This window comes from Carex rostrata, chromosome 4 (genome assembly GCF_964058835.1).
Source record: "Carex rostrata chromosome 4, lpCarRost1.2, whole genome shotgun sequence".
NCBI classification, from domain to species: Eukaryota; Viridiplantae; Streptophyta; class Magnoliopsida; order Poales; family Cyperaceae; genus Carex; species Carex rostrata.
Window position 1 is genome coordinate 10,647,473 of NC_135921.1, and position 63,464 is coordinate 10,710,936.

The window sequence follows — 63,464 nt, forward strand, 5'->3', positions numbered from 1 at the left end:
CCACGATCCTCAGAAGATGCAAACTTGTAGAAAACCAAGAAATTTGCTGAGCCGAATACGAGCCAGTCAATTTCAGATGAGTTTGTTTTTGTATTGTTGTGCATAATTTAGACGAGGAAGGTTCAAATGTCTTCATTTCTTGTGCCTCCATCATACCTTGACTTTTAATTTTTTTAATAACAAATATTTTAGAACTTATATGTCAAAATAAAACCGATATATGTGATCTATATTATTTTCTTTACATGCACATAAAAAAATTATCACTTTTTGATTTTGTTCTCATATGAATCAACAAGTTGAATAATCAAATTTATCCATATTAATGTATTTTTGCAAGCTCTTGATACCGATCAAAACAAAGTCAAAATGTCTTAATATTTTATATGTGCATAGAGAAAATGATATATCAAATCTAACAGTTTTATTTTGATATTTGAGTTTTAAATTTAAATTTATTAACATTTAAAAAGTGAAGGTACATGGGTGCACAAAAAGTGGAGGCATTTGAACCCTTCTATTTAGATAGGTTAAAAATTGTTGTATTGGATTTTCTGTTGAGAAATGTTATAGAAATTTGCTTTACTTGATTGGCTAAAGATAATATTAGGTGTTTCCTGTTTACAAAAGCTCGATGCTGTTTTATTAGTACATATCATTAGTATCCAATCTACCATATTATTGCAAATCCTTGGCAAACTAATGGATTATGATACTAGATGTTGATTCTAAATAAGGGGACCTGCAAATCAAGAGAAAATTTTCACCATCAAATTATGGTTTGGACCCGTATTTTTAGGTATCCATGTGGTCTATTGTTAGGTACAATAGACCTTTTTTAGAGTAAATTTAATTATTCAATTAGATTTTTTATTTTTTTTATAACACGGGAACGCTACTGTGAGTCTGTAAGGCTACATTGGTAAAGAACTTCAGAAATTTATAGAAATCCACCGGTACAGAAATGTCTAAAAAGTACGAAACCCAAATGTGAGTCCTTTATGAACATTAATTTAGTTTAGTGGTAAAAACAATCTCTCATTTGGAAGTTACGGGTTCGAAACTGAATGAGAATTCTTTATGAACATTAATGAAAGTTGATAGGCTAGATTTTTATCTTTTTTTTTTTATTGAGAAACAATATAATTTGCTAAAATCATATCTAGCACAAGTGATTAAGACGTTGCTTTCCATGTGAACCATACATATTCCAAACACCACCAGCAAGGATTTATAAAAGAGGATCTTAAGCCCTTCTTTTACTCAATAGAAAAAATATATATATATATATATATATAGAGAGAGAGATAGGCTAATGTGCTTCCATAAGCACTTGGCCCGAAGTGCTGTCACCCTATTTTCGATTTTTCAAAATCCAAACAGTCGATCTGAACCGTTCATCTTGTTCTCCATATTAATATCTGCTTGGAGACCAAATTTTACATTTTTTGGAATTTTTTTGCTATTTATTAAGCCACTTTGAAAATCGCTGATCCAACGGTGGTTTGCCAAACAGTAAAATCAGGGGTTCACCGTTGGATCAGCGATTTTCAAAGTGGCTTAATAAATAGCAAAAAAATTCCAAAAAATGTAAAATTTGGTCTCCAAGCAGATATTAATATGGAGAACAAGATGAACGGTTCGGATCGACTATTTGGATTTTGAAAAATCAAAAATGGAGTGGCAGCACTTCGGGCCAAGTGCTTATGGAAGCATATTAGCCTATCTCTCTCTCTCTCTCTCTCTCTCTCTCTCTCTATATATATATATAATTTTCACCAAACTCAATATAATTAGCACTTTATTACAAGTTCAGATATTGACCAAATAGTAAATCATATTTCAAACATAAAAAAAATAGTTTTTCAGTGTATAGATGTATTGTGCGGCAAAGTGATTGATTAAAACTCCAACTAGATTGCGTAATGTGATGTAAATGCAGTTCAACAATTTGAGATTGTTAGACATGTATAGTGAGCCACGAACTAAATAGAAACTTCAATTAAAATTTGAATCAAGATGAAAACATTTGTAGTTCAGCAACTCCAAATCAAATTTACCTCATTTGTATGTGTTAGCACGGATAATATTTTTTTTTACACATACCTAAAATATTTCGTGAATTGACGTTTTAATCTATAAATAATTAATAATCCAGTTAGAAACTTAGAATGCATAAGATACTGAAGAAAATACAGCTCAACTTGTTCACATCAATTGTATATGATATATTTGAATTAAAGAAATCAGATTTGTGCAAGTTATCTCCAGAAAATACATGTAAATTATGTAATTGTGAGACGTCTATATATTCGGCCAGAATGGGTCAAAAATATAATGTCTATTGTGTGCATAGTCATATTGTGTGCATAGTTAACATATTTCAAGCATCTCTGCAAATTTTTGTTGTAGTTAGAAATGTATAGAGACATGAACTGGTTAAAAAGCGAAATATAATAATAATAATAATAAAAATATATGTTGATGATATATACTTCAATAATTTGTTTGCAACAGATTTGATCCAATCTATATCAATTAGACTTTCATGGATTTATGAGTTGTTCCATCTTTAGAGTACCATATACTTAAATCTTGAGATGTGAGGCATTGTGTGTATTTGGAGAACAATGTTGATATCATGCTACCAGTGCCTTCAAAAGTTTGGTGTCGCTCTTCGAATAATATTGAATGAGTGAGTCTATGGTACTATGCATATCACGGGTTGTTATCGTGCTACGGCTCTATATTTGAGTTTTCAAATCCTAACGGTCGATCTGAACCGTTCATCTTGTTCTCAATATTAATATGTGTTTGGAGACCAAATTTTACATTTTTTGAAAATTTTTTACTATTTTTTTAGATATTTAGAAAATCACTTGATCTGAAAATTCTGGACCATCCAAAAACAGTGATTTTCAATAAATCTAAAAAAATAGTAAAAAAATTTCAAAAAATGTAAAATTTGGTCTCCAAACACATATTAATATGGAGAACAAGATGAACGGTTCGGATCGACCGTTAGGATTTGAAAACTCGAATATAGAGCTGTAGCACAGTAACAAATCGTAATATGCATAGTACCATAGACTCACTCATATTGAATTTTATAATACTCTGTCATCGAATATAGACACGTAGAAAGAAAATTAATGGAACCCAAGGCTTTTACCAAGTGGGCTAGGTTCACTTTTTTTGTCTGTATTGAACAAGAGATAATATATAAAACAGTTCTCTTTTCGAGTGAATTATTATGATTTGATCATTACTTGCCATGTTCATACTGTGTCATGTCTATAAATTTTGATAAAATTCCGTGTTGTACAATATCAGGTCATAATACACTCGTGTCCGAGACATCAAATTTTGAGATTTTTAATTCTTAAACACGAAAGAAATGCAGTAAATTAGCCACAAAGATCAGAAAAAAAAAAAAAAGAAGCTTAAGGTGTAATCAGTTCTTATGCCAAATCCTGAAGGGCATGTTCGGCAAAATACTGAAATATATGTAAAGAGAAGAAAATTAGAATCTGAAACAGATTCGTAGTCAGAATTTTTATTAGAGGTAGACAAACAATTTTACTGTATGACTGACAGGTTATGAATCATCATGAATTTAAAAACTTAGATGTGTGCTATTCAAGGGTAGACAACATCTTCTTTTAAAAGTAGGCAATAGGAGAAAGGGGAGGTAGCACAATTGGCTAGGAAAATGTCCTAGAGTTGTTATACTCAAAGGTCGAGAGTTCGATTTCTCCTCACGAACTTTGGTAGCTACTACCAAGTTTTAAAAAAAAAGTAGGCAATAGTCCGATTAGACATAGACCTATATCTAATTTTCAAAATTCATAAGCAAGCAGTTGTCTACCCCTAATTCAATGTAGCTCCACCACTTAATAGACTTCAATTCCTCACTATTCGAGTTATATTCGGTTGAAGATGAAATAATGAAATAATTCGGTAAACAAGTCAATTTCTTCTCTTGAAAAATATCAATTCCTTCTATCTCAAAAAAAAAAAAAAATATCATTTCCTCTACTACATCTCTATGAAATATATAATTGGCTAATAAGAGAAATAAAATACAAAAATTTAACTGCAAAAGTTCAAATCCAATTCCAATCAATTATTTTCATATTTGACTGGATTAGAACCTCTATTTCAATATATATTATCCTATTCCTCTCCAACCGAATTGGCCCAAAAGGAATATCACTATCGACTCGAGGCAATCAAAGGAACATTTTCATGGCTCTGTTATGGAGGCCTGGAGGGTAGAACTCGTTCAAACACATTCTATGCCCACTACCCTCCCTCCAACATAGAACCAAGTAGGAAGAAGATTAAACTAAAATTGTTATTTTAAAACACACGGGTGCTGTAGGCTCTTGTTTTGACATGTAGAACTGATAAAAGACCTGTTTCTTATCCATTAAACAATCAGGAATAAAGTAAAAAACAATGGCCTATGAAGAAGAACAAGTAATACTGTTAGACCTTTTCAAAACTACTCCATTTCATCTGCAGCAATAGAAACGCAAGCAAGCAAATTTCAACAACCTATATCCCTACTTTATTCCATTTTCACATTTCTTTTAGCATCCAGAATCCAGTAAAGAAAAACAACCGCAGACCTCTCAACTTGCTTAACAAGGATACCTGGAACAACTTATCCATTTTTTGTATACTCAGTAAAAAAAAACAAAATAAACACTACTTGCTAGGTTAACGCTAAACAAGTCTCTCTCTGAACCGCTTCGAAAGCATAGGAAAATCCACAAAATTCATGCCTTCACTCTAGATCATCGACAAAAAAGTTTTGCTGTGATGCCGTGGAGAACTTCTTCCTCTCCTTGTACTGCATAAAAAATATGATATCAAACAAAAGAAGCTTAATTCAACATTATATCATCAATCCACAAGAGAATCATAGGTAGCAATACCCAACCCCGCCATAAAAATTATGAAATGATGTGACAGTCTCATGTTTGCCAAATATGACAAATATCACCTTCTCTTGCAAGTTGCAAGACAAGAAATTAAAATATGCAAAATTATAGGTGATGTTGTCCAGGAAATTAAAATGCAAAATTAAAAATATACCTTTATGTTAAAATCATCAATCTCCTCTTTAGTGAGAGCATGCACCTCAGCATTGGCATCCCAGCCAAGGGACCGCAGAAAAGCCTCTTCCTCAGGATCCAGCTCCTGGCTCGAAACATCCTCCTCGTCAGCTGGCGGGTCCCACTTTGAATCCTCACAATTATCCTTGTTACCACCGCACACCCAATTCTCTGATTTCACTTTGTCAGAGGTATTATCAACAGCAGTAGGCGAGCTGTCAGATCCCATCTCAGCAAGAGACTCTGTACCGTTAGACGATGCCTTGGTACGCAAGAAATTGAAGAAATCGAGCTTAGCCTTGGCTTGTTTAGAAATAGTGCACTTCCTTTTAGACACAGTTGTTGATACTTTAGGGGCAGTGTTGATTGGGTTTATGAGAGGAACAGGAGCAGAGTTGACGGTACCATTTTTATCACGGTTCAATATTTGAAAAGTACCAAATTGAGACATTGGCTTGGTGACGGTCTCGGGCTTGAGAGAAGCACGAGGCGAAGAATTAAGCGGATGTGTACTGGCCTTTGAGACTGTATGGGGGGCAGTGCCTTTGATTTTTGACCTTTCAGATGACCGTGCAACCTGACAAGTGATATAAATCGACATTAAATTTAGCGACACTCATCATATGTCGATATAGTTTTTGCAAAATCAAATCTCGGTATCCTGAACGGAAACAGTCAACTTCCAAAAGCGACGATAAAAACAAAGCTAATAATGTACAATAATAACTACATAAGTGGAAGCTGAGGTGCTAAAATTATGGGAAATAAAAAATTGGGTAAATAAATGGACATTACTAATTTTTAATAATTACTTTCAAAAGCCACAGTCAAAACAGAGAAAATAATGGACTCATAACAAACTTGGAGGCTGAATTGTTAGTGTTTTCACAAATAAAAGTTTCATTACATGAATGGAAATTATTAACTTTATGAGTATGTTTCGTAATTTATCCATTTGCACTGGACATGCATAAAATTTACTCAGAGGCCAAGTCACTCCTAGGAAAATATATTGCTTCCAAATGCACCCATCTCAGAACTTTACACTTCTTCTATATTAATAGTGGTAAAGTTTTATTATGTGCAGATACTATTATGAAAGTTTTCTGCGGTGAATAGGTATAGATATTATAGAACTCAATCCTGATAATTTGCACTAAATATTACAGACAATCTATTTCTTGATACATCATTAGCAACAACAGGAAACTTGACATTAATTAACTTAATTTTGAGTTAAGAAGAGTACTTAAGAAATCATACATGTCACAAATTATTAATTTTAACAGCCAATGAGTAACCATAAGATAAGAAAAAAAAAACCAGGTATTTTCAAAGATTGCAGGAAACATCAATTCAAAACCAGTGCAGTGAACATACTGAAATTTTGTTGGCCGAAGGTGTCAACGGTATCAGTTGCTTGCATTGCCTAATTGTAAGCTCGTCTACCTTTTGTGGATCGCCTGTCGACTACAGATACACCAAATAGAAAGTAATACAAGTTACCATCATATAAATAATGACATGACAAGATCCATATTAAATTCACGAAACAACAATAACCTGAACTGTGGTACGGTCATGGGCAGGTGCCTGCGCCACAGCTGGCGCCATGTTTAACCCATTCACAGTTTCTTTGCCTGCTCCATTTGCACTAGACCTATTAACCCCAGACCCGATTGTACCAGTAGTTAAAGGTACCTCTACCAGCACTGAATAACATCCCTCTCCTCCACTTTTCGCCACAGACTCCAAAGAGATTCTCTCTATCGGGGATGAAACCCGCCGACCCGTTTCTAAATGCCCGTTGGTTTTAAGAGGAGGGAACTCTTTATTGGAAAGAAAACCATTTGTCGAACTAATTCCATCTACTGTCAAACTTTTTCCACTGTTCTTGTCAATTGCCTTTTTCTCAGGCCAGATCTCAGTTACGGGAGCTGAGATCAGAGAACGAGACCGCCTCAATTTGTCCTTGTCAGACCTAATCTCTAGTAATGAATCGAAACGGTCAAAAACCAAGCTACTGTCTCTATCAAAGTAATCACTTTCCTTTTCTTGCTTTCTATTGCGGTTACGGTTACGGTTACTCCTAGTACCAAAACTACTATAAGCCTTTGATTTACCAAGTCTATCCTTATCACGAGTTCTCGACTCGTCACAAGGGAGTGATGTCAGCCTGTTCGGATTAGAAATCCCATCTGGAGAAAAACCATACATAACAAAATGATCAATTGCTGATAATATACGAGTAAAAGATTAGTACAATTAACCAGGGTTGATGATAACATACTGCGATTAGGGTTAGAAGTTGCATTGCCATTTGCACCTCCGTTTTGCGATTTCAGCCACTGGGGTTTCAAAGCGGGTTCACTTGGATCCATGTCGGGCAAAGACCGTCATCTAATTTCTATTTACAAAATTGAGCTATTAAGGCTAATGCCCTTTGTTGAACTACTCTACCTTTATCTCATGCCAAATTAAACCAGTTAAACCCTAATTGATGTAAAATGTGAAAGGAACAACAAACAAAAGAAGAAGAGATGCTATCATCAGGGAAAAAAATTCCAGGCAAATTGACAGGGACCAAGCAGTCCCTATTGCCTTGAAATTGACAAAATTTGCCACAGAATTTCTTCTTCGATTAAAAAAGAGAGCGAAATTATTTCAAGATAGAGGAGCAAAGAGATGAAAAACGGGAATTCCCCTTGCTGAAATTTCCAGGCCTATGAAACAAATGGAGAGGCTTATCTAGGAAGCCAAACATAAAAGCTTAAACGGAGACGAAGAAAAGCCCGAAAACGATGTACCTTTCTCACCTTAACCGAAACAAACTATAATTCAACCAAGAAAAGGAACACAAACCCTAGTAAAGAAATTTGGGACAGGATTGCGAGAAAATTAGCCAAATTCCCCAATCTGATCCGAAAAGAAATCAGAGAACAGAGGCGATTATCTGTACGGAAGCGCCGTGTGGCGGGAATTAAAAGAAGGATAATTGCGGTGCCTTCTCTCTCTTCTCTCTCTCTCTCTCCGCTATTTTTCTTCTTCTATTTTTCTCAATTTTAGAGGCACAGCAATTTGGAATTTTTAGAGCAAATTCGGAAAGAACAAAAGTTCGCTCAGAAGGAAATAAATTTCTCTCTCTCTACAAAGAAGATTTTGTGTGTATCAGTTTCTTTTAATTCTGAACAAAAATAAAACCCTTATATCCGAGATTTGAACAATGGAGAATAACAAAGGACTCCAAGCTCTAATTCTGTACCTCTCCAGTTTTAGTTAACTGTATTTATCCATTACTCCTAATTATGTCTTAATTGCAACTTATTAGGTTTACTAATTTGGATTGTGTTGTTCTGAAAAATAGTATCTGGATACATTTATTGAGTTGTCATGATTCTGGACCAAAAATAATATTATTTATAGGAGAGAAAAGTAAGAACATGGATATATATAACTCTTTTGTTAATAATGTATTGATAATATTATCAACTGTTTTGTTAAGAATATGCAGATGATATTTTTAACACTTTTATTTATAATACATGTCTTTTATATGCACACATCTATTATGAAAATGAATAAAATAAATGGTTTAAATTGGACATTTTATGGCAAAAATATATTGTGGCATTAAAACCTCAATAATAATTTCATAAATAATTTCTTTTGAATTATTAAATGTAATAATCTTAATTTTGAGAAATTCGTTGGTTGTTGCTTTTTAAAAAAAAAAATCTAAATTATGAGTTGCTACATGAATTTTCTAAAAATAAATATGGATAATTTTAGACAACTCTGCTTTACTATCAACTTGTCATTGATAATTTTTAGTGTATCTCTTGGCAGTCTACAAGGACTGGAGATGGCACTGGAGACGATAGGAAACAAGTTTTTTGTAGACGAACAAGACTGCAACTCTTCCAATAGGAAATTGGAAAAGACACACGTATCGGAGGGACCAATCTCATCCGTTGAATGCGGGGCTGTAGGGATTACTCTGGCAAACGGACGGTTGGATTAATGTGGGAGGTTTACCAAAAATATCAAGGCCTAACTATGACTTTGGAGGCGGGACCACCTGTACAGATAGGAAAAAGATACTAACAGATTTATTTTAGCTTCATACAATCTTACCACAATTAGAGATAAAATGAAAAAGGACGGGATTAGTACACTGCGTAAAATAAAAATAGTTCTGTTAATATCTTCACTCATGCAGATATATTATTTTATTGCAAACTTTTTTCTTTTAGCAAATAATTTGTTTTGGTACATCTATTTTCGAATTTCATGTGACTTTGTTGTTGTAAAAAAATAGCAGGTACCGAAAATTATATTTTCGGTTCTTACTATTATTGTGAGAAAAAAAAAATAAAACAATCAACCTCTTTTATTAAAATATAATTTTTATTTGCTAAAAAAATCATTTTATAAAAGCGCTACCCAAAATATACAAAGATGGGCTCTTAGTTCTGGGCCTAATTTGGGCTTATGCTTCCCTTTGAATTCTGTATTATGGTGCTTCTACAAAGAGATTAAGACTTTCTAATTGAACTCTAATTTTGATTTAATATAATAGTAATGGTCTTATAATTGGGCTCTAATTTTGGGCCGGGATTGCTGCTTATAGGCGCTAAATTATCTTAAAAAGAATTAAACTAAACTCACCAAGTTCTTGAATAAGGTGGTACCTTCTAATAGTTAAGCAAATATATGTTTATTTTAGGCCTCCAAAATTTTAACAAAATATTTATTTAAGTCCAAGAACATATTTGTTGAGACTCAAATTTCTATATTTAGCGGGTTTTTTTTTTAACAAAATATGAAATGACATAAATTTAATACACAACTAATATACAAGATTAATAACATATCAAAAAAACCTTTTTATTTTAAATTGTGACTTAATATAATAAATATTGTGAAAATTGTCATGAACCCTAAAAAATGGGAAAAGAAAAAACAGAAAAGCATTTTACTGGTATATATAGGCAGTTGAATTTTATTAAATTAAGAATGATGTACTGTCATCTCACATAACTACAGCAGTAACGCATGAGAAAATAAATATAATAAAAACCAATCTCACTTAATTAACTATGCTTAGAGATCAAAGCCAAATAAATTAAAAAAAAATCACAACAGCTTTGATTAAAGAGGTCCAGTTTGGGCTGATCCGATTGATCAGTTGGCTAACAAGAGTCAAACACTGAAACCAATTTAAATACAATTTTCTTGGCAAAGCTTAATCGATGCACTATTCACATCCTGTATTAATTTAATACAAGCTCGTTTTCCTAACACTAGTTCATTCACTGTTTGGTGGATTAGATTCAATCTCGCACTTTTATCCATGAATTACCAGCATCTCAATTCTTGAACTGACCAATCAGAAGTCAGAACACGACCAGCTTCTATCCCATGTACTTCGTGAAATGTTCTTCTGTAGTTTTTCCTGTGTAGCTTTTTGGGAGGCAGATATAAGATTGCAGCAGTTGTTAATTGTTATGATAATATGAGAAATGCATATTAATTAATTAAATTTAACCAAGTGTCTCTCTCATAAAATAAACTAAAGATTTTTACTAAGAAAATATATTTCGTGATTGAGTTGCGTCCAGTTTAGCAAAAAATATAAAAAAAATTGCTACATACCACAATTTCATGTAAATATATTGACGGAATTATTTTGACTTTACACAGCGTATCCATTATATACTTATTTCATTGTTTCTATTGATCATGCTCTGTGTGAAGCTAAAATAGCTCAGTCAATATGTTGACCCCTAGATTTCTCACCTTACTCTTTGCATAAATCTTTCTACTTTCTATGAAAGAAAGTTTATTAATATGTTAAACCTAAGTGCATCGATCTCTAATACATACCAAATTATTATTGTAACACCGTGAACTTTTAAAATTCAGATTTAATTAAAATAATAAGTGGTTAAATCGAATTATATATATATACGTATATACGAAATTAGTGACGTGGATGGTGAACAATAATTATACGATTAATTGTGTTAAGAAAGAGGAACAATAGGTGTTATATAAATCATTTAAACAATATCGAACAAGTGGAGGGTTTATTTTGCAAAAAGACCACTTACAAGTGGGGGCCCCTTGTCATTCCCTCCTCTTCCCCTTCTTCCTTTCCTTTCCTGCGCCCCCACCCTTTCCTTTTCTTCTTCTTTTCCTTCGTTTCCGCCAAGAGAGAAAGAACGAGAGAGAGAGAAAGTGAGAGAGAGACACCCCGGTGACCGTTTTGCCCGAAAACCGAGATTTAAGAAGAGGAGCTCAAATCTCGCACATCCATCCGTTCCATTGGTAATTCCCGTTTCTATTTCTCTCTCATTTCTCAATTCCTTGTTTTTAGGGTTTCGGTGAAAACCCGTAGAATCGTACCAAATTGATTATTCCGTGCCTTTGTTGTTTCTAAAGTGTAAATTGATTGATTTCGTGTTCCAAAGTGCAACCAAATTCCAATTTACGGATTTTTCCCAAAAAAAAATTGATTTGAGGGTTTAAATTGTGAAAATGCCAGAATTTAATAAATTGACGTATGTATAGATCCTAACGAGCACGGCTAGCGGGATTGACGAGCTTACCGAGTCGCGAGATCGCGGACCCTCTGCGTGCCCTACGTAACCAGGTGCGGGGGTTCACGGGATCTGTTTTGGGGTTTATTCATAGAACTAAATAACGGTGCATATTATTATATTTATGTTGATTGCTTGATTTAAATAAACTGTGCATAGCATGTTGAATCTCTGATTGAAAGCATTTGTTGCCGCATTGCATTAATTGTGATATTAGTGAAATTGAATTGTATAACTGTTATGATTCTCATGTTGGTACGGTTTATCGATTGTTGATCTATCGTTTTGAATAAGTGAGTGGAACCACAGTATGACTTGGATTGATTGTGTGAAGTGAACAGTGTATCATAGTGGAAAGTCTAGCTAGCTACTAGACTTTCATCCAGGACCCTTATGCGCATCTGGAGAATGGCCCTAGTGAACCCAGTACCGGTTGGGTAAGGGAAGTGCAGTGTAATTTTAGGTAGAACTGTGGTTCAGTGATTCAGTGATTCAGTGATAGTGTCAGTGATTTCTTTTTGAGAAAAGTGGTATTCTGTTGCATATTCGCGGAATATGCCCGTGTTTATTTTAAGTGATGAATTGATGAGATTGTATGACTTGAAACCAGGAAATAGAACTGTTAAGCCGGAGGCGATAGATAGTTGATATCTGTACCTCATAACCAGACTTATATATATTATATCTGTGAAACCAAATCTTTCTGGAAATTCGTTGATTGATGTTGATGAAATGTGAATTGAAATCCGTTTGAATCTATTCCTGGTACATGTGCATTTATTGTTATTGGTAAATAAATAACTCGATACCCTATTGCTAGTGTATTTAGTTCTGGTGATGGATTTCGCACAAATCCAGTAGCCCTTTAAATTCCGCACTGAGAAAACGGATGACAGGTTTTCTCACCCCCTCCCCTCGGGGAATTTTTCCCTTTGAACTGATATGTGCAGGTAAACGCGAGTGAAGTGGGACTCGGGCTCGACTCGTGAGTATAGGCCGAGCTAATAGGTTATGCCAAACCTTTTTGTACCCATTTTGAATGTGTAGTTGAACCCGTAGTCGGTTATTTTGATGTATAGGTTGTTATCGAACCGTATTATGTTATAAAACCCTAACGGTATGTTTTAAATAGTTGTTATGATTTAAATGTTGAAATTGCATTTTTAATGTCATTAAAAGGTCCAGTGAATGGGGAGTAATTGTTTAAGTATACGGGGATTTGATCGGGTTTGAAAACGGGGTGAAATTCCACGAAAATGGGCAAAGGAATGAAAAACAGTACTCTTATTGCGGGCCGCAATAACCTTATTGCGGGCCGCAATGAGAGCAGACAGAGGGAAGTTCGCAGGCTGACTTCCAACCAGGTCATTGCGGGCCGCAATGAATGGAGGCAGAGGCTCCCTTCAGAGGTTGGGAAATTTGGAAATTGTTGCGGGCCGCAATAAATTCATTGCGGGCCGCAATGAATGGAGTCAGAGGCAGTTTGCAGAGGCTGGAAATTTTGGGAAGGGTTGCGGGCCGCAACAGCCCTATTGCGGGCCGCAACGGGTTCCCAAAAATACTGTTTTGGGTATAACTTAGCCAAATTAAATCGGTTTTGAACCAAACTTGTTTTAAATCAAATCATATGATAATTTGACTAATCTGGGCCGTCGGTTAAAGGATTTTTATGCCATTTGACTTCCTTGAAATCAAATTCTCCGGGCTCTATTGAGCGGTGCTTCGTAACCTCAGACAACGCTCGCAGGGGGCTGCCGCCCCCCTGCCACCCCCCGCATACTAATAGAATCGGGTCCACACACATAAACATAACGTTTTATATATATATATATAGATCTGCATGAACAAAACCGCATTTTAAAACAAAACTGCGCGACCCCCTGTTCCGGGGTGTGACAATTATATAACCAAGTCTGGTGTTGATTAATATATGACAATATAAAACCTTCAAATTTATTAAATAGACTGCATCAAATTTTTGTATGGTTGGATCACTGCCATGTATATTATTAATTACGATAAACAATTCCCTAATACTTTAATTGCCACATGGAGGGTTTAAAGCAAGTTCCCATCCTCTCCATTGCAAACAAGACAAGAGAGGTCTACTCTTCTAATTAGAGCTTTAAAAGGATAATCCTTCAGCCGATTTTTTTTATATATATCCAAAAATTAAATCAAATTACAAAAAATAACCAAAGCACCGCTGAATTTCGATTATTACCCAATCCGGTTATCCAATAACCGGATTTGATAGAAATGTTCGGTTATCCACTCCCCGGACTCAAAATGCACAAATCCGGTTAATGGTTAACCGGATTTGTGCATTTTGCCTTTTTTTTTTTTTTTTTTTTGAAAACATAAATCTTTTATTTTTTTTATTTTTTGTATTAAAATATTAGAAATATTGAATATATTTCTTTGAAAATAGATAGAATACAATATAATTTGATTTATTAGAAAGACTGCAACAAATAACCCGGATCAATATTTTTCAGATCGGATTTTTCGCGGCTGTAAGAAAAATTAATATATTTCTTTATGTGTTATTGGAAAAAAAATAAAAATAATTAGATTCTGAGTTATTGATCCCGGTTCAAAAGTCACTTCTAGGTAATTCAGAAAATATTGTGATCCTTCTAGTACATTTAATTTATAAAAAGTTGTATCTATTTTTGAAAAAAATAAAAAACTTGAATTTATTTAATTATTATTTTTCAAAAAGAATTCTCAAAATAGATACAACTTTTTATAAATTAAATGTACTAGAAAGGTCACAATATTTTCTGGATTACCTAGAAGTGACTTTTGAACCGGGATCAATAACTCAGAATCTAATTATTTTTATTTTTTTCCAATAACACATAAAGAAATATATTAATTTTTCTTACAGCCGCGAAAAATCCGATCTGAAAAATATTGATCTGGGTTATTTGTTGCAATCTTTCTAATAAATCAAATTATATTGTATTCTATCTATTTTCAAAAAAAAATATTCAATATTTCTAATATTTTAATACAAAAAATTAAAAAATTTCTGTTTTAAAAAAAAAAAAAAGGCAAAATGCAAAAATCCGGTTAACCATTAACCGGATTTGTGCATTTTGAGTCCGGGGAGTGGATAACCGAACATTTCTATCAAATCCGGTTATTGGATAACCAGATTGGGTAATAATCGAAATTCGGCGGTGCTTCGGTTATTTTTTGTAATTTGATTTAATTTTTGGATATATATAAAAAAATCGGATCCTTCAGTCGCCTTTTTAAAAATAAAAGGAGAGAACATGAGAGAGCTTTCTGGATCACAGAAATCAAGGATACAGTTTACACACTCTCAAGTTGAACTTTGTTTTTCACATTGATACTAGAGCTGGTCAAAATCTATTGTACATCTCAAAGAATCCCTATCTGCTGCCATTCACATCTCACACATTAAGGTCTTAACATTTTGGACCGTCTGATGTAAAAGAAACGGCTCAGATCATATGCTAAACTTCTACTCCACAAGGACATTTAAACCGACAGTATAAGTGATAATTGGCATCGTTTAAGAAGCTAAACAAGTTTTTATTTAAAAAACCACAAATTTAATCTATATTTTAACTGGCACACATAATTCTCTCTCTCTCTCTTTTTTTATTGATAAATCTGTAGCAGATTAAAACGGACGACTCAGATCTCATTCTACACGGCCATGTATTGCACTTGATCTGAATTCCACATACACTCGCCATTGGATCCGTATCCTCCCAGGTACCTGACTCAACACAATTGGAACGGATGGCTCAGATTTACTCTCAGCCGGTCGGGATTCGGGATGACAGAGGGGTAGGATTATTTGTGCTTTGAGATGCTTGCCAATATATTTTCGGATCGTCCGATTCAATTCTACTCAGTCAGGTAACATGTTGGGATATGAATTCCTAGTCATTAGGGGTGCACAAAAGATTTGTAACTCGTGATTCGATTGAGTTCGATTTGAAAAAAAGTATCGGTTTGAAATGAATCAAACTAGCTCAGTTATGGAACAAATCAAATCCAGTTCGGTTCGAAATTAGTTTGAATCGAGTTCAAACTAAGTCTGACTCAGTTCGAAACTCTACTTTTTAGTTCTAAATTCTGCTTTAATTTCGAACCAATTCAGTTCGAAACTGGTTTGAATCACACCGAATCAAACTCAAACTATTTTTTTCAGTTCGAAACTCTGCTTCAATTTTGAACTAATTTGGTTCGAAATTGATTCGAACTCAAACTCGAACTGGATTAAGTTTGATTTGTTTGCAGCCCTGCTCGCCATCACCAAAGAAATCTTTTTCTTCTTCTTTTGTTAGATACTCTGTTTATGTTTTGATTGCAAGAATCTCAATGGATCCTTGATTAACGGGAGGAGGCAACATTGTGTTGACGCTCATTAGTTTACATTTCTATTAATAGTAAATGTTTTCTTCAATATAATTTTGAAAGGTAGTTGATTCCTTTTGTTGTTAGAATAATACCATGTGCATCATAAGATAATAATGCAATATCCAGATGTCAGTTTGGATCGGATTTTTTTGATATGTATTGAACAAATTAAATCAATTGAGTTTGACTTAAAAAATTGCATTTTTAAACTAAAGTTTTAATTAAATAACACGTTTAAATACTTTTTTTTTTCTCTTGGAAACATATTAAGCAACCTCTTACATTTTATTATTTCACAATAAAGAACATTGACTAATTTTGTTTTCTTTTTTATTTTGTATATTATAAACATAATTTAAAGAGTCATCAAATGATACTATTCGGAATAGTTTTTTTTTTTTTTTTAATATCTGACAACAAAATAGAATAACAGCATGAAGAGTATTTTTCTCTTTTGTATTATTCAAACCATTTTTTTTTTTTGGAAGCGGAAGAATGCTCTATTGCTCTTGCAACATTTAATTTAAAATAACAGTTTTGTATTTAAATGCATTGATATTTTTAGGGAGCAAAGTCGGAATTTTGATAGTTTAAAGACGAAAACGGTAAAACAATTATATTTTAACGGCCATTCATGTAATTTACTCATAAAGTTACGTTGATAAATAAATTTTGAAAAAATAATTATGACAACCGATTAAAAGATTGTCAAAATAAAAAATTAAATTTTCTATTATTCAAATATGTTGTATATATATTTTGATTTAACTTGAAAAAAAAAAACATTGATTATCTATCAAGTGCTAAATAAAAGTAATGGATAAACAACTACCAAATTACACCAAAACTAATATATATGTGATTGCTTAAATTATAAACAGCACATAATTTATGCTTTTTATATTGTGAATAATTAAGCAAATTATAAACGTTATTTAAAACTTTTAATTTCAAATGCACATTAAAACATACGTTAGTCTCCTGTTTTAATCCAGCACGAATTTTAAAATGGATCGAACCTTCTTATATTCTAAACATGAACCGAATTAATTTTGACTCGACTAGAATTATTCTATCTCTTGCAGTATCTCAGAGATATTCACTCAAGAAAAACACATGTTTCTATTTATTCTTTTGTTTTTATTTTCCAAAAAATTTAGAAACATACCTTGCTGATACCGGTGTAACCAGATTCTGTTTCAGTCGGTTCTGGCACAACCAAAAATTTGTTGGTTTAGTGTAAATTATTAGTTCTTGATCCATAGATGAAGTCCTTGTTACTATAATAATAATAATAATAATAATAATAATAATAATAATAATAATAATAATAATAATAATAATAATAATAATAATAATAATAATAATAATAATAATAATAATAATAATAATAATAATAATAATAATAATAATAATAATAATAATAATAATAATAATAATAATAATAATAATAATAATAATAATAATAATAATAATAATAATAATAATAATAATAATAATAATAATAATAATAATAATAATAATAATAATAATAATAATAATAATAATAATAATAATAATAATAATAATAATAATAATAATAATAATAATAATGAGTTAGTATAAATATGAATTAAGGCAAGTGGACAAACAGTTGATTAAGCCATTGTTTTTATATAAGAAGTTACTGATTTAAAATCAAACAGAAGGCCATTTTGGTTGATTTGATATATAATGTTCTTATGAAAAATAAAAACTAAAACAAAATAAACAATAAACAAAAATGAAGTATACTACTATGTATATATACTTGCATAGCAATAATTAACATGTAATGCGACTTCAAATTTTTTTAATTAGAGATTCAAAAAATCAATTAGAGTTACTCAATTCAATCTAGGAATCAAAATTTTATAGGAAAGTAAAATTACACTTTTGATGATATTTTAGTATACATTTGCGGTTGGAAGAAAAATTATTGATTTTAAGAGAAATTTTTTTTCTTCCAATCTATAAAAAGTAAAACAGTCTAAAAAAAACGTTAAATTTATTTTCTTGTAAAAATTCGATATATAAATCAATCGTTTAAATCTCAAAATTCGAATTTTTAAAGTCATAATACCGATCCATCATTACCCCCACAATATATATCAAGCACTGTACGTGAAATCAGGTCTCATACCAAAAAAAGAAAGAATTTTTGGTCGTTTTATGCATACTTGGCTAGGGGTGTTCAAACGGTCGGTTCGGTTTAAACCGAACTTAAATAACCAAACCGAACTTAAAACCGAAGTTTGAAAATCCAACCGAACCGACCGAACTAAAATAACAAACCGAATTAAAACCGAACCATTTAAACCGATTTAAACTTCGGTTTGTTCGGTTGAACCGAGTTTTCTCAAAAATCAAAACCCAATACACCTATACATTCATAATTTCACAAATATAAAAAAAAAAATATCATTACACATGTCAAATTTCATACAAATACCATTACACAGGTTTAATTTCACACAAAAATACGTAGATGTTCAAATATATCCGAAGTTCTAAACCAAAATTTTGTTCTTCATTTTAAGTCCAAAAAAAATGAGAACATCTAACATTCAAAATTAGCATAAATGGTACAAAAATAATTCTATGAGAGGGTTGTATCAGCGGTGTCAAAGCTCCCTTAAACAAACTACATCCATCTAAGCTACCTGCATTAAACAATAAAAGTTTACAATTAGTTGTATCAAGATTCTAGCTGTTGGGAGGTCTTAAGCTAGACTGGTACCAGTGGTACTGTACCATTATTTCTAGCTAATTAAAGCAACTGATGATGGAATTGTTTGAACAACTAATGATACCACTGAATAACTGATGATGAAGCTTTAGATTCACAAACAAAAAAGGCACAATTTGATATTCAGATATACAACAAGACTGGAATTAGCACAAGGATTCTAACAAACACAAAAGTCAGAATACTATAAATCTGAGGTACTTTTGCCTTACCCGGAAGTTAGACTCTGATAGCTATATCTCACAAATCCACCTTTGCTAAGTATTAGATGGAGCTGCACATGCACTCTCCAATCCTACTTTTGAAAATTCTGCAATATCATAGAATGAGATATAATTCAGATATACAACATACTGTAGTGATTCTGAAAAAAATAATCAATTTGAAAAGCACTGGCAAAAAATGTACAAAAAATGCCTGATAAAATGTATGGAGCTATTATGAATAGATATCTAAACAATTTTTGTAAAAAAAATATGCATTCATCTAATTTGAATACAAATAAATAAAAATGAATGTCTAATTTACCTGATATCTGCTCCAAATAAAGTCGTATTTGAGATTTGAGAGTTTAGGTTTTGTCCAATTTGAGAAAAGAGAGAAGTGTAGGTTAAATTGGGAATCAGGGTTCGAAGGATTAATTGAGGAAAAGAGTGAAACAGGGTTTGAGAAAGAGAGAGAGAGAGAGTTACGGAAAGATGGCCCTTGTGTTTTGTTAAGAGCAACGGCAACATCGTGCAGAGGCCAGAGAGGTGGTTCGGCGATTTGACGGGAGTAGTTCGGCGATTAGACATCAGATTCAGAGGGTGCGTATAGCGTACTGGAGTGGAGTGGATAGTCTAGGTTTAGGCGTGCCGTGCCGCGCCGCGTGCGTACTAAGCAGGCGTGAAGGAAGGAAAGTGAAGACACCGATCAAATTAGTCAGTATTTGATAACGATTAATGAACCAAAATAACACTTGAGTCTCGATCTATCAATAAAATCGGTCGGTTCGGTTTAATCGGTTTTGAGAAATCAAAACCGAACCGAACCATTTAAACCGAACTAAGTCACAAAATCAACCGAACCGAACCAATTTAACCGAACAACCGAACCATTTAAACCGAATCTTTCCGGTTCGGTTCAAAACCAAATAAACCGAACCGTTTGAACACCCCTATACTTGGCCATGCAACTCGTTACATTACTACGCATTCTGTTGATGCCACAGAATATCCAGGATCTGAAGAAGATAGAGAGTCAAATCTCTTCGTTGACTAATAAAAATCCCAATAAGAAGTTAGAGGTGGAGAGATCCTGATCAGTGAATGCTTCTAATTCTTCTCTCCCAAATGTATATTTTTTCTAAATTTCTATATTCAATTCTCTCTCTCTCTCTCTCTGAGAGAAGGGGCATGGGACAGCTGAGCATCCTCACAGAACCAATAACAGATCAGTTGACCTCAATCATTACTGCCTATTTAAACTATTTAACTGTAATTCTCTCATTGCCTAGTTGACTCTTCATCTTTTTTATCTCTTATTGATATGGTCTGTTTAATTTGTTTTCTTCTTCAATACAGTTTGTTTAAATTACATATATATATATATATATATGAGGAGGGTTCCAATGCCTCATTTTTTCATATCTCATATTTTATATTTTCGTTTTCAAAGCCCAAATTGTCGATCTGAACCGTTCAACAAAATATTTATACTAAAATATGCATGAAGATGAAATTTTATATTTTTTGGAATTTTTTTGCTATTTTTTAAGATAGATACAAAATCACTGTTTTTGAACCGTTCAAAAAACAGTGATTTTCTACCAATCTTAAAAAATAGCAACAAAATTCCAAAAAATATAAAATTTCATCCCTAACCATATTTTTAGTATGGATATCATGTTGAACGGTTCGGATCGACAATTTGAACTTTGAATATGAAGAAAATGAAGATATAAAATATGAGGTATTGGAACCCTCCTCTATCTCCATTCTATTATTAAGCACGTTGGGTGTCCAATCCCCCAACGGCTACGATTGAAAGTTGAAATTTCAGATTTAATCTCAGCCATTCAATTACATAATCTGTCTTTTTTGATTAAATGCATCTGAATAATGTGTAAAAGTCTAAATTTAACTAAAAATATACTCACCACACGTACCGCCACATGATGCATTACAATTAAAATTAAATAAACTCTGAAATTTAGCAATATAATATATTTCCTTATTTCTTCCTCTCCAATTTAGCGATATAATTATGTTTCCTTATTTCTTTCATTCCTTATTTCTGTTCTATGTTTCTATAGCTATTGCCGTGAAAAATCTATAAATATTATCAATTTTGTTTTTATACATATTAGAATATTTGATAACAAGTTATCTGGCTTTTAACGATTTTTTTCTTTGTTTACTTGTTTTTCCTCTTCAGATATCTACATGCATCTCTTGCATCTTTTATTTGTATGAGAATACGTTATCATAATATTTTATTGTTAAATAATTATTTTTTATTAGTCTATTTTTCATGAAAATATGTTATTTTGTATAAATTTTTTTTCTCTTATAATATATTCCGTTGCAACGTACGGGAATGATACTAGTATATATATATTTTCATTTCAATGTAAATTTTGAACAATATGAATGTCCTATATGATTTGCTAAGAAAAAATTAAATGTAAAAGAAGTTTGACTGGATAGCCAGTACGATAATTAGTTGTTGCAAACTGGCTAGATTATATATATATACACACACACATTGATATATAACTGTTTTTATAAAGGCAACGCGTTACCCATATAGGTATAGATAGAACAATAAAGAAAGGAAATCGTCAGAAATAATTATATTATATCTAGTCAAATACATGCAGTGGTCCATCAGATCTTAATTAATTAGCCAATTTTTATTTACATATATAATATCAAATTATACTTGAAGATTGTAATTTCTAGAAGATGAATTTTGATTGGGCTAAAATTAAGGATTAGTCTTACTATCTTATCCATGTCTTTCAATTTAGCAAATTAAAATTGGTTGTGCTGATCAACTATTGGATCTATAGATACATAACATAAATCTAGCTAGCTGTCGAATTCAAGATTTTGATAAATTTCCAATAAAAATAACAGCCAAATAACTTCATTATTTTGTGTGAAAAAAAGTGAGAAAGCCTAAACTTTCATTGTATATATAGGAAGCATAATATCAGAACATCCTGAATAGTATTGCAATTTTAGGGCTCAGGAATTAAAGCATAGTAAACAAAATTAAAAAATAAAATAAAACAACTACTTGAAGTTACATATGTCTGTCCCAATTAACAAAAAGTAAAATAATAATAATAATAATAATAATAATAATAATAATAATAAATAAATAAATAAATAAATAAATAAAACTGTTAATGCTGGTATCAGATTTTAACCATAACGACTTGGCCCCATGTAATCAGATACTAAGCCTCTAGGACCGATTTTTTTATTTATATCCAAAAAATAAATTAAATTTAAAAAACTAACCGAACCGGTCATCAATTTTGAAAACTATCCAAACCGGTTAACGGTTAACCGGACCAAATTTCCGGTTAACGGTTAACCGGACCCTTTGAAATAGTCTGGTTAACTATTAACCGGAAATTTGATTTGAGTCCGGTTAATGGTTAACCGGATTTGTGCATTTTCCTTTTCTTTTTTTTTTAAACAGAAATTTTTTTTTTTTTTTGTATTAAAATATTAGAAATGTTGAATATTTTTTTTTTAAAATAGATGGAATACAATATAATTTATTTTATTAGAAAGACTGCAACAAATAACATGGATCAATATTTTTCAGATCGGATTTTTCGCGGCTGTAAGAAAAATTAATATATTTATTTATGTGTTATTGGAAAAAAATAAAAATGCTTAGATTCCGAGTTATTGATCCCGGTTCAAAAGTCACTTCTAGGCAATCTAGAAAATATTATGATCTTTCTAGTACATTTAATTTATTAAAAGTTGTATCTATTTTGAGAATTATTTTTGAATAACAATAATTAAATAAATTAAAGTTTTTATTTTTTTTTCAAAATAGATACAACTTTTAATAAATTAAATCTATTAGAAAGATCATAATATTTTCTAGATTACTTAGAAGTGACTTTTGAACCGGGATCAATAACTCGGAATCTAAACATTTTTATTTTTTTTCAATAATACATAAATAAATATATTAATTTTTCTTACAGCCGCGAAAAATCCGATCTGAAAAATATTGATCCGGGTTATTTGTTGCAGTCTTTCTAATAAATCAAATTATATTGTATTTCATCTATTTTCAAAGAAATATATTCAACATTTCTAATATTTTAATACAAAAAATAACAAAATAAAAAAAATTCTGTTTAAAAAAAAAAAAACAAAACCGGTGCACCGTTAACATATACATATCAAATATTTTTTCTTTGGGCCGAATTGAAAACTCGGCACAACGCTTTTTTTTCTTTTTTTTTGAAAACTGAAATTTTTTATTTTTTTTATTTTTTGTATTAAAATATTAGAAATGTTGAATATATTTCTTTGAAAATAGATGAAATACAATATAATTTGATTTATTAGAAAGACTGCAACAAATAACCCGGATCAATATTTTTCAGATCGGATTTTTCGCGTCTGTAAGAAAAATTAATATATTTATATATGTATTATTGAAAAAAAATAAAAATGCTTAGATTCCGAGTTATTGATCCCGGTTCAAAAGTTACTTCTAAGTAATCTAGAAAATATTATGATCTTTCTAATAGATTTAATTTATTAAAAGTTGTATCTATTTTGAAAAAAAAATAAAAACTTTAATTTATTTAATGATTGTTATTCAAAAATAATTCTCAAAATAGACACAACTTTTAATAAATTAAATGTATTAGAAAGATCATAATATTTTCTAGATTACTTAGAACTGACTTTTGAACCGGGATCAATAACTCGGAATTTAAGCATTTTTATTTTTTTCCAATAACACATAAATAAATATATTAATTTTTCTTACAGCCGCGAAAAATTTGATCTGAAAAATATTGATCCCGATTATTTGTTGCAGTCTTTCTAATAAAACAAATTATATTGTATTCCATCTATTTTCAAAGAAATATATTCAACATTTCTAATATTTTAATACAAAAAATAAAAAACTTCTGTGTTCAAAAAAAAAAGAAAAAAAAAGAAAGGAAAATGCACAAATCCGGTTAACCATTAACCGGACTCAAATCAAATTTCCGGTTAATGGTTAACCGGACTATTAAATTTGGTCCGGTTAACCGTTAACCGGTTTGGGTAGTTTTCAAAATTGATGACCGGTTCGGTTAGTTTTTTAAATTTAATTTATTTTTTGGATATAAATAAAAAAATCGGCCTCTAGGAAGTCTGGAATTAATGGTACCGGTGCCTCGCCATGTCTAGTAGAGGTTCCTTAGATTAAACCTTCCATATTCTGTATCACATCTAAAAGTACATACTTGTTTTTTTTTTTTTGATGAAAAGCCCTTGGGCGTAGTACATACTTGTTAAGAATCATATGTAATATATAATTTTTTTTTTTTAGTAAAGGTTGGAGGTCAAGCTACCCTAATTCGTATCCTCTGCATTAACTCAAAAAGAAATCTTTTGAGTTAATGTATCTGGACCGTTTGATAAGCTTTAAAATTCATGCGGATTAGATCCGTACTAATATTAAAGACCCCCATAAGTTATAGGCGAGGACTGGATGAGCTCCGTTTACAATTAGACGGTCGAGATGTATTAACTCAAAAGATTCTTTTTTGAGTTAATACAGATGATGCGAACTCAAGCTACTCAACTATATAATATCCACAAAGGATTTTTTTTTTTTTTAATTTCAAACCTACGACCTTCCACACAAAGAGTATTGCGTTTGTCACTAGACCAACGATTGATTCTCAAAAGTTAATGCATTGTGCTAGTTTTGAATTAAAAGTTGTGGGTTCAAAATTTCCGTGTCTGAAAAAAAATACTTAAATTTCTTAGTTCTCCATTTTAAATTAGGAAAATTATTGTCATGTCCATAAAAAACTACTCAATATCCAATCTTCCCATCAAAACTTCAAAATTGCTTATTTCCCCACTAAACAATATAACCTTAATTTCTCATTTTCTTTTTCTATAAGCTAATTTTGAATTTTTATTTCATTTTATTATTAGTATTTCATTTTAAGATGAAAGGACTAATTTGTCCTACTATTAAAATGAGCACGTTCTGATTGTTCAACTACAATTAATATTTTTTGCATTATAATCAATCAAATGTTGGATGCTAATGTACAAGTTTAGCAATATATTTGAATTTGTATTATTAAAAAAAAAGTAATTTAAAAGTTTAAATTAAATTAAAATTTTAAAACTGGGTCATTCTAATTAATCAAATAAAAGTTATTGGATGAAAGAAAGGCAAAATAAGAAACAATATTTTTTTTATATTTAATTATTGGAGAAATAAACTTTTTTTTTTGCCTTGATAAAAAAAAATATATTTAGAAGTTTTTCATGAACATGACAATTATAGTTATCCTAAAAATTAGACATGGCGAGGAAACCAGTATACCATGCCAGACTTCCTGTAAACTCCTGTAATACGAACTGCACGCTAGAATTCTGAAATGCTCGTACCGGTCCAGCTACCTGTAATTAATCTTGAGAGTTGATACAGCAGTTGACGAATATAATTGGTACTGATATTCTCATATTAATTGGAAATAAACCATACACCAAATTAACTAGACCCCTCCAACACTTCCTGAATCCGTCAGACTAATCCGGTCTCCGATGGATTTAAATCAGACGGTCCAGATCTAACTCAAAATTTAAGTTAATGCAGAGGATACGAATTCGCACTTCCTAAGGTCAACTTCAAAATTTAAGTTAATGAATCGCTAGGACAAAATTGGTTAGCATATTTGGTAAATATCATCTACTCCTTGTATATATCTTGACAATGGCATTACATGACATCCTAAATAAAATGAAATTACCAAACATCAATAGTAACTAGCTAGTACGTACGTACATAATATATAAAATAAGACATTATTATTAGGGGATAACACAACTTAGAGGGTGATCAACAAAACATATTTTTATGATTGTTTTGAAAAATTCTGAAAAAAATAGTAAAAAAAAAAATCAAAAAATTGTAAAATTTAGTCTCCAAGCACATTCTAGCTAGTATGGAGAACATATTGAGTGCTTCAGATCGACCATTTTGATATTAAAAACACAAAAATGACTTATAAGTATATGTCCTCATATGTTTGTGGAAGCATTCTCTCTCTCTATATATATATAGAGAGAGAGGGAGGGGGTTGGCTACTCTACTTCCATAAGTATATGTAGAGTGGGAAAAATGGCACGGCGGAGCCAGCTCCGTCATGTTATGGCACGGTTACGGCATGACACGTGTGACTGTTCCGTATCGTGACTTGCGTGCCGCATGCCGTGACCATTCGTGTGCCGTGATCAGCTTTTGAAAATTTGGCACAACACGTCACGCGAAAGATTTGATCACAATACGGCACGTAATCACGTGAGTCACGTGTAATTACGACCGTTAGGTCTTAATCAAATAGTGCGGCACGGTTACGGCATAGAACGGTCTTAATCTGAATGGTACATAATTTTCAGATCAAATGATTTTTGACCTATCTAAAAAATAGTAATTTTTTTTTTAAAATGTAAAATTTGGTTTGCAAGTACATATTCAAATGGAGATCATGTTGAACAATTCAGATCGATTGTTATAATTTAAAAAACTCAAATATTGAGCCGTTGCACAGATGCCCTCCATGCTACGCGTAGCATATTAGCATTTTCATATATATATATATATATATAGAGGTTGGCTAAGATCAAAGTGGTAGTTCCTGAGCTTTGATGCTACCAATTTGTTTTTCAATTTTCAAAGTTCAAAATGTCGATCCGAACCGTTCAAGTTGATCTCTATATTAAAATATGCTTGGAGACCAAATTTGATATTTTTCTGAATTCTTTTTACTATTTATTAAGCCACTTTGAAAATCGCTGATCCAACGGTGGCTTCTGATTTTACTGTTTTGTTAAGCTACCATTGGATTAGTGATTTTCAAAGTGGCTTAATAAATAGTAAAAAAATTCGGAAAAATATCAAATTTGGTCTCCAAGCATATTTTAATATAGAGATTGACTTGAACGGTTCGGATCGATGTTTTGAACTTTGAAAATTGAAAAACAAATTGGTAGTACCAAAGCTCAGGAACTACCACTTTGATATTAGCCAATATCTCTCTCTCTCTATATATATATATATATAAAGAGAGAGAGAGAGAGAGAGAGATGGGCTAAAATGAGCCATGGAGTAAAACAAGTTTTTACTCCATGACACTATATTTCTATTTTAAAAATCCAAACAACCGATCCGAACCGTTCAACACAATCTCCATATTGAAATGTACTTGGAGACCAAATTTTATATTTTTTGAATTTTTTTTACTATTTAATTATTTATTAAGCCACTTTGAAAATTACTGATCCGGCGGTCCATAAATTTTTACTGTTTCTTACTGTTCAACCTCTCTCTCTCTCTATATATATATATATAGAGATAGGCTAATGTGCTTCCATAAGCACTTGGCCCGAAGTGCTGCCACCTCATTTTCGATTTTTTAAAATCCAAACAGTCGATCCGAACCGTTCATCTTGTTCTCCATATTAATATCTGCTTGGAGACCAAATTTTACATTTTTTGGAATTTTTTTGCTATTTATTAAGCCACTTTGAAAATCGCTGATCCAACGGTGGCTTTCCAAACAGTAAAATCAGGGGTTCACAGTTTCGGAATCGGATACGGATACAGATAATTATCCGGATCCGGATATTTTAATTTTTCGGATATCCGGATAGGAATATGCTAGCATGATATTTATAGCATAGAACCCCTCCATGCAACAGCTTGGATTTCGAGTTTTCAAAATCCTAATTGTCGATCCGAACCGTTCATCTTGTTCTCCATATTAATATGTGTTTGAAGACCAAATTTTACATTTTTTGGAATTTTTTTACTATTTCTTTAGATTTATTGAAAATTGCTGTTTTCAGCAAATCTGGACCATAAAAAAACAGCAATTTTCAATAAATCTAAAGAAATAGTAAAAAATTTCCAAAAAATGTAAAATTTGGTCTCCAAACACATATTAATATGGAGAACAAGATGAACGGTTCGGATCAACCATTAGGATTTTGAAAACTCGAAATCCGAGCCGTTGCATGGAGGGGTTCTATGCTATGCATAGCATGCTAGCATATTCCATCCGGATATGTTAAGATTTGAGAAAAAAAATTTGTGTCTATTTATCTTTTGTATTGTATAGTTATGTTGGTGAATTTTAGTTAATAAGATATATATTTTGTAATGGTGTAACAAGTTAATTAGATATATATTTTGAATTAGAAATCCGAATTATATCCGTATCTGTATTCGTATCCGAAAATATCCTATCCGTATATGTATCCGTTTAATATCCGATCCGTATCCGGTTACTATCCGATCCGTATCCGTATCCGGTTACTATCCGATCCGTATCCGTATCCGAAAAAAAAATATGGATACGGATATGGGTTGAGCACTATCCGATCCGTATCCGATCCGTTTGCACCCCTATATGTACCACTTGATTTCATACAAAATAAATTTGAAAATTTATAAATTTTGCATTAAATGTATCACTTATAAGATATATCAGTTTGAAAAGTTTGAATTTGTTGATTGAAGAATGTTTGATGAATTTTAAAATCAATATCACTACGGCTGAAATAACATCGATATCATAGTAGTCAAACTCCGATAAAAGAAGAAAGTGAATAATTATATAAGAAATTTGTTCCTTAAACTTAATTATCACGAGTGATAAAACAAAATTAATTCCTCGAGTTAAAATATTTATAAAATCTAGAACTATTTGTTCCTGTTTCACTATGAGTTACTTGATACAAATTGTATATGATATTTTTTAATTATTTATTTCATTGGGTAATATTTTAAATTAGGAGTATATTGTTTTATGCAGCATCTTAAATAATTTTGTTTAATTAGTAGCTTGTATTTTTTTTTCAACGAGAATAAGAATGATTATATTGTAATTACCATATACAATGAAGTTATGTACAGATTGTTTTTAAAATGGTATGTATTCATGCGCTTCCTATTTATTTGAAATATTATTATATAATTTAATTTTTTTTATGGATATAACAAATTACGTATAAGCTATGATAAAAACCTTAATTATTTGTACTAATAGAAAAAAAAAAACTAAAATTTCATACATATATGCGTATCGTACCGTGACACACATCAACAATGTAAGATTTTTTTTTTTTTTTTTGAAGTAACAAATTAATTTCTTGAAAAGAAAAATAAATTTGCCAATACTCCTTATCAAAAGAGGTTTATGGTTTAATTAGGCCGGTTATCAGAACCATGGATTCAGCTGGTAAATAACCCATTTTAAATTCACCTACCTTGTAACTTGTAACTTGTAAGTAGCCACCTCAGATAAAATTAAGTTGCATGAAATTCAACTTTAAAACGTGCATCAGGAATTCTGTAGTACTTGTTCACTTATGACGGAAGTCAAAAGGTGAAAGCATTTTACTAGGACTAATTTCTTCTAAAACAATCTAGAACTATATTCTTTCAAGAATAAATTAATAAAGTACCTTTGATAAGCCTTATATATAAGTAAAAGTATTTGTGTTTTTTTTAATTTTATTTTAAGAACTAAATATAAGTTCACATATAAGTAATTGAGGACATTAATTATGCTGTTACCTCTTCCCAAAAAAAAAAAAAAAAAAAAATGTAATAGGACAAAACAATTGGAAAAAATTTCTTACCAACCATGCCCTCTTTTTCTTTGCTACCCTTTGTATACTGTTTTTGTTTCTGTTAAACCTGATTAATTGAATGGTATTTGGTGGGACCCAGATGAATTGTAGGTGTACATGTTCCGTGTTGTTTTTAATTTTACTGTTCGATGGAGGATAGAACGTCAGCTCTAAAATTCCAACGGGTTGACCCTTTGCATCTCCCACCAACGACCCCTCAAAAAAATTCCTTATTTAATTGTACCTATCATAAAAGAATAATTAATAGTAATATATAGTAATACCCACAGCGATGGAAGCGCTCTCTTATCACATGACCTCTTCCCCACTTGACTTCGGTATCCCTGTCAGATCCGTGCTTCTCTTTTCTTTATATCCACTCTCCATTTTAAATTTTCTCCTCTCCAGTAGAAAAATATTATGACTTATGAGAACCTGTTATTACTTATCAGAGTAAGAGTAATGGATATGTCCATTAGTTAAGAATTGGAGATGAGGTGAACTCTATCTAAACCTTGCTAATCTTCCATCAAAGTTCAAACTAATATTTTATGATGAGTTTAAGATAGAGAGAAGAGAGAGCAGAGTCTTCTCTTCTTATTACCCCTGTAATACGTCTTTAGACGCCAGGACATTGACTTAGCTGCCTTGGGAGCTGCATTAACACCCAAAAGGGTTGAGAGAGAGAGAAAAATAGAAAGAGAAAGAGAAAGAGAGAGAAAAGGATGTCATTGAAGAAGAACAAGGGTGAGGGTTCAATGCAAATAGATCTTTCTATGAACATAGAGGGGGAGAAGGATACCGATAATGACAGTGAGGAGACTGAGGAAGCACTTGAGCAGAAAGCGGTTGAACCGGAATCCGGGAAAGAAACGCCGGCCAAGGTAGCTGAAACATGTGAAAATCAACAATCAGCTAATGGACTTGATAAAGATGTCGTGAAAGAAGTCGAACAAGAGCGTCGAGAGACTAAATCGCATCCACCTGACAGTATAGTCTCCCATGAGGTAATCTATTTTTCGAGGCCGAAAACTATATATTCTATGATTTTGTTATTTTCTTCCTCGTATTTCTTTCTTTGTGGTGCCAGTATATGTTCAGTAATTAGAAGTTGAACAATATGTTTTTTTCTAAATTTGGGAATTGAAGGTCTTAATTTTGACGTGTTATTGTGTTGTTCTTATTTATCTAACTTTGATTCTAATTATATAAAGTTTAATTTATTACATGATTTTTTTTTCCTTTTACCTTGATTCAAATTAAAAATATTAGCCATGTTTTATTACGTCTAGCTGAGTATGGTGCATGCGGAGATGGATCGGTTGAAGGAAGAAAACAAGAAACTAAAGGAGGTCATCGATCAAACACTAAAAGATTACCATGAACTACATAAGAAGCTAGCTGAAATAAAACACCAAGACGAGCAACCGAAGGTTTCTCTCTCTAGCTTTCTCTAATCTCAAGCTGGTATATTTCTCTTATAACTACTAAAACCGCGAACATGAATACTTAAATTTGATTTTTCAGGAGCCACAATTATTCCTAACTCTTGGCGGGGACGGACACCGGGAAGCAAAACGAGCTCGAGAGAACAGTGACAAAGAGCTTACTAAGCAATCGTCTTCATCGATGATAATTGACTCAGATGATGAAAACAAGGAATTGGGGTTGTCCTTGAGCTTGCAATCATATGCAGACACACCCGATAGAGATCAAGAATCGGGCGATCGGGATAACATCGCAGGACCCGGAGGAGGGTATTCTCTACTGGAGAGCAGCAAAATCCACACAAACGAGTTGGCCGGCATAACGAGCCAAAGCATAAATCCTGCAAACCGGAAAACTAGGGTTTCGGTTCGAGTTCGGTGCCAAGGCCCAACTGTAAGTTCCATATATGTTTAAGATAAAAGCATATGCAAGATCTTGTTAGTTTAGTGAATTAAAATTTTAATTCTGTGAATGCTGCATGGTTCTTAGATGAATGATGGTTGTCAATGGAGAAAGTATGGACAGAAGGTTGCAAAAGGAAATCCATGCCCACGAGCATATTATCGGTGTACAGTTGCACCAGGTTGTCCTGTGAGGAAACAGGTATTGAGCTCTTGATTGAACTTGCTAATAGTTAGTTTAATGTTCACAATATACACTGCAAATTCCCATTTAATGTACTGTAGTTTTAGCTCTTCCTTGGACGACTGATAAGTTATATATACATACTGTTTTATGACCTCGATCTGTTGATTTTCTCAAAAAACCATACTGTTTTATTATTATTACAATTTGCAATTCATTTGATCCTTAGATTAAGAATTAAAAGGCTATGCAACATATTCCCCCTGTCAACCTGGGTATCTTGAAAGATTTGATTTTACTGATAAGAACTTATATTCTTTTCCGAATATTGCATTGGCGCTAGTCACAAATTATATATGCTAGGAAAGATTAATTCTTGCACCTGATCAGTCTGTTGGCAATAATTGCTATATAGTACTGCTTTCATTAGATAAATCAAATGTGTGTCCAGTAAATTAACTGTTTCTGTTTTGTTCGCTAAACCCAATTCGTTAACAACGCAGAGGCCTGTGATCGGTTGTATATATAAATTTTAGGAAACCAGTAAACCACAGTTGACTTGATGAAAATTGTATAAACTAGATCAGTAATTACATCTTGATCGTATTTCATATCCTTCTTCATACATTAATAGGTCCAGAGATGTCTTGAGGACATGTCCATCCTTGTAACAACATATGAAGGCACACACAACCACCCATTGCCGGTCGGTGCGACAGCAATGGCTTCTACCACCTCAGCTGCAGCAACCTTCATGCTTCTCTCCAGTACAACTTCCTCCTCCATTTCTGACAACAACCTCTCTAACATGTCTTACCTAAGCCCTTATATGATGAGCCATGCATCTCAAAACCCCCTTGCTTCAACTAATATCTCCACCTTAGCTAGTTCCTCTACCTCTACTAGCATGTTCGACATAGGCGGCAACCCTAACCAAGCATTGCATGCGTTGCACCATCAACCATTCAACATGCTAGGTTCAAATGTAAAGTATCCTTGGGGAGCATGTAATCCGTTTATGAACCATACTAACTCAAGTAATGGATTATGGCGTAATGACGATGATAAGATGGCTGGTGAGTGTAGTCTTGGAGCAACCCCAGTTGCACCGGATCCGAAACTGACAGTGGCAGTGGCTGCAGCATTAAGCTCATACATGAATAACAAGAATAATGAGCAAGGAAATGGAGCAAAGGAGAATGGAGAGAGTAGTAGCAAAGTTAGTAACAGCAAATGGGGAATTGACTCATGATAAATTTAAAAAAATCAGTTAGTGATCATGTGTATTAATTAAAGGATCGAGTGAGATTTTTTAATTATTTCATTTTATTTCTGGCCTTATCTGCTGCCATTCAAAAGTTTAATTAATTGCTCTAATTTGGATGTACTTCTGATAGTTCCGTATAGTCCTTGTTAGATGTTCATTAAATATTATTATGTATTAATTAATTACTGCAAATATTGTTTGGACTTCATCTAATGGTGAAGAATCCATGGCAATTACTGCTCCTTATCTACTTCATTTCAAGTACATTTTGGCTTGGTATTTGATGAATAACAAATTACAAGAAGGCTTTGCAGTGTCATCACAATCTGTAATTCATGTTATTCTCAAATGATATGCTAAAATGACAACTAAATAAGTAAGCGAAAATGGCCACAGTTTGGTATTATTTTCATTTTTTATGGCTTATTACCGAAAATTTATATCAATTAACATGGTCATCCTCTTCTTCAACGAATAAATATGAAAAAAACTATATATATCAACATATTTGCCAAAACTTTAGGAGATTTTGGCAGTCATCTGTGTGTAAAGAGTGTGTGATAGCTTCATGCACAAAGTACTTCAGATTTCTCCAGTAATTTCTGACATTTAATGTGTGTATATCATAAGGAGTGGAGGGCACGGTCTGATGGATGTCGAGTCGGAGGCGTCTGATCCATATTAAGATTTGTGTGCTCTCTTGAAATGTGAAAAATTTGAAGTTTTCCATATAAATCTTGATGCAGATAGAACAACTTAATCTGCATTAAGATTTGTGCCTCTATCGTACCTCTATTTTTAAAAACTTTAATAACTCAAAATTTAAAACTTAAAAGTTAAAATAAAATCGTTGAATATGATCTACATTATTTTATTTATGCATGTTTAAAAAATTATTACATATCAACTTTAATTATTTTAGTTATCATCAAGAGCTTTTAATTATTACATATCAACTTTAATTATTTTAGTTATCATCAAGAGCTTTTAAGAATGCATTAATGTGGATAATTTCGAGATGTTGATTTTTCAACTTATTAATTCACATAAAAATAAATCAAAATGTGATAATTTTTTCTGAGCACATAGACAAAATAATATAGATCACATTTAACAGTTTTATTTTGACGTTTATAATTTAAATTTTGAGCTATTAACTTTGTAAAAATGAAGACATGGTGGAAGCACATAAAATGAAGACATTTGAACCCTCCTCAAAATCACTTATATTGGAAGCGTGTGTTTTTTTAGGAATCAAATCAGAAACTCATCCATTAGCAATAACAGCTATATTTTTGGCCCCTTATCAGCCTTACATTGGGAATATTTAGGTATATATTGAGCGCTGGATTTTCCAAGAAAAAGGAGCAAAGGAAAGTCAGACCCCTGTTAATTAATTTTCATATGAAATTTAAAAAAATTGAAACCTCTGTTGATCTTCTAATTAATTTAATTTGTTCAACCACGAACCACATGCACAAGGTTTGACCTTATGACTGAATATATATATCCTCTGTTCTGTTATGTGGCAACTAGCTAGAGCCTACAGAGATACTTTTAATACATAGCTTTTGTTGGAATAAAACACGAATCTCAACGTCTTCATAGCTGTACAATTGCTGCTGTTTAAATGAGAGAGGATTCCATTCCCTAACCTACAGCCTACACATGAGTAATTTTGGTAGAGTGTAGGTCTGTAGGACCTTTTCTACTGTGTAGGTATATACTGCATGTCTACATCGCAGGATTGATAACCCATAAAAAAATGTCATATAGAAGGAAAGCCTACACCTAAAAAAAAATGACATATAGACTTATGACTTGTCATGTTATATAATTAAGTTGAAGAAGATGAAAGTTCATAATACATAATATAATTAAATTTTGTATTGAAAAATTGTGGCCGACTGAAGTGTGTGTATTAGTCAACCAATTGTTACTGGCTAAGAGCTGTACAGAAAAGAAAAATTGTAATGCAAATTGTCGCTGTTTAATACACAGTGCCAATTCTGTCCTCAACAGGAAACAATAGACCACCTTTTTTTGACATGTAGCCTAGCACAACAGGTTTGGTTCTGGTTAGGTAAAAGTCAGGATGTAATGCATCAATGGCTCACTTGGGAAGATTTGATCAATTTTGCATGTTTGCTTGATTCATCTGATAAAATTGGGTTCTTAATTGTATTAAGTGCTGTTACATGGACCATTTGGAAACATAGAAATGATTTGTGTTTTAATAACTCTCACAAAAAAACTACTAGAAATCTGATTATGCTAATTAAATCTCTTTGCTTATATTGGACAGGTAGATTGAAGAAGAAACTCAAGGATGCTGTGGGTAACTGGCTTCCTATCATAGAGGATGCCATTCCCATCAGTCAGTTTATGCCCATGCCACTGGTGGTGTATGAGCCTCCAGCAGCAGATATGGATCTGGAGTCGCCTTGAGGATTCTGATGACAGATGCCATTTTTTGCTTTTATCATATAGTTAGCCTTAGCCCCATGTTGAGTGGCTTAGTACTCTCTAACCTGTTATATTTTTGGTCCTTAGCCTTAGTTATGATGTGGCTATTGTATGAACTATTTTTTGGTTTTTGTGCCTTAAGTACTTATGATCCTTTCGTCGATATGATTTCCATGTTGGAAAATCATACAAAAATCGACAAATTTTGTAATTAAAAACCAATTTCAGTCAAATGAAATGGGCTTATGCCTCTTTTAAAAAAAATTGTCGCTGTTTAATTATCTACTTAATTGATTAGGTTTTGTTGAAATCTGAATCTTAAACCAAAAGTTATTATTGACAGAAATATGTGTTATTCCTTACACACATACAGTAGCTACAAGTGTCACTACAAATGCAAAATAAATAAATAAACAAATAAATATATGAGTAGAACTAGGGTGTTCTTAAGTTCACCAAGTTTCTTTGTGAAGAATTCAGATCACTCCAGGTACCTGACTCAAGCAAATTACAAACGGACGGTTCATATTAGTTCCTTTAACTTGGCACAAATCTCAAATAGATCCCCTACAGTTTCTATAGGCACCGGATTGTCTTTGGCCTGGATGGGATTAATCTGGCCAGGTCGTCGATCCGTTTGTAATTTGCACTACTACAGAATAAGTGATTATACACGGACATAAACAAGCGAGCTACACGGATTTCCCGCCGCGTAGGCTGTCACGGTTTAGAAATCCTTGTATATATACACACGGATATTTACCGCGTACAATTACCGAATAGCTACACGGATTATTACATACACAGCCGTTTACAAATACTTGACACTGGCGCTCTCCATAACCGAGCTTCACGGATTATTACATAAAAAACCGTGTACAATTAGATTTCTACACGGTTATTTATCTAAATATCCGTGTAGCTCTCTTATTTTTTAATTTTGTTTAATATTGAAATATCTTTCTACACGGATGTATAAATAAATATCCGTGTAGCTCTCTTATTTTTTAATATTTTTTTAATATATAATTTTATGTATTAATTTTCTTCTTTATTTTTTTAATGTGGAAACACCTTTCTACACGGATGTATAATTAAATATCCGTGTACCTCTCTTATTTTTTAATATTTTTTAATATTGAATGACCTTTCTACACGGATGTATAATTAAATATCCGTGTAGCTCTCTTATTTTTTAATATTTTTTTAATATATAATTTTATGTATTAATTTTCTTCTTTATTTTTTTAATGTGGAAACACCTTTCTACACGGATGTATAATTAAATATCCGTGTACCTCTCTTATTTTTTAATATTTTTTAATATTGAATGACCTTTCTACGCGGATGTATAATTAAATATCCGTGTAGCTCTCTTATTTTTTAATATTTTTTTAATATATAATTTTATGTATTAATTTTCTTATTTATTTTTTTAATGTGGAAACACCTTTCTACACGGATGTATAATTAAATATCAGTGTACCTCTCTTATTTTTTAATATTTTTTAATATTGAATGACCTTTCTACACGGATGTATAATTAAATATCAGTGTACCTCTCTTATTTTTTAATATTTTTTAATATTGAATGACCTTTCTACACGGATGTATAATTAAATATCCGTGTAGCTCTCTTATTTTTTAATATTTTTTAAATATATTATTTTATGTATTAATTTTCTTCTTTTTTTTTAATGTGGAAACACCTTTCTACACGGATGTATAATTAAATATCCGTGTAGCTCTCTTATTTTTTAATATTTTTTAAATATATTATTTTATGTATTAATTTTCTTCTTTATTTTTTTAATGTGGAAACACCTTTCTACACGGATGTATAATTAAAATCCGTGTACCCCTCTTATTTTTTAATATTTTTTTTATATTGAATGATCTTTGTACACGGATGTATAATTAAATATCCGTGTAGCTCTCTTATTTTTTAATATTTTTTTAATATATAATTTTATGTATTAATTTTCTTCTTTATTTTTTTAATTTGGAAAAACCTTTGTACACGGATAAATTTTAAAATGTCCGTGTATAATTGAACTACTTTTTTTTAAAATTTTTTTGCTTTTTTTTGGCTAGCCTCCAGTTTTGCCAGCCATTTAAAATCAGATCAATTCCAGAACAGAGAATTTCCAAAATAAGAATACCAAAACCGGTAAATTTTCGAAATTTCCAAATTATATAAAAAATTAATACAAAATTCATGTACACTGAATTATACAAAGATCATACAAATCCATATTCTGGTTTACAAAATTCTTTTATAAAAAAATCTGCCCACATACATCTAAAGTGATCTAACTGCTCCTTGGAGTAACTCTTTGAATCTGGTGAATACTACAAAAAATTCAAAACATGCAAGTTACAAAAATACGGCAACTACATCTCTGTTTTGCTTTATAGAAATAAATTATTGCAATTATAACAATGCAACTAATAAAACAAGTTTAGAGGAAATCAATATTAATTGTATGGACAAGTCAAGGCAAAACATATGAATTACATACCGGATATGCTGGCCATTTGAATTGTATGCTCTCAACAAAGTGAAACATAAAAATCATCGTGTAATAACCGCACTCCCAACCGCCAATCTGTTGCGGGCACTGATATTTACATTCAGCAGCCTATGTCAGAATGACAATAAATTTTTGAACCCAAAAATATGAAATTATAAAATTATAGTGTGCTCACCTCCTTCCAGAGCCCATTCATTTTATTTCTGCTCTTACCCGTGCTCTGCACTCCACCCTCTTTAAGATATTGCCGAAAAGCCCTTACAAAATTGAGTGACTGTAATTAGCAATTCCACAATTATAAAAAAAAAAATCAAACCAAGTGATATTTAGATAACTTGCTTAATTATAACAGTCATGACTCTTTTAGACTGCTGAGTGGTGATGGATTTGTCGGGCCGCCTTGAATCCATGACATAAATCGTATTTTCAAGTGGCACAATCACCAACAAACACCAGTGGGAGCTGTGGGGGGAGAAGAATTGTAGTACTTTAGCATAAAATTAGTGACATATATATTTCAGCATGTAATGGTGACACAACTGTTTGCTATGGTTCATTGTGTAATTGTTTAACTGAAAATATAAACAATTAAGGGTTACAAGTAACCTACTTTTGGTGGTATGGCAGGAGAAGAAATTTCTTTTGATCCCCACGAGCATGATGCATCGCTTTACGCAAGTAGTCGACACAATCATCCTCATACCATTCCAACATGTTTCCATTAATTCTGCCGGGGTCCAAAAGTGCACACAAGTTCACCTTACCTTTCGATGCGGTCTCACGGCATTTCTGGACTAGGAACCTGAAAAATCATCATTTTACATTAGAGTATATATATTTGAGTGCTATACACATGATATAAATAATTGATTGGTCACTAACATGAGGAAAACGGTGATGACTCCCACATCGAGCCATTTATCGCTTGACGAGGCGCCCTGTAGAAAGTCGTTGAATTCTGTGAAAGGCAGCACGACCTCCCTGCCATCGTGTAGAAACATACCGGGGGGGACACTGAAGGTAACAGCCGTCATGTCCTTGGGTGCCTTGATCAAGTGGGCGTGGAGAGTCTGCAACTGACCAGGCAAACGGCTAACCTCTTCTGCTGTGAGCCCCGTACGGTCTAGTGGCGCATCCACTGGCGCATCCACTGGCGCATCAGGCACTTCTGGCGCAACAGACACCAAGTATAATTCCATGTCCCGTACCGGTGACAACGCTTCATCCTCATTGATTGTCTCACCTCTTCGTATCTGTATCAAATTTTGTATATGTCTTTTTCAAGTATTTGAAAAGAATGATTTGAATAAGATATCCCATTAATTTGGAGTTTACGTACATTGTCCAAAATAATTTGATTTTTCGGCCATTGGACTATCGAATAGCGGGCATCATCAAGCACCACCATTTCATCGACAGGGACAGGAAGAGGTATTCTCACAGCCCAATCCTGCGTGATCTTCTCAATCGCTACGCGGAGATAGTTGGGCCTCAACTGATCACCGGATGCAGGAGGATATACAGTGCCCTTAGCAATGGTCAGAGGAGTAGTACCGAAATACATGACGAGGTCGCATGCTGTGGCCTCCTGCAATAATTATCAGCAATTAGTTGTCTTTAGAATGAAATAATATTGTCTAGCGAATTAACCGCGAGAATCAACAATACCTTTCGATTATGAACAAGTAGTGGTTACCTTTAGATTGTCCAAGCCGCCTATCACTTCGGTCCCGGATGCCTGACTGCTTCGCCGAATTCCCGGAGAAACGGGAGGTCGGTCCTCGGATGGCTGCCTAATTTGGTGCATTTGGTTCACCATCCTTGATTCCAGCTCAGCCAGCTTCTGGTTGTACTCCATTGAAAGCTCCTCGCGTACCTCCTGGCGCACCTGCGCCAACCTTGATTCCATCTCGTCTTTGTTGACCTTGGCACGAGGTCTTCTCCGGGGTTTTGCTCCATTGAATTCCTCCTTCCAGCCCGTGTAGACCCCTCTGCCCCTAACTCGACCGGTGTGTTCTGGATTCGGGAGCGCCAAGGACAAGGAATCTTCTTGACTTGCGACAGTCCGGGCACCAGAATTGACCTCCTCCACCTCCAACTGTTAATTAAAAAATTGGTTATAACAAAACACTAAGTAATGTACACAGAGTTATGATTTTGTTTGAATGACACAGTTATAACAAAAGGCTCTTACCATTTTATGAGCAACGGGCTCCACGTCTTTTGGGAGTACTATCCGCCCCTCAAGGGTTACCTCAGATCTTCCCATGAGCCAATCTTGGCCCCTAGGATTTTTTATCTTAACCACGGGTGAGTCAGACTGTTGGTTTTTCAAAATAACTTTTGCCCATTCTTTCGACTTACCCTCGTAACCACCTGACCCTAATTTGTGCGGGTACTTGTTCATTTTGGCGATCTTCCTGCCCTTCTCACTTTTTTTCTTCGAACATCAAAGTAAATCCATTACTTAAGGAAGATGGGTACAGATTGAGAAAGAACAAAAACTAAGAGCATCTCCAATCCAGCAATTGAAATTAATTGCTAATTTGTGCGGTTATGAAATTAATTCCAACAATTGCTAAATAAGCAATAGCCGTACAACCCAGCAATTACAGAAACAATTGACGCATCAGCATAAGCAATCCATAAGCAATCACTGTTGGAGATGCTCTAATGAGTTACCTAAATTTACATACCTTGAATTCTTCTGTTTTCTTCAAAACTTGGAACTCCTCCCACACCTCTTGTGTCAGCCAAGGATACACTGGCAACGGATCTTTCCCTTGATCCATGTAAAGTGTTTTCAACCTGCTCTTGAATTGCTTCCAAGCTTCATTCATTATCTTCAAAGACACTCCCTTTATCTTGTCTTTTGGGTCGTCCACGATGTTCCACTGGTCCTGATTGACAACGAAACTACTGCATGTAAGTTCATCTACTCCAAAAAAAAAAAATAGAATTGTTAGGTACTTTACCTTCACAATGTTCCACCATTGGTCCTTGTCCTTCTTTTGATCAAACTGATCCCAGCGCTCGACCAGGATAGATGCATGTTTCTTCACCGTGGAGGCGCAAAAATTTGAGTACTTTGCCCGATTATCACCCGTCGCACAGCCGTTCTTGTGGAATTCGATTGGCAATATTTCCTTCTGCTCAGTGATCTTCTTGCACATTGTCGGACCTCTTTTCCTTTTTTCAGGCCGAGCCTGCGAGACCTCTTCTTCCATGACAGCTACATTCTCTCCTTCTACATTATCCATCACAGCTACATTCTCTACATTATCCTCACCTGAATGTGTCATCGTTCTTTCTACAATCTACCGAGCGAGCGAGAGGAGCTTAGAGGTTCACCAACTACAGGAGGACAGAGCGAAACACCAACAGTGGCAGCACCAAGAGAGAGGAACCACGGAAAGAGAGAGGAGGAGACGCGTGGGTTTAGGGTTTAGAGGAGACGAAGGGATTTTGAAAATAAAGTGACCAGGCCGACCCAGCGCGCATTTTATTTCGCGCAAATCATTTATACACGGATATTTAATTAAACATCCGTGAAGGAAGACATTTCTAGACGGTTATTTCATTAATAATCCGTGTATAAATTCTATGCGTTCGCGGAAACAAATTCGCGCCTTGGGAAGTTCGAAATGTAAAGACATATTTTTATGTTTTTTTATATTTTTAAACTTAATTTGCATCTAAACTCAAATATTTATAAATAATAAAATTTTAGAGTTTGAAGCGACGTCGTTCCGACTTCGATTAGATAATTATTTAAAAAGCACATTTTCAGTTTAAATAGGGCAACTTTCTACACGGATGTTTAAGTAAAAAACCGTTTACAAATGATAGAGAATGTCTCCACAGATATTTTATTAAACGTCCGTGTGCAAATATTTGTTAATTTAAAATTCTTAGAAGACGAAACGGCTCTTCAAAATTCTATATAAAACTAGTTCGATCAAGATATTTATATAAATTTTATTTGCAAGTAGAAATGGCCGAAGTCCCTCCGGCCGGCAGTGCTCACCCCTCAAATGTGCCGTGGCCATTGCCCTCCGGCTACGTCCCGCCCGAAGAGGTTGATGTTAATTTTGAACTCCCCCCCGGTTTCGAAGTCCCTCCCGGCTATCTCAGGCCTCCTCCCAACTACAGGAGGACATGGCCGTGGCCGCCTTCAAATGTGCCACGTCGAAGTCGAAGGGAGCACCCACCACCAAAGCCGTACATAAGGAGGGGCGATCGCTGGATCAGGCCAAAGAGCCCCTGGATTAGGAGGAGGCCGGGGTCGCGCCAGGGCCTTTATGAAGGCATGTTTCATTAATTTAGCTAGCTTTTTTTGTTTTCTTCTTCTGTATTTTGTTTAATCAGTTTTTTTGTGTTATATGATGTATTAGCCAGGATCCTTTTTGATGTAATATATTTGCTTTAATTTAATCAACATTTTGTTTTCTATAATTTTTTATTTTTTGTTAAATAAATGATGCTATGTAAATAATTAATAATGTTATAGATATAAATTAACGTGTTAAATTAAAGTGTTAAAATACCTTTCTACACGGATATTTAATTAAAGTGTTAAAATACCTTTATACACGGATTTTTAATTAAAAAACCGTGTATAAAAGTATTCTACACGGATGTTTAATTAAAGGTCCGCGTACGAACCCATCGAAAAAGTGCCTCTTTATTTTTTATATTTTTAAATAATCTGATATTTAAATTAGTACATTTATATTTTATATTAATAATCTCATATTTATATTTTATATTAATAATCTCATATTAATATTAATATTTAAGTAAAGATTAATAAAATATAAACAATTAAAATATAGACAAATGAAATATAAATTATTTTATATTAAAAATAAAAATAATCTATTTCTTGTTTTTATTTGAAGATTCATCTTTTTTGTCTTTATTGCTTTCTTGATCTTCTTCATTTTTTTTCTGCTTCTTCCTCGCCCTTCTCTTCTCCTCATCTTCCTCTTCTCCTTCCTCCTCATCATCTTCTCCAGCAGCCTCTTCCTCTTCCTCCTCTTCTTCTTCATCGTCGTCTTCGTCATCATCTTCTTCTTCTTGGTCATCGTTTTCGCACCCAGGGCAGATCCATGAATTGTATCTCGGATCTCTGCTGCCTTGGTAGGATGATGAGCAGACGCATAACGGGTGGTATGAGTCTCCACAGTGGTTGCAATGGAACAACCACTCATATTTTCCGACCTCTTCGCATACTGTGCACTGTATGCCTCCAGTGGGTAAGTCCTTTTGTGAGTCGTCCGAGTCTGAACCTTCAGTTTGCTGGAAGAACTCACTCTCAGAACTATTTGAATCGTTAGAGTTTGAGTAGTCATTGTTATTTTGTGAGTCATCGGATGAGTAGGGATCCATTTTTCCTGGGAACAAATTAAAGAAGTAAGTTCAAAAGAATTATGAAGTTGTTTTGATCGTCTTCTCAGATAATTAAATAGAAAGGCAACTATTCGAATTCCGCGCTTCAAAATAAATGCAACATTTTACAGGATTCATGCATAACTATTTCTACACGGACGTTTGATTAAACGTCCGTGTACGATTCTTTCTAATGGTTTTGGTCAATAAATATGGCTCTAATTACTAAAGGGTTAGGGAATGAATATGGTGCCCTTTCAATTTTCTTTTATTTAATAGTCATAAGTTCCAACGATGCAAAAGCCTGCTCATAATTAATACATGTAAAAGAGTAAAAACTAATTAATAAAGAGTAGGGCTAAAAGTCCGTGTGGAATACCTTTCTACACGGATTTTTAGTTAAAAGTCTGTGTGAAAAACCTTTCTACACGGAGTTTTAATTAAAACGGCTCTCTTCTTAAAGGAAAAGGGGGCTGTTCGATGGGTTCTCTCACCATCGGTTCTGCTTATCAGATATCTATATTCATAAAATTTATATTTAAAAGGAATAAATAAACAAATAAAATGTAAAATACAAAAACACAGTAAAATATTATCGATCGGTTTACAGTCATCCAAAGATCTCATCAGTAATGCAAATAAACTATGCTTATCTATTCGGCTATTCATCTCTGAAATATTATAAAAGAAATAAATATTATAAATTGTTTTTTCTGGAATATAAATATGAAATTGTTCACGGTTAAACGAAATAAATATTATACATTGGTTTTTTTTTTCCTTTTTTTCTTTTTTTCCACTGTTTGAACATTTTCCCATAGTCCTTCACTGTGGTCAGATCTCATGTAATTTGCTTCGTCTTGTTCTTCAGTAGTTGTTGCTATCTCAGCTTGCACATCGGCACAAAATGGAGGTATCTCATCGAACTGGTCGTACTCTTCTTCGTCGATTACGTTTTCTATCCCAACAATCCTTCTTTTTCCGGGTAAGACGATGCTCCACCTAGCATCACTCGGGTCAGTGACATAAAAGACTTGGGTTGCTTGCTTGGCGAGTATGAACGGATCATCAACATACCCGACTCTGTTAAAATCTACCATTGTGAACCCGTCGTTATCAACTTTAACGCCACGGTCTTCGACCCATTGACACCGAAACAAGGGAATGCTGAGGTGAGCATTGTAAACGAGCTCCCAAATTTCTTCAATAACACCGTAATATGACTTTGATGCCATTACAGGCCGGGCATCCCCTGATCTACTGAATTCTTGAGACGTCGCCACCAACGTCACCCCACTATTTTGCATGGTGCTCTTATCACTTTGTAATTTAGTGTAAAATGTATATCCATTAATCTCGTATCCTTGGAATGTTCTAACAACCATTTGGGGTCCTTGGCCCAGCCATCTAACCGTTTCACTTACGGGCGACATTTCGGAGTGTGACTTCACTCTTTCTTTCAGCCATCCTATGAAACAACGGTTATGCTCGTCAGTAATCCACTTCTGACTTCTCGTGTAGTTCTGTTGTCGAAGAATTGCCATGTGCTCATCTATATAGGGAGTGACATCTGCCATGTGCTGTAGTACAATAAAATGTGCCTTTAACAGTTCATCTCTATCAGCAAGTATGGCTTTCAACCCAATAGTCCCTACTCCTTGGAGCCTTCCCTCGTATCGAGATGTTGGAACGCCAATAGGACCAACACCGGTCATGTAGTTGGTGCAAAACTCAATCACCTCTTCCGTGGAATATCCTTCTACGATGCTACCTTCGGGCCGATGTCGGTTCCTTACGTAACTTTTCAAAATACCCATGAATCTCTCGAATGGATACATATACCGCAGGAACACGGGACCACAAATCTTAATTTCCCTCACAAGGTGAACAACAAGGTGAACCATAACATCGAAAAAAGATGGCGGAAAATACATCTCAAGATGGCAAAGAGTAACGACGACCTCCTTTTGCAGAGAGTCCAATTTTAGCGGGTCTATCACTTTGGAATTAATTGCATTGAAGAAAAAACAAAGCTTCGTGATGGCTTGCCGAACGGGCTTTGGTAAAATTCCTCGGATTGCAACAGGAATCATGTGTCATTAAAACATGACAGTCGTGGGATTTCGGACCAATCAATTTCATGTCCTTCATGGACACAAGCTTCTTAATATTCGAAGAATACCCTGATGGGACTTTAATACTATGAAGGCATTTACAGAAGCTTGTTTTCTCGGTCTTCGACATTGTGCACATTGCGGGAGGTAGGTATGCCTTTTGCTTCCCTTTATCCTGCGGTGCAAGCTTGGGTCTTATTTTCATTTCCACCATGTCTTTTCGAGCATTGATACCGTCTTTAGTCTTCCCCGGAATATTCAACAATGTGCCGATCAGACTGTCGCAGACATTTTTCTCAATATGCATGACATCTAGGCAGTGTCTCACTTCTAAATATTCCCAGTACGGTAGCTCCCAAAATATGGACTTCTTTTTCCAAATATTTTTCGGTGGTGCTTTGGCACATTTTCCGAAAACAACTTTAAGATTTTTAACCAGCAGGAAGACACCCTTCCCGTCTAACGGACGACGTGCCACTCCAAGCTCAGTGTTCCCGTTGAATTCTTTCTTCTTCTTACGGTATGAGTGATTAATAGGAAGAAACCTACGGTGCCCCATGAAAACATTTTTTTTACAATTTTTCAACCTCAGCACCTGCGTGTCATCTTCACAGATAGGGCACACTTTTGCTCCTTTAGTACTATAGCCCGATAAATTTCCGTACGCGGGAAAATCGTTTATGGTGCAAAATACCATGGCCCGCAGCTCAAATTGCTCTTTACCGTACGCATCCCACACCCGGACGCCATCCCTCCACAATTTTTGGAGGTCCTCAATTAATGGTGCGAGATATACATCTATGTCATTTCCGGGTTGTCTGGGTCCTTGGATTTCATGCACAACCAAGGAGGAAGATTGTAAATGCATATAAGAACTGGCCAAGTACTGTGCCGACTGCTCATGCTTCCAAACGGACTCATTCCGTCTGTGCTCAACCCTAGCCTAAGGTTTCTTGATTCGCCACCAAATTCTGTGAAATCTCTATCAATGTTTCTCCACTGAGGAGAATCAGCTGGGTGTCTTAGTTTACCGTCCCTTTTGCGCTCGTCTTCATGCCAACGCAATAATTTCGCATCTTTGGGATTTGCAAATAACCGTTTGAATCTCGGTATTATCGGAAAATACCACACCGACTTAGCCGGAGCCCGACCCTTGTTTCCTTCATCGTTACCATCGTCAGTGTCCTGGTTCTTACGTCTGTACCGTGAAACACCGCATTTAGGACAAACATGCATCCACGGTACAATACACAGTCATTCGGACAGGCATGTATTTTTTCGACCTTCAAGCCCATTGGACAGATCAACTTCTTCGCCTGATATATTGTACAGGGTAACTCGTTGTTATCTGGGAGCATTTCTCGTAAGAGCTCTAATAAGGACGTGAAACTCTTGTCGCTCCAACCATTGTCTGCTTTTAAGTTCAACAATTTCAACACAGCTGACAGTTTTGAAAATTTGGTACACCCGGGATATAACGGCCTTTTGGATTCATTAGACATATACTGAATTTTTTTATAATTTTTATCACTAATTTCATCTTCCACATCACGTAACATGTCTTCTAGATTTTCAATAAAATCGTATTCTGCATTTTCATCAATATTCACACAATCATCCTCGTTGTAATTAAGTTCAAGTAGATTATCAAAATTTTCGACATTCTCAAAATCATCGTTGGAATGAAGCTCAAAATTATCATCAACTTCTACATTAATATCAACATTGTCTTCCAAAACAAAATTTCTATTGGTAGCACTACATTCCCTAATTTTCTCACCATGCATAAACCAACACGTATATCTCTTCTGAAATCCCCGACAAATCAAATGAGCTCTAATTTCTTCCAAGTCCCCAAATCTTTTAAAATTGCTACAATCTCTACAAGGACACAAGATGTCGTTATCCTTTGTCTTCGCTCTATAACTCTCGGCACATTTTATGAACTCATCAACGCGAGCCAAATATTCTGCAGTATCACGTCGCAATTCGTACATCCAACTTCGATCCATCTGTAAATTAAATTAAAATAATGATTCCAATTAGTCATGGTGGTCGAGCAACATACATTGTTACAAATTCTTGGCTTACAAACGGGCCGGTTTACAATCGTAACCCACTCCTTGAATATTATGCCTCATATGTGAACACATTAATTAGCGGGATTTAATTAGTGTTTAAGAAAAATTCGACAGCATTTCCCCTTAACTCCCCAAGTATGCGTAAACCACATACTCGTAGGAGCAATAAGGAGAAATGCTGACGAATTTTTCTCAAACACTAATTAAATCCCGCTAATTAATGTGTTCACATCCTAAATGAGACACAATATTCAAAGAGCAGTCCCAAACGGGGGACTATCCAAAATTAATCCCTATTAGATTAATTTTGAACGGGCATGGACCTAAAAGCATCAATAGGTCGGTTATTGGACCACAATACACTAATTATTTACATTACCTTAACAGATCAAGCATGCATGCATTAATAAATAATTGACCTAAATAATTAAGCAATAATAAGTACCAGAAAATTAGCGAGAGAAAAGAGAAAGACTAACCCTAGCAAGATAGAGAGGAGAAATGCAAATTAACTTCAAAGATCTCAGCTTCGGTCTCGATCCTTCTGCGCAGAAATCAGACCAACAGAGAGAGAGAGAGAGAGTAATTGATCAAAACGGCGCTGGAAGAAGGCCTTTTTGTAACCCTAAACCTTTCTACACGGACATTTATCTATAAAGCCGTGTAGAAAGTCGAGAGAGCTACACGGACTTTTATATAAACAGCCGTGTATAATTATTTTTTAACTCTTTTTAATTAAAAGAAACAACCTTTTTTAATTCTACCTTTCTACACGGCTCTTTATTAAATGTCCGTTTAGCATTGTATTTTTTTTGGTTTTTTTTTTTTTTATGTTTTTCAGATAGCAAAACAAACAATTTCCAAAAAAGAGGAAGACATTTAAAATCCTGAATTCCAAAACATATATAGCAATTTGAACAAAAAATTCATGTACATTAATTTATACAAAAATTACAAATTCTTATTGAGCATTAATTACAAAAGTTAAATCCATATAAACTAAAAAATTCTATCAAGGACTGGAAGAGGTGGATATATGAAGGACCCTCAGAATCGGATGGAGAGTCAGATGAAGACGATCTCGTCCGACTCCCCACCCGGCTCTGGTCCTTCATCCGACTATCCGGCTCTGAAATTATCCTCCAAAAAAACTTTAGCGCACAAATCAGACCAATTAATTGGGGAAATGAAGCAATTCGCATGGGAATTCGAGATGTAGGTTATCAATTATATCGGACTGGTCATCTTATGAGCTCCAAAAACAGTAGCTCATCTTTATAGATTTGCGATCCGAAATAATTGATAAACCTAAATTTCTGCCCAATTGTTAACTGCGAGAGGGAGAGTACAGATTGATCAATATGTTCTAATAAAGAAAGAGTTCAATAAAGATTCATATGTAAACTAAAATTTCCATTAAGGACTGGAAGAGGGGATCCCCTCTTCCAGTCGTTAATGGATATTTTTAGTTTACAAGTGGGTGATTCTTTCCTTTTGGTGCCAGTAGGGTTTAGAGAGGGTAATATGAAGATACATATTTTAATAAAGAAAGAGCTAGCTGAAAATAAAAAGTTGGATGAAGGACCTTCAAAAAAAAGAGAAGAGGTGGATGAACAACCTTCAGAGTCGGATGAAGAGTCGTCCGACTCTTCATTGGACTCTTCATCTGACACTTCGTCTGGCTCTGAAGGTCATTCATCCCTCCTCTTCCATTTTTTTTGAAGGTCTTCATCCCAACTCTTTATTCGATCAGCTCTTTCTTTATTAAAACATGATCTTCATATTACCCCCTCTGTAAATAATCAGATTACAGAGAGAGAGAGAATTGATCAAAACGGCGCTGGAAGGAGAAGGCCTTTTATATAACCAACTTGGTGCTCGAAAAGGCGCGCCCTTACCAAAATCCTAAAATAACCTTTCTACACGGCTTTTTATTAAACGTCCGTGCAGCTCTCTCAAGCTTTCTACACTGTTATTTAAACAAACATCCGTGTACAAGTTGGACATTTCTTCACGGTTCTTTAATTAAATATCCGTGTAGCTCTCTCAAGCTTTGTACACTGTTATTTAAACAGACATCCGTGTACAAGTTGGTCATTTCTTCACGGTTCTTTAATTAAATATCCGTGTAGCTCTATCAAGGCTTTCTACACTGTTATTTAGACAATAAGCCGTGTACATTCCCTAATAAACGTCCGTGTAGCTCTCTCAAGGCTTTCTACACCGATTCTTTAATAAAAAACCGTGTAGAGATTTCACAGATATTCCGGGCACCCAAAAAATTACAATTTCTCCACGGTTTTTACGTAAAATTGTCAAATCTGTGTACAATGTGCAGTGTACAATGACCATTTTTGTAGTAGTGTTGCTTGAGTCAAGTACCTCGAGGATACGTAACTCCTTTGTGAACTTAACTCTAAAATCTATCAGATTGGCTTCAAACAGTGAATCCAAGCTGTTGGAATTCATCTACCTTACAATTGATGCATCTATATGTAAAAAAATTAAACTTTCGAATTAATTTAGTATGAAGTCAAGTGGTCAAAATTAGAATGTTATATATTAATTGTTATGCATTTACTTTTTAAACATTTTTTACCACTTGACTCTATACAAAATTAGTTCGGAAATTTTAATTTTTTGCATATACGTAGACGAATCACTCGTAAGGTAGATATATTTCAACGGTTTAAATTCATCGTTTAAAGCCAATCTGATAGATTTTAGAATTGAGTTCACAAAGAAACTTGGTGAACTTAAAGAACACGCTATTTCTACTGTCCGACTGAGATAGTTATGGATCTGTTAAGTTGTATTTTTCTTGTGTCTGTCAGGATTTTGGTGATCTTGTTTTGATGCATTGGTTGTTTTTGTTTTTGTTTTGGTTTTGGTTGTGTTGGTTTCTTGATGTGATATTGAGTATTGAATTGTGTTTTGTGGTTTTAAGTATTGGTTTGGTACGTTTGGATAAAAGAAAGAATAGAGCTAATCTCAAGTTTGAAAATAGTAACTAACTCAATTTTTGGTTGGACTAGTAGAATAGTGAACTAATTCATATAAGACAAACAAAGAATAGTGGATTAGTGTTATTCTTACTCTATTCAAATATCGAATAGCTCAAAAGAGTAGAACTATTTTTGAATTAGTGCTATTCTTGCTCCATCCAAATGCACAGGAGTAGTACTTTGAACATTTAAGTTCTTGTAAGATATAATTGTACATTAATTGTTCTGTATCACAAGTGATGGCAAATTTGCAAACATTATTTTTTTGTTTACTACTTTGAAAATTAATTTAATTTTTAAGTTGCATGAAAAAATTGCAAAGCAAACCCTAAGAAGAATAATATGAAGAAATACGACCATAAGTTTTAGAAACTCAGAGAAAAAATGACAAAGTGATTATATTTTTAACATAACAATTTGTTAAGTCGTTTTAGCAAAGAAAAGATAGCGGTCATAGTTTGAATTATTATAAATTGTCAAATAATGCATCGATTACTATTACATGATAAAACTAAAGCGCGCCAAATTAGACAATTATAAAGAAATCCATCTAGCTAGTATGATATCAGTGTCATATGCAAGAGCAGAGGCAGCTTATCATAAAATTTGGCAGTAGTTATATTCTAGAAATCCAAAACTAATTTACACGAATTATGTTTTGAACCTCTGTTCTATTCCGAGAAATGATATTGCCTTACGCTGGACGTGCGATGTGAGACTAACAATCCAATATATTTTATATAACCCAACAAATTAAATAGATAGCTCAACAATCCATTATATTTTAGATAGCTCAACAATTTAAACTATATATAGCCTTGACTTTTATCATGTTTTATCTAGTATCCGATTATCTAATGGGTTTGAATCACGATTAGTCGTTATTTAAACCCGATTCGATAATTTCTTGCCCTACCTTGATAAAAATCCTGTATATCCTCCCCTGGTCATATGACACTAATTCCATAACTTATTAGATATATTCGAAACCATTCAAACCAAATTACTTTATGAGTGATGCATGTATATGCAAAAAAAAAAAAAATTCAAGTTATTTTACTATTGAGTCAAGCGGTAAAAAAATGTTGAAAACTAAAAGCATGAAAATTAACTTAAAAACTCTTACATTTGACTACTTTACTGGATACTAAATAAATTTGAAAAATTATAAAACTTGCAAGTAAATGCACAACCAATGAAGTAAAATCAGTTTAAACGATTTAGATTTACCGTTTGAAATGGATTTGATAGGTTTTAAAATTAGTATTATATAAGTTGAAATAAAATTAATATCATACTAGCCCACTCATTATAACAATAGTGTTGAAAGGACAATATATATGGAGTATATATATTGCTGATGAGAACTTAAAAAGACACTACACAAGTGTGAACGAGCCCCGTCAGGTACCGAGCAATTTTAATTCGGACTTGTATTAGGTGAACGAGGTCTTTAAAATTCCTGCCAGATTAAAATAAATAGTCTAATTTTAGTGGAAACTTTTTTTTTAGGATCCGGTTATAATTTGGACTTGCCTATATTATCTAAACTTCTTGTTTATTTTGATTAATCTTGTCATTTTTGTTATGTTAATTTTTTTTTTTTTTTAACTATATATGTTTGTCTACTTCTGACAAAATTTCTGTCTTCACCAATGCTAATGATGCACTTTTGTAATAAAGAGCAAAATATTTAACATTGTAGGGTAAGTGTGGTAGGGGGTAGTAGGTAACCTTGATTGCTTTTTGATGGTTGGTTTAATTATGTAAGAACATTAGGTATGGTAACAGTGGTTTGATGTCAGTATCTTATGATTTGGTTTCTTGATTTAATGAAATCGGTGGGATATGTTTTACTGAAGCTGAATCCCACAAGTGTGATATCATAATCAAATTAAATGATACTCCTGTATAGAAGTAAGATTCACGCATAGTTCGCGAATTATTTGCAAGTTATTTCTTTTCGGAACCTTTAAAAAGATTTGACGAATTATTATTATCAGATATTTTTCAATTTTTTTATAAGATATGTTCTGATCGAAAGCCATAAATGTTATATATTTTTACTTTTTCACAAAAAGATTGTTTTCTACTTCAAAATCATAACAAGGACATTGAAAATAATTAAATGAAGAAGTTTTGGTTTACTTTTAGCAACTTGAAATTTAGGTATACACTGAAGTACTGAACCCCAAATCTAATTGGCAAACATAAATCTGAAAAGAAAATTGATTGTAGCTTCGATCTCTGGGCCATTACCAATTTGACTCAAGGCCTGATGGGTCGAGGGTTACAGAAAATAAGCCCAAAGCCCAACCAAATATTAAGCCCAATTTTCCTCTTAAGGTCATACCCAGTGAGCCCAAGACCCAATCACACCAAGTTGGCCTAGCCCCAGATATTCACCTCTAATTAAGATATCTCAAAATATAAGTTGATTTTCAATTAATACCGTCCTGTGCATTGCTGTCTACAGACATGCTCCAAATTAAATATGGCACAATTATGAAATAAACTAAATTTTTTAATTATCTGGATACGAAATGTGATACCATGCAAAACACATTTCACAAAAAAAAAAAAAAAAAAAAAAAAAAAACACATTTCATATAGCTTTTCATAGTAGTGAATGTGGTATCTTTTCATTCACCGCCTTAAAATCTTAGTATTTTTATTGCCTCTTTTAGCGTGTTAACCTTCCTCCTATCTTCATAAGTAATATTCAATCTTTGTTAATTTTCTTATTCATTGCTGTAAGCCTGTACTATTGTTACTATATTTGCTTTATTGGTTTACTGTTGTACTTAAAAAAAAGTTCATATGATCATATGAAGAACGGAGGGTGGAGACTAGGGGTGGCAATGAGCTCTTAAAGAGCGAGTTAGGTCACACTCGTATTCGGCTTGTTGGTGAATCAAGCTGAGCGAGCGAGTTTGGATTTTAGGTCCCGAGCTAAAACTATTGCTCAAGACCGACTTGTGACTTGTCCGAGTTAGCTCGTTATTAGCTTGTCAGATTTATAAATCTGTATATTTTCTTTTCTACTATATCTTAAATTTTCATAACACATCTTATTAATTAATTATGACTAAAACAAAATAATATTTATATGACTAATTAATGAAGAATACTCTTAATTCAATTGTAATTAAACAAATCAACTACTATAAATTAAGTTTACAGCTAAATTCATACATACAAATATATCAAAATCCTAAATTCATATAAATATATTCACAGAATAAATTCATGCATACCAAATCAAACGAAATCATACAAATTAACTTAATTGCTTATAATTAATTCACACATATTTCATATAAAATTACCAATCAACTTAAACACAGTCCAAAGTGTGATTGTCATAACACTGGCTATAACTAGTGGATTGAATTCGGGTAGGGTACGGGTACCTCGGGTACGGGTAGGGCGGGTAGTCGGGTAGGGCGGGTACGGGTAGGGCGGGTAGTCGGGTAGGCGGGTACGGGTAGGTCGGGTAGGGTTTTAAAAAAGTGTACCCTACCCGTTTCAAACCCGTGCCCGTCCCGGGTAACGGGTACGGGTACCTCGGGTACGGGTAGGGCGGGTAGGGTACTTTTTTTTTTTTTTTTTTTTTTTTTTTTTTTTTTTTTTCCTTTTTCCTTTTTCCTTTTTCCTTTCTGTTTTCCTTTCTGTTTTTCTTTCGGTTTTTCTTTTGGTTTTTTTTTTTTTCTGTTTTGTTTTTCCGGTTTTTTTTTTTCTGTTTTTGTTTAATTTTTTTTGTTTTGTTTTGTTTTTCCGGTTTTTTTTTTTTTTTTTCTGTTTTGTTTAATGTTTTTTTTTCTGTTTTTTTTGTTTTTTGTTTTTTTTTTCTGTTTTTTTTTTCTGTTTTTTTTTTTTGTTTGTTTTATTTTACAGTGTCGTACAAATATTATTACATGTTTATAATTCGATTTTTATAATATGAATAGTTCGATATCAAATAGAGTATATATAAACATGAAATTATCAAGTCGCAACTTTATAATAATTTAAAAACAATAGATTAAAAAATAAAAGTTACCCTCCTCCTTTATTCCGGGCTTGGGACCGGCTATGTAAAATAACATAGGCGGAGTTCTAACTTTTTTTTTATTAGTAATTGTTCTTTAAAATGAATAATTTAAAAACTAATTAAAATGTTTAGAAATTATAATTTTAAAAATAACCATAAATATTAAAAGAGGTTAGAAAATTATACCGACACTACCTATCTAGTAGTTTGGATTCATATACCATTGTTCGCTTTCTTCCGCACCGTCTGAATCTGAATTAGCTTGGGGCTGCGGCTCGGTAACACTTTCTTCAGTATCAGCTGCGGATGATGATTCTTGATCTCGATGTTGGTTGCGCTCGTCAGCATTAATCCAATCTTTCAAGCACACAAGTCTCTCAAAAACATGTGGACCCAATTTACTGCGTCTGTCGGAGAGGATCCTGTTCGCCGAACTAAAACAACTTTCTGAAGGGACGGTTGACACGGGTACGGCAAAGACGTCATGGGCCATCATCGCCAGTGTTGGATAAGACCTTTGATTCCTCTTCCACCACGTCATGATGTCAACGTTTTCATTTTCGTTGCGCATATTTAAATAGCTCACTAACTCGTTTGAGGATGCGTGCGGTTCGCTATCTGACTGAAAATCTGCTAACAATCCACTACTGCTAGTGCTCCTGAAAGTGGAACTATTAAAAAATAAAAAAAAATTAGTGGACAAATAATGCAGATATTATAAATAATAAAGATTAAAAGCATAATGTATATTTATTCATACCTAGGACCAGCCCGAGACGAAGAGGGGTTCTGGTTGGCACTAATTCTTGAGTTGTATATGTTAAACATCTCAGGGAACTTCGCATCCACGTATGCCTCGACCCCGGTTGCGTCTAAATGTAGATTATCTTTGTACGCTTCAACCATTTTGATCGTGTAATATTTCTTGTATGCCGGGTTGAGGCAGCTTGCGATAATTGCCATGAGGGGTACATCTTCCCAATATTTTAGAAATTTTAGTTTCATGGCCTCTACGATCGGTGTGAGAGATTTATCGTGTATTTCTACTTGTTCCAACTTACGATACACCTTGGAAATTTGGTAGATTTGCCGCAACAACTCAAATGCCGTCGGTGAATACGAGCAGGATAGTTTGACGGTTGCTTCAAAAAAGGTTCCTAGGAATGTTGAAAGCCTTTCTAGTTGGTCCCATTCCCCGCCGGTGGGTTCCAATTGCATTCCCTCAGGGGTGGATCCCCTCAAAAACTCCCCTATGACAGCTTTGTAAGGAAGGCATCGGTTCAACATCCTATAGGTTGAGTTCCAACGGGTATCTATATCCCAAGGTACTTTCAACTTGCTTAGTCGATAGGTTACGCACAACTTTGCAAACTCTTGTCTTCTTTCATGGTTTGAAACAATGTGGTTGAGGGCATCCTTAAATTTAACTATCAATAATTTTATAGCTTCAGTTTTAAGTCCCGCCTTCACGACGAGGTTAAGTATATGACAAGCACACTTTTGGTGAAACATTTCACCATTCATAATAGAGTTTAGTGACCGTTTAAAAATTTCAATGGAAGCAATGTTGTTGCTAGCATTATCGAAAGATATAGAAAAAACCTTGTTAGCCATATCCCTCTTAAGGTTATACTCTTGTAAAACCTCAATAATAGATTTAAAAATTACATTTGCGGTGTGCGGGGAATCTAACACTCGAAAACTTAATATCCTCTTTTGTAATACCCACTGATCATCGATCCAATGCCCAGTAACACAAGAGTACCCAAGGCCATGTTTACCAGCAGTCCATATATCGGAGGTAATTGAGACCTTATTGGATTGATATGCAAATGTACCTTTGAGGTCATCTTTTATGGTTGTAAACTGTTTTTTTATTTCACCAACCAACTTTCTATGATGCATCCTCTTGTACATTGGTTGAGCACACCCCCGAATGACCAACCGGGCAAAGGCTGTGCAACCACCCATACTGATTGGTTGTTCTTTGTGGGTTACGTACCGGGCCAATTCACTAAGCATTTTTTTTTCATCAAATTTTGGGTTGGTTCTGGTACCATCCGCATTAATAAGGGTTTGGATTTGTCTCGATGGTACATTTGCACTTGGTTCCTCACCCTTTTTTTCATGCGTTTCGGCATGTCTTTTAAAGCTACTCATACCACTACTTTGCTTATACACAAAAAAAGGTTTCTTGCAATTGGGTACCTTACATTCAAGGGTTTCCATAAAGCCATCATCATCTTTTTTAATCTCATAAAATCTGGCCCACGGCTGATTGTATTCCGGAGCTCTTCTAGCCTTCTTTACCACTGGTTGTTGCGGGGGGGCACTTGTCGAAGGAGGGATAGCTTCTTCCTGAATTTCAGGGGCACTTCTCGAAGGAGTACCTTCTATAGAGGGAGTAAATTGACTCGATGCTACAGAAGAAGTGCCTCCATATGCATACGGTGGTGTCGGTTGAAATGTTTCTTGTGGAATGTAGGTGTTTGGATCGTTTGAAGTATAATACGGTGCATGCATTTGTGGGGGTTGTTGATAATTTAAATCTAGGATTTGGTCCCTTCTTTGATAATTGTGTGGATAGTTAGGTGGATAATTAGGTGGTGGCATTTGGGAGGAACTATCAAGATAATTAGGTGGATAATTAGGTGGTGGCATATCGGGGCCAAAAATAGAAGCCGACATTCTCGCTTCAAATGTTTCTTCCACCGATTCGTGATGAGGAGATGTCATTTTTTAACCTATTAAAAAACATAAATTAAAAAACAGAAATTTAAAAAACAGAAATTTAAAAACAGAAATTTAAAAACAGAAATTAAAAAACAGAAATTAAAAACAGAAATTAAAAAACAGAAATTAAAAAACAGAAATTAAAAAACAGAAATTAAAAAACAGAAATTAAAAAACAGAAATTAAAAACAGAAATTAAAAAACAGTAATTAAAAAACAGAAATTAAAAAACAGAAATTAAAAACAGAATTTAAAAACAGAAATTAAAAAACAGAAATTAAAAAACAGAAATTAAAAAACAGAAATTAAAAAACAGAAATTAAAAACAGAAATTAAAAAACAAAAATTAAAAACAGAAATTAAAAACAGAAATTTAAAAACAGAAATTAAAAAACAGTAATTAAAAACAGAAATTTAAAAACAGAAATTAAAAAACAGAAATTAAAAACAGAAATTAAAAACAGAAATTAAAAAACAGAAATTAAAAACAGAAATTTAAAAACAGAAATAAAAAAACAGTAATTAAAAACAGAAATTCAAAAACAAAAATTAAAAAACAAAAATTAAAAACAGAAATTAAAAAACAAAAATTAAAAACAGAAATTTAAAAACAGAAATTAAAAAACAGTAATTAAAAACAGAAATTTAAAAACAGAAATTAAAAAACAGAAATTAAAAACAGAAATTAAAAACAGAAATTAAAAAACAGAAATTAAAAACAGAAATTAAAAACAGAAATTTAAAAACAGAAATAAAAAAACAGTAATTAAAAACAGAAATTAAAAAACAGAAATTAAAAACAGAAATTAAAAAAAATCTAACATCTTTTCTAACCTATTAAAAATAAATCCGAATTTAAAAAAAAAATCTAACATATTCAAAAAACAAATCTAATTACTTCACAAATTTTTAAAAAAAATCTAACATCTTTTCTAACCTATTAAAAATAAATCCGAATTTCAAAAATGTCACACCCCGGAACAGGGGGTCGCGCAGTTTTGTTTTAAAATACGGTTTTGTTCATGTAGATTTATATATATATATATATAAATTGTTTATGTTTATGTGTGTGGGCCCGATTCTATTAGTATGCGGGGGGTGGCAGGGGGGGCGGCAGCCCCCTGCGAGCGTTGTCTGAGGTTACGAAGCACCGCTCAATAGAGCACGAAAAATTTTATTTTGGAGAAGTCAAATTGCATGAAAATCCTTTAACCGACGGTCCAGATTAGTCAAATTATCATATGATTTGATTTAAAACAAGTTTGGTTCAAAACCGATTTAATTTGGCTAAGTTATACCCAAAACAGTATTTTTGGGAACCCATTGCGGCCCGCAATAGGGCTGTTGCGGCCCGCAACCCTTCCCAAAATTTCCAGCCTCTGCAAACTACCTCTGACTCCATTCATTGCGGCCCGCAATGAATTTATTGCGGCCCGCAACAAGTTCCAAAATTTCCCAGCCTCTGAAGGGAGCCTCTGCCTCCATTCATTGCGGCCCGCAATGAATTTATTGCGGCCCACAATGACCTGGTTGGCTTGTTAAGCTGCGAATTTTTCTGTCTACTCTCATTGCGGCCCGCAATAGGGTTATTGCGGCCCGCAATAAGGGTACTGATTTTCATTCCTTTGCCCATTTTCGTGAAATTTCACCCCGTTTTCAAACCCGATCAAATCCCCGTATAACTAAACAATTATTCCCCATTCACTAGCAATTTTAATGATATTTAAAATGCAATTTCAACATTTAAATCATAACAACCATTTAAAACATACCGTTAGGGTTTTAGAACATAATACGGTTCGATAACAACCTATTCATCAAAATAACCGACTACGGGTTCAACTACACATTCAAAATGGACATAAAGGGTTTGGCATAACCTATTAGCTCGGCCTAAACTCACGCGTCGAGCCCGAGTCCCACTTCACTCGCGTTTACCTGCACATATCAGTTCAAAGGGAAAAATTCCCCGAGGGGAGGGGGTGAGAAAACCTGTCATCCGTTTTCTCAGTGCGGAATTTAAATGGCTACTGGATTTGTGAGAAATCCATCACCAGAACTAAATACACTAGCAATAGGGCATCTATTTATTCATTTACCAGTAATAATAAATGCACATGTACCAGGAATAGATTCAAACGGGTTTCAATTCACAAAAATCAACATCAATCAACGAATTTCCAGAAAGATTTGGTTTCACAGATATAATATATATAAGTCTGGTTATGAGGTACAGATATCAACTATCGATCACCTCCGGCTTAACAGTTCTATTTTCTGGTTTCAAGTCATACAATCTCATCAATTCATCACTTAAAATATACACGGCATATTCCGCGAATATGCAACAGAATATCACTTTTCTCAAAAGAAATCACTGACATTGTCATTGAGTCACTGAACCACTGAACCACAGTTCTACCTAAAATTACACTGCACTTCCCTTACCCAACCGGTACTGGGTTCACTAGGGCCATTCTCCAGATGCGCATAAGGGTCCTGGATGAAAGTCTAGTAGCTAGCTAGACTTTCCACTATGATACACTGTTCACTTCACACAATCAATCCAAGTCATACTGTGGTTCCACTCACTTATTCAAAACGACAGATCAACAATCGATAAACCGTACCAACATGAGAATCATAACAGTTATACAATTCAATCACACTAATATCACAATTAATGCAATGCGGCAACAAATGCTTTCAATCAGAGATTCAACATGCTATGCACAGTTTATTTAAATCAAGCAATCAACATAAATATAATAATATGCACCGTTATTTAGTTCTACGAATAAACCCCAAAACAGATCCCGTGAACCCCCGCACCTGGTTATGTAGGGCACGTAGAGGGTCCGCGATCTCGCGACTCGGTAAGCTCGTCAATCCCGCTAGCCGTGCTCGTTAGGATCTATCCATAGGTCAATTTATTAAATTCCGGCACTTTTACAATTTAAACCCTCAAATCAATTTTTTTGGGAAAAATCCGTAAATTGGAATTTGGTTGCACTTTGGAACACGGAATCAGTCAATTTACACTATATAAACAACAAAGGCACGGAATAATCAATTTGGTACGATTCTACGGGTTTTCACCGAAACCCTAAAAACAAGGAATCACGAAATGAGAGAGAAATAGGAAGGGGAATTACCAATGGAACGGATGGATGTGCGAGATTTGAGCTCCTCTTCCTAAATCTCCGTTTTCGCGCAATACGGTCACCGGGGTGCCTCTCTCTCACTCTCTCTCTCTCTCGTTCTTTCTCTCTTGGCGGAAACAAAGGAAAGAAGAAAAAAAGATGGGGGCAGGAAAGGAAAGGAAGGAGGGAAAGAGGAGGGAATGACAAGGGGCCCCCACTTGTAAGTGGTATTTTTGCAAAATAAACCCTCCACTTGTTCGATATTGTTTAAATGATTTATATAACTCCAATTGCTCCTCTCTCTTAACACAATTAATCGTATAATTATTTTTCACCATCCACGTCACTAATTTCGTATATACGTATATATATATTATTTGATTTAACCACTTATTATTTTAATTAAATCTGAATTTTAAAAGTTCACGGTGTTACAAAAAAAAAAATCTAACATATTAAAAAAACAAATCTAATTACTTCACAAATTTAAAAAAAAAATCTAACATCTTTTCTAACCTATTAAAAATAAATCCGTATTTCAAAAAAAAATCGAACATATTCAAAAAACATATCTAATTACTTCACAAATTAAAAAAAAAATCTAACATCTTTTCTAACCTATTAAAAATAAATCCGAATTTCAAAAAAAAAATCTAACATATTAAAAAAACAAATCTAATTACTTCACAAATTTAAAAAAAAAATCTAACATCTTTTCTAACCTATTAAAAATAAATCCGTATTTCAAAAAAAAATCTAACATATTCAAAAAACAAATCTAATTACTTCACAAATTTTAAAAAAAAATCTAACATCTTTTCTAACCTATTAAAAATAAATCCGAATTTCAAAAAAAAAATATAACATATTCAAAAAACAAATCTAATTACTTCACAAATTATAAAAAAAATCTAACATCTTTTCTAACCTATTAAAAATAAATCCGAATTTAAAAAAAAAGTAACATATTCAAAACAAATATTACTTCACATCTAACAAATCTAACATAAACTAAATAAATCTAACATATTCAATAAATCTATCAATCCTAACATAAAATAAATCTAAGAAATGTAATTATTTAACAAATTTAACAAATCTAATTACTTAACAAATTTAACAAATCTAATATAAAATAAATCTAACAAATCTAATTACTTAACAAATTTAACAAATCTAATTACTTAACTTTCAATAAATCTAACTTAAACTAAATTTACTCTACAAAAATAAATTAATCTAACATAAAATAAATCTAACCTTTAAATCTCGCGGAAAAATCTTGCGGGAGGTGCCGAACTTTGTAATTTCGATACCTTCGTAATTCCGTTTGCGTATTTGTAGAATGAATTAAATTACAACTATATAATTTTTTTTAAAAATAAATAGAGAAATTGAGAATAATGAAAATTGAGAGAATGAGAGTTTGAGATAGAATGTGGAGAGAAAGAGAGTTAGAGGGGGTGTATTTAAAGAAAAAATTGGAGGGGGGATTAAATTCGAAATTAAAAAAAAAAAAAAAAAAAAAAAAAAAAAAAAAACCGGGATTTGACCCGGGTGGGTCCGGCCGGGTTTGATTTGACCGGTCTGGGCCCGGTTTGTCTGAACCGGCGGCAAAAAAATTCAAATTTCAAATGAAACGGGTAAACGGGTAAAGGGTCACGGGTAAACGGGTAAAGGGTCACGGGTAAACGGGTAAAGGGTAAACGGGTAAAAGGGTAAAGTTGGTCGGGTAAACGGGTGCGGGTACGGGTAAAACGGGTGCGGGTAGACGGGTTTCGGGTACGGGTAAAACGGGTACGGGTTGGGCGGGTTTTTTCCCGAATCAACGAGTCCGGTCCGTCTCAAACCCGTACCCGTGTACCCGTGTACCCGCCTATACCCGGGCACGGGTACGGGTACCTTGGGTAACGGGTACGGGTCGGGTACAACGGGTCATACCCGTTCGGGTAAAAGCAAAAGTCTAGCTATAACATCCATAGACCATAATATCCTCAATCTGAAGTGAATGGATCCGATTAAACTATTAAACTATGTATATTAAATAGCTCGTTAACGACTGAGCTGGCTCGTGCCGAGTTAGGCCAAACTCAAACTCATTAATTCTGGCTCGAGTATGTAGCGAGCAAGCTAATTTTAACTCGATCCATTAACGAACGAGCTGTTACCGAGCGAATCACGGACAAATATCAATCGGGCCACGAACCAAGAGCTTTTTTGTCAGTCCTAGCGGAGACCCGCATGATATTCCAATGAAGCTATAGGACGAGTAGTTTAATCTATTTTTTTATTGAAAAAGAAAATTAATAACCATAATAAATAATTAATTATATTCTGTTTTTTTTTGTAAAAGGTACAGATTGCACTACACAAATTGGTGAATTCTGGCGTGCAACTTTTTCTCTGGTTATGTCCGTAGAAATCAAATACCTTCAATCTAAAAATCCAAGTCAATTTAATATTCTCCACTTTAATTAATTGGCTATAACTTGAAAAGAAAGCGCTGCCTATTGACGCAACGCTGCCTCGAGACGCTAACTAATTAAAATTACTCAATTTAATTACCAACACAAGAGAAGGGGTATCTTGAACGAATGATCCTACCCCTTTGCTTTCCTGCATGCTAATTATGCTTGTTAGAATTAATATAAAAACAAATCTTATATACAAAATATAATTAATTACTAATTATAACGGCTGACTCGTTTTAACCGTTCGAGGGGAAAAAATTTGACCGTTCAGGTGAGAATAAGCAAATGAGTAATGTAGAAAGTATTGACCGTTTTTACATACAGTAAAACAAATTTAACATTGTCGCAGTCATGATCTC

The 63,464-nt window shown here is 33.6% G+C and overlaps 4 protein-coding genes across 4 annotated transcripts in view; 2 read left to right on the plus strand and 2 right to left on the minus strand.

Annotated features, from left to right (window-relative positions):
- LOC144553303 (mitogen-activated protein kinase kinase kinase 1-like) overlaps positions 1-629 on the plus strand; it is a 4,243-nt gene extending 3,614 nt beyond the window's left edge. The window contains exon 8 of the mRNA XM_078301405.1: positions 1-629. This exon is cut by the window's left edge and continues 153 nt beyond it. Coding sequence (XP_078157531.1) covers positions 1-30 — 30 coding nt within the window. The 3' untranslated portion in view covers positions 31-629.
- Positions 630-4,550: 3,921 nt separating this feature from the next.
- LOC144553304 (uncharacterized) lies at positions 4,551-8,328 on the minus strand. Its single transcript, XM_078301406.1, has 5 exons — positions 7,414-8,328; positions 6,687-7,321; positions 6,504-6,593; positions 5,104-5,700; positions 4,551-4,858 (listed from the first exon to the last, which is right to left on the minus strand). Exons 1-5 carry the CDS (start codon positions 7,502-7,504, stop codon positions 4,793-4,795), a joined length of 1,479 nt encoding a protein of 492 aa, XP_078157532.1. The 5' UTR covers positions 7,505-8,328; the 3' UTR covers positions 4,551-4,792.
- Positions 8,329-30,408: 22,080 nt separating this feature from the next.
- LOC144552549 (uncharacterized) lies at positions 30,409-33,389 on the plus strand. The gene is made up of 5 exons (XM_078300512.1): positions 30,409-30,801; positions 31,087-31,227; positions 31,322-31,675; positions 31,772-31,885; positions 32,502-33,389. The coding sequence occupies exons 1-5, from the start codon at positions 30,520-30,522 to the stop codon at positions 33,117-33,119; spliced, it is 1,509 nt and encodes a 502-aa protein (XP_078156638.1). The 5' UTR covers positions 30,409-30,519; the 3' UTR covers positions 33,120-33,389.
- Positions 33,390-42,280: 8,891 nt separating this feature from the next.
- Positions 42,281-46,875, minus strand: LOC144553243 (uncharacterized). The gene is made up of 6 exons (XM_078301340.1): positions 46,527-46,875; positions 46,235-46,464; positions 45,742-46,150; positions 44,355-45,524; positions 43,233-43,530; positions 42,281-42,431 (listed from the first exon to the last, which is right to left on the minus strand). The coding sequence occupies exons 1-6, from the start codon at positions 46,873-46,875 to the stop codon at positions 42,281-42,283; spliced, it is 2,607 nt and encodes an 868-aa protein (XP_078157466.1).
- Between the last annotated feature and the right edge of the window lie 16,589 nt (positions 46,876-63,464).

Coding starts and splice junctions, on each gene's coding strand:
- LOC144552549 (XM_078300512.1), top strand. CDS start 30,520: ATGTCATTGAAGAAGAACAAGGGTGAGGGTTCAATGCAAATAGATCTT. Junction 30,802..31,086: donor ACAGTATAGTCTCCCATGAG/GTAATCTATTTT, acceptor TATTACGTCTAG/CTGAGTATGGTGCATGCGGA. Junction 31,886..32,501: donor GTTGTCCTGTGAGGAAACAG/GTATTGAGCTCT, acceptor ATACATTAATAG/GTCCAGAGATGTCTTGAGGA.
- LOC144553304 (XM_078301406.1), bottom strand. CDS start 7,504: ATGGATCCAAGTGAACCCGCTTTGAAACCCCAGTGGCTGAAATCGCAA. Junction 6,594..6,686: donor ATGACCGTACCACAGTTCAG/GTTATTGTTGTT, acceptor GTGTATCTGTAG/TCGACAGGCGATCCACAAAA. Junction 5,701..6,503: donor CTTCGGCCAACAAAATTTCA/GTATGTTCACTG, acceptor ATCACTTGTCAG/GTTGCACGGTCATCTGAAAG.
- LOC144553243 (XM_078301340.1), bottom strand. CDS start 46,875: ATGCATGTTTGTCCTAAATGCGGTGTTTCACGGTACAGACGTAAGAAC. Junction 46,151..46,234: donor TCTGTGAAGATGACACGCAG/GTGCTGAGGTTG, acceptor TACCGTAAGAAG/AAGAAAGAATTCAACGGGAA. Junction 45,525..45,741: donor GACCGAGAAAACAAGCTTCT/GTAAATGCCTTC, acceptor TTAATTCCAAAG/TGATAGACCCGCTAAAATTG.